Here is a 60,948-nt window from a genome sequence, read left to right as displayed (position 1 = left end):
TCATGCATTTTTGGATTTATGGAGTCAATGTAAGGAACAGTCTTCTGATTACGTAGTATCACAGGTACATGCTCATTAAACCGACACCAGCATTCCAGCACCAAACGTAATTCACTGGCCTTTATACAAAGTAGATAATATGGTAAGGTCAAGTGTGGTCAAATCGTTGTATTATAAGGATATAAGTGTAAGGTTGAGGGTGACAGTCTCAAATCAGGCGAAAAGGATACCAACCAAGAATTGCATAATATTTCGACTTCAGTTTAAAGTACAATTAACTTCCTACCAAGCTTACATGCTCGCCAATCCACAAAATTATGCAAAGCTTGCATGCTCACTGATCCATGATGAACCCGAATTAAACAGTTTTCTACCAAGCTTATTTCTAATCCTTTCTACGCCTTAATATTGTTGTGGCAGCCTTTGGAGCGTCCACCAGTACCATCCATCACTCAGCCACCCTGACGGTTTATTTCTTATAAATAGCAAAAAAAAAAAAAAAAAAAAAAAAAGAACAAACACCCTCTATGTGCAAGTTGCTATAATGAAATTGTTACACTAAGAAGACCCGAGAAGCTTCAATACAGAATCACGATCAGGCATGCTTGGAATTGCTCCTTTGACTTGAACACAAAGAGATGCGGCCGCAGCTAAACAAAGAAGGTGTTCAAGAATATTTGTTCATATTTCTTCAAATAGCATGAATAATAATGACAAGATAAAGGGCTGTGACCATGTGAGGCAAGTGTCTTACCAGCAAATCTCAAACATTCTTGCTTTGATTGACCCTCAACGAGGGCTACAGCAAAAGCGGCTGTGAAAGTATCGCCAGCTCCAGTTGTATCAAGGACCTTTGGAGCCGATATGATGGGCTGCTTGACCGGTTCTTCACCTTCTACAAATAAGGCAGAACCTTTATCCCCAAGTTTGACCAATACCTTCTTTACTCCCTGCAAACAATGGCAGTCAATAAAAGTATAAAACAACTCAAATAACTCTGCATTTTGTTAATGACTCGTAGTTATACATTAATGGTTGTGGTACAACTGGAAATGAAATGAGTAGCTGGTCTGCAGCTTAAATGAATATGGAAAAACGGACATCAAGCATCAGAACTAAAAATGGCAAGATAGTAAAAAAAATATTGAGCTCACCATTCCATAACACTTTGTCACAGCTTGACTAACTTGCTCGAAACTTTCAGTCGGCATCCCTGTCAAACGAGAAAGTTCACTTTCATTGGGACTAAGAATATCAACAAAATTTAGCAGCTCTGGTGGAAAAGGAGAATCCATTCCCCCAGCATCCAAAATAACGGGAACCCCTGCATTTCTTGCAGCCTGGAAAAATTCAGCCAGCAAGAATATTTACAGGTGTGAGTAGCAAAATTTTAAAGGTAAAATAGGGTTTATATTAAAGGGCGAGCCAGCTGAGCAGGAAAAACCCAAACACACAATTAGTCAATGAAACTAGGTTGAATCTTGCGGGTTGATTACATTTCTTGTACATTATTTTAAAGGTAGATAGGACATTAAAGGAAGAGCCAGCTGAACAGGAAAAGATCCAAACACAATAATTCAATGAAGCTAATTTGAATCTAGCGGGTCAATTGGAATGATCAATACATCTCTTGTACATTTATGTAAGCATTATACAAAGTCAGTGTCCTGTCCATAATTAAAATGGTCATTGTTCGGTCATGTTGGAGCAGAAAGGATAGGCTAAAATAAGGTTTCTCTTGAGCAGTTAAATTGACATTGTACATGCACAAAGTGACTTGCTTGCTTTTACCAGCATCAACAATGTATAATGCACAACATCAGGTCAAAAGAAAATAAGTTCAGGATATTTCTTAAATGGTAATTTCAGATCTCTTTCAAATCTCTATTTTGCTCACTACGCTTGAAAACACACAAACCATTAAAAAAAAACACCAGAAGCAATAATTACTGAACAAATAGGAAGACTAGAATACAAAAAACAAACATTTAATACGATAACAGAATTTGAAACATTTCTAGATAAAATATTACACCATCTGACCATTGAACTTTTAGAATTTGAAACTCAGAATTACTTGCATTGCCACATAAATCATCTTCCAAACCATATTCTGCACTTTATACCAGCACTTAACAAACTACATTTCAAAACAAAACCCACACTTTGCCAATATGGTATAAAAAATGAAGTGACCCAAATTATCTTATTTTTATCGACACCGTTCCATTCTGATCTTTGCTTTCACCTCACCCACACTTATAAGCACACTTTGAATGCATTAATCACAGCAAAAGAACTAGGTAAATTCCAGATGCCCCACTTTGCTAACGCCTTCCAAATCCTAATGACCTCCTGACTCTTGAGATTTTCTTATTCATTGGTACTCGTACATTCTATTAAAAAGACAACTTCAATTGCACCATCTAGACGGTCTCAAGTGTCAAACAGCCACATCATAGCCTGATCAAGCCTTCCATAATTTGATGCCTAGATATAGAATACCTCTTCATTCCTTGAGGTTCTTTATCGTACAATGAAAGGGAATGGATGGAAAAACTGCCTCCCACTTGTATAAAATTGCCAAGTCGAACCATCACATTACGATCTTTAAGCCAGTTCTTAGACAAAATTGTATACAAAACTATTCTAGAACAAGTGATGGAAAAGACTAAAGCGTGCTCCTTATTACATATGTTGATACATTGAAAACACTTGAGAAAAGTAATGTACTCTGTAATAAGAAAAGGGGTACAGCATAATCAGTGTATTAACCTAGTGTCCTTCATGATTTTCCTCTAAAGTAGGGTATACCGATATAGCAGAAATTTCTATCTTGGCTAGCTTTTCATGTTTGGATGAGCAGGAGTTGGAGAAAACTATGATGCGACTGTTCAGGCTACATTGCTCAAAATGGCACCATTGCTTCACTGTTTCACATGTTATATGTGCGAAACTATGAAAGTTATGAAAAGCTATGCATCATCAAATCATTTTGGTTAAAGACAGACCAGTTTTGAATTCTAGGATGAATAGCAGAAGCTAAACTTCTGCCACTAGCAGTCTTGGGTTCATCTCCTTTCTTCGTGACTTTTGCAGATATAACTAATAGAATGGGCAATCCAGATATAGTATGTAAGCTGTATTTTTTGGTACACTGAATTGTTCCTTTTAGGATAGGTGGAAGGGGCACTTCGAGGAATTTTTTAATGGAAGTAATGGGGTTGTGACGGAAGATAACTCCATGAGTGATGAAGAAATCAACATGGAATATGTGCGCAAGATTAGAAGAGTAGAGGTGGAGATTGCACTGAAGAAGATGAAGCTTATGAAGGCGGTTGGCCCTGATGGTATACCGATAGAGGTGTGGAGGTGTTTGGGTAAGATTGGTATTGATTGGTTAATAGACTTCGTCAACAAGATATGGAGGGCTACGAGGATACCGTAAGATTGGAGGAAGAGCACCTTGGTCCCGGTTTATAAAAACAAGGGAGACACTGTGTGTTCAAACTATCGAGGGATCAAGCTCTTATGAGCCACACTATGAAGTTGTGGGAAAGAGCGATTGAACATAGGTTGATGGCATGTACAAGCATTTCGGATAATCAATTTGGTTTTATGTTTGGGAGATCTACTATGGAAGAAGCAATCCATTTAATAAGAATGATGGAGTTTTATCGGGTAAAGAAGAAGGATCTTCATATGGTCTTTATTGATTTAGAGAAGGCATATGACAAGTTCCAAGAGAGGTACTTTGGTGAACAATGTTGAAGAAAGGTATCCCACAAAGGTACGTGGATTTGATTAAGGATATGTATTGGGATGTGTCAACAAATGTGAGGACTTGTGTAGGGTTGTCAAAACATTTCCCTATTACAATTGGATGGCATCAAGGGTTTGCATTAAGCCCATTTCTTTTTGCAGCGGTTCTGGATGAAGTAAGTAGACCAATTCAAGATGAGGTTCTATGGTGCATGTTGTTTGCGGATGATATCGCTTTGGTGGATGAAACTAAAGATGTGGTTAACGCCAAGTTGAAGCAATAGAGGCAAAGGTTGGAATCTAGAGGGTTTAAGTTAAGTCGGAGTAAGACGAAATATTTGGTATGTCGTTTTGGTAGTCCAAAGGGGATAAACGATGAAGTGGTAGGTTTGGATGGAAATGAATTGACCATGAGTGGATGTTTTAAGTACCTTGGATCGATCATCCACAAAAATGGTGTCATTGATCAAGCCATGGCCCATAGGATTAAGTCAAGGTGGCTTAAATGGAGAACGGCCACATGAGTATTATGTGACCGAAGCATTCCCTAATAGTTAAAGGCAAAATTCTACGGGACTGTCAAAAGATCAGTGTTGCTCTATGGTATACACAATGTTGGGCTTCTAAGAAGGAGCGCATTAAGAAGATGAAGGTTACGAAAATGCACGTGTTAAGGTGGATGTGCGGGAACACTATAAGAGATAGAATCAGAAATGAGGTTATTTGCAAGAAAGTAGGGGTGACAGGTAATGTAGACAAAATAAGGGAAAATCACTTGCGTTGGTTTGGGCATGTAAGACGAAGACTTGAGGGTGCACCGGTTCGAAGAGCGGAAGAGTGGGACCATGGAGGGGTTAAACGAGAGAGAGGGAGACTGAAAATGACTTGGTTGGAAGGGGTTAGGAAGGATATGAAGTGTATGGATTTGCATGAGAATGAAGCATTGGATCATAAGGGATGGAGGAGGAAGATTTTAGTGGATGACCACATGGAATTATCAAATTTAGTTCATGTAGCCGACCCCACTTATGGGATTAAGGCTTTGATGGATTGATTGAATGAATTGTTCCTTCTCAACCTAAAGCACATGTGGCTGTGAGTGGCTAGTCAGGGAAATCACATTGGTACATGTTTAGCAAAGTCTTCTTCCCTTTCCAACTGTCAAGCTTCCAACTAAGACGTTCTCACTGCTCCCTTCAGGTTTCAATTTCTTTACACCTAAGTAGGCTTTCTACTAAATATGATAGCTTACCTATCAAGCGAATAGGGTCATGTAACACACAGAATAGAGCAATTCAGCATAAAATAGAACTCCTAAGGAGATCAATCAATCAAAGCCTTAATCCCATAAGTAGGGTCGGCTACATGAACCAAAAGTGATTGTTCCTTATAGTCATCCACAAAAATCTTCCTCCTCCATCCCTTACAATCAAATATCTCATTCTCATGCAAAACCATTTGCAAAACTCTTAAAAGGAGATAGTGTACTAATTTAAGCAATGGAAAGAATTCACCTTCACCAACCATAGTTTGATCACTTTAACGACACGTGTAGGAGACTGTTCAGCAAAACCAAAGCATATTGAATATTTATCACTCTAATACCAATAGTGATTGATAGCATTGGGATGCCTTGAACCTGGGGTTCGCCTACTTTACTGTCTATGTTAGGCTTACAATAAACTTGTAATTGTTCTGGAGGGAAACACCTAGTTATTCTATATAAAACTTTCAACTACTCAAAGTCCTAACAGATCGTAGTATCGTATGCCCCTCTACCAAAGGACCGGCATTGCTAAAGAATCGTTAGTGAATCACGTGAAATCTGTGTCATTCTTCGATTGTTAGTTCATTATGTTTCTAGCACCCATAATAACATCACACATATCCATATCATCAAATCAAATCAGTTTTACACACACAAAATCCACAACTTCAATATTAAAACCCTTAAAAACACAACTTTAAAATTATAATACCAAATAACAAATAAAAACAGACCTTAGCAACTTGAATATTGACAGAATCAGGAATTTCCCTCTGAAGAAGAACAATCCCAGCATTCCTAACAATCTCCAAATCAGCATCATCAATCTCTTCCGGCCAACAACTCATATTAGCACCACCAACAATGATGATCGAGTTTTCGCCATTCGATTGAAGCATAACAACAGCATGACCAGTAGGAGCACCATTAACATTCCTAAGATGATCAAGAGAAACCCCACCATTTTTCAATTCCTCAGAAATCAATCTACCATTAGCATCTTCACCAATTTGCCCAAAAAAGTAAGTTGGGTATAAAAGTTTACCCCCACAAACTGCTTGATTGGCTCCTTTTCCACCTGCTAAAGTTTGGCCTGATTTTGCTGAGATTGTTTCTCCTTCTTTTGGGAGTCTGTCGATTTCGACGTATATGTCTGCATTTGCTGATCCTACTACTACTAATGGTGGGAGATTTTCTGGGGTTAGATTTTGAGATGAATTTAGGGATAATGAGGGGAAATTAGGGGTTTTTGGGGGGAATTTCGGGGTGAATTGAACTGGGTTTTGATTGAATTTGAAGATGGATTCATATTTATAAGGAATTGGGATGATTTGAGAGGAGGAAAAAAGGGAGTGTTTTGAGTGTGAGAAGCATGAAAAGGCCTTCATCTTTGTGTTTCTTGCTTTTGATCTAGAAGAAGACTTGTGCTAAATTAATTGACCAAATTTGAAGTGCGTGTTTCTTTCCATGGTCGTTTTATATCATGATAAAGACTAATCTAATCTATTTAATCTAAAGCTAATATAATTATATAATCTATTTAATCTAATATTGACTTTTTTTTCTTTTTTTTTTTGGTGTTTAGAGAGCCACAAGGGTGGGGGTGAGAATCGATTCCAGGATCTCCTGGATCCGGGAGGGAGCTCTAGCCACTTGAGCTATCTCTCACTCTCAATATTGAGTATTATTACATATATTTAATCTGATTTGGTTTGATCCGCTAAGGTTTTGTGTCCGCTGAAGTAAGAAAGCAATTATACGAGCACACATATGGTGTCTAATAAGCAAAATTTATACTTTCATTCCAGAGTAACTAACACAGTCAAGTTGATATACAAGCCAATTTAATAGTTTGATTTAGATTTATAGAATTAAATATTAACAAAAATATAAAAAATTATATTATAAAACTTTATAATAAATATTAATATTTATTTTATAATTAAATTATATTTTATGATTAAATTTGTTTTTTTATATGTTAAAAAAAATGATGGCCAAAGTTAATATATTAATAGTGAAAAAAAAAAATTCAAACATTATTTAGGACTCTAATGATTATAATTTCTTAATGGTAAAGTTGTAATTTTAAAGCACTTTAGGTATATATTAATTGTAACTTTAATAAATGTGTTGGGAGTGAGAGATTTACAGTTTCCTCCAATTCCAAACTCGCTTGTCCACTTACTACCACGAATAATGGTAATCATAAAAATCATAATAGTAAAATTATTAAACATTAAGAGGTTTTTCACTTATTTTCTTTAGTTAATGTGTGTTATGTGTAACCTTGTCTCACAAAAATAAAAAGATATAGAACAACTTGAAGATATTGGATTATTGAAATACTTCGATAATGAAGACTTAACAATGTTATTAGTACACAATCATCATTTGTCAATGATATACTTTTCATTAATACTTTTTAGGGTTACATAATACATTTTTAATTCCCATTTTTTAAAATAAACGCATATGACATTTAATTTTATTTATTACAAGTAATAGAAAAACAAATATTTGATTTCATTTTTGATCTTGTTATAAGGATAATTGAGTACTTTTTTTTTTTGAAACAGGATAATTGAGTACTTAACATTAAATACCAACGGTAAATCAATTTTTTTATGTATATATATATTTTTGGTTGCATCAGCTCCCTCGTGTTATACTAGTAGATTTTTGCCACCATATATAGCAATTGAAAAGTGAAAAGTTTGGGCTCTAAGTTGTCACTTGTCATCATTGTCATATTCCTTTAGCATGGGTCAACACATGCTAGACGTCTATTAGTCAAGGGTCCCAATTAATACGATCGAGTAAGAAGGCAAGTATGCAAATAAGGCTTAAAAAATGCTTAGACTGCTTTGAAAGGGTATACAAAGTGTTTGGTTGTATTGTGTTGAGTTGATTGTATAAGTAAACCTTGGTGCCTATTTATAGGAATTCATCCTAGCTAGCCCTTAAATATAGAACCTTCCCATCCTCCTCAAATAGAGGATTCTAAACGCTAACCTCCTTGAACATTCTACCAACTATGTACAGAAGTTTCTAAATACATTCCTCTATGTACAAGAAGACCCTTAAGCAGTCTAGAATCATCCTTGTTGAAATATTTCACCCAAGGTGCCTTCGGAGCACTTAAAATTTTTTCGGAGAGTACCGAACCACTTAATATACCAACTTGTATATATTTTGCGACCTCATCTCGTGAAACCGACCACAAATTTTTGCTTACACCCAAGACTATCCACCTCTCCCTACACTCGCCCTTGCACGACGTCGTAACACTATACCCAAGTCCTGAAGTCCACACAGCTCTCCCTAAACCCCCTTATATTAGTGCCCGAAGTAGTTGTCATTTAATAATTTTTTTCTTTTTTTTTAAGCTATGTATATATACATTAATTTTTACCAAAATTTTCTTTAATAAATTTTGATTTTTAACACCAAAAAAAAAAAGCACGAATTTGAATTTTAACACTAAATGATCCAAGGATCAAATCCGTTAGTGGGGCCCATAATGCTTACGTGTCAACATATATTCTTGGATTAAAGTAATAAAAAAAAGTTTTAAAAAGCAAAAACCCTAAATTAACCCATGCCACCCCATCGGCTACGCGACACCGCCCACTGCTCCACCCAAACACCCCTATTCCTAGACCTAGCCACCGCATATTCTGCCCCTCCTTTTCCTCCTCCCAAAATCGACATCCTTTCCCCAACGTCCGCTTAATAAAGGCGGCCATTTTTTAAACCACCCAAAACCGACCACCAATAACAACCGCTAAGGATCGAAAACGACCGGTTTTGGGCCTAAGTGGTCGATTGCGACCATAAATCAATTCTCATTTTAACCTAAGGTTCTCACCTGATCAAGTAAAGTGCGTTAGAAACTTAGCCTCAAAGAGTCAAAGGAAGCTGCTATTTGGCCATTTTATGTCATTTACTTATGACCTTTGTGCCGATCGACCAACCTCACCCATGGCCAATTTTATGGACGCCCTAGGTGTACGATCGAGATGCATTGTTGGTCATTCGTATGTACAAGTAGAGGTGTCAAAACTAGCTAGGGATGGCAATGGGTCTAATGTTTGATCCATATTTAGGACTAGGGATGTCGACACTAAATGGATATCTGCTAACTTGATCTACCCGCTTTAATTAAATGGACGAAAACCCAAATTAAATGATAAGAAGCGATGATGTATGAAGTGGGTGATGAATCGGATTAGGTGTGGATTATACCCTACTTCATCTGCTAACCATCACCCACCCATTTAATAAATATTAAATTTTTTATCTAAGAATTTTAATTAAAAAAATATATACATGAAATATGCATTATTTGTTGCAAATTAATTTTTTCAAACAATAATGTGTTATTGTATCCTTTTTGCAGTAAATTATATAAATAACCAGAAATTAGTGCTTATGTGAATTTTTTTCACTTTGAATATTCATCCATTAGTCACCCGATCCACCAATTTCATCCTCGGATGATGGACGGACGAGTATGCTTGACGGGTGAAGTGGGTCACAGACAATGAGTGTGGATGGAGTGTTTGGAATAATGAAAGGATTGGGCAAGCTCCACCCGATCCGAATCCGATCCATTGGCATCTCTATCTAGGACCCAAAACCAATTTGTGAGGATCTGGATCTAAAATTTCAGACCCAATAGATATGGGTCGGAAATGGGTCTGTATGCAATGAGTCGGATTTGAACCTAGTCTATAAATTATAGACCCAGATCTGACTAATTGACCGAACATACATATTTTTTATATAAAAGAAAATTGTTTAATACCCTAAATCTCTAATCCAATCTGATAAAAAAAACCTAAATAGTAAATAAACATTTAATTTAAAGTTGTATAATATTCTTCTAATATATTTGTTTAATAAATTATTTTTAGTTTTGTTTGATGTTATATTGTAAGTTATACGTAAAAAAAAGTACTCCTCTCTCTTTTCAAAAACCCTAAAACTTTCTCTATTCTCTCTCTTCAAACCTAGCCACCATATTAAAACTTAGGGCTGCCATCGATTTTTATCGATGGTAAGCCCCAAATTCTTCTTTAATTTAATGATTTTTGCTAATAAAGATCACCATCAGTATGGTGATTATAATCAGTCCATCCATGTAGGGTTTTGTCAGTCCCTCCATGTAGGGTTTTGTCAGTCCCTCCATGTAGGGTTTAGTATTATTTGTTTGTTTGGTTTTAGTGTGTGCAGGGATACAAATTTAGAAGATCTGTCTTGTAAATTTGTGGAATTGCGCGTCTGTTGGTATAGGGGTGCAAATTTAGAAGATTCGTCTGGCAAATTTGCATATCTTGATGATCAATCAAGTTATATCTCTTTTGCGACTATACATCAATGGAGCTCTATCAAGAAAGATGCAAAGACATCTAAAATTATCCAGGAGCAGTTCAGAAGCGATGCCATTAGTTTAGGGGTATTTAACTCTTGTATTGAGAATTTAGATCTCTTAAGGGATGATTGTAAGTGCCGAACGGCTATTATTATTTAATGAAATCACCCCTCCCTATTCCATTAAAAAAAAAAATATTGTAAGTTATAACACTTGCAACTTTAATTCTTATTGCTATATGAACTAGTATGTTTTTAAAGACAATTTTCAATGAATTTTCTATAGTGCGTGTTTCTATAGCTCCGTTAGTTATTATTTGCAACATATACTTAAAAAAGGATGCTAAGCATTATGTGCAACAATTTTTTGTTTTTTCACTACTAGAAAACAGGTTAATTGCGACGGAAATTTTTTGTCGGAAACACCTTGTTTTCTGTCGGAAAACCCATTTCCGACGGAATTCCGTCGTAACCGGTTGTCGGAAAAGTTGTTATCGGAAAAACACCCTTTTCCGACGGAATTTCCGTCGGAAATGGGTTTTCCGACGGATTTCAGTCCGCCGAGAGTATTTTCATGCCCGGCAAAGTCCCTCGGAAAATTCCGACAGAATTGAATTCCGTCGTGAATTCTCGACGGAATTGAATCCCGTCGTAAATTCTCGACGGAATTTCCGTCAGAAAATGCTTTAAAAAAAACAAAAAAAAAAAAAGCCACCGCCACGCTGTACCACCGCAAGCCGTCACCCTACACCACCTACCCCCACCTCACACAACCAGCCAACCACTCACCAAGTCACCTAACCCACACCCAACCCCACCAACTGTATCACCATCACACTAGCCCGTTGCACCACCCACACCAGAACCCTACCCACCAGCCACCTACACCAAATCCACCACCCCACTACCCACCTACAACCACCACCGCCACAGCCACCTAACCATATTTACCACTCCACCACCCACCTAAAATCACCACCGCCACCACCAAAAATCATCACTAACCAAAACCCCACCAAACCCATACCCAGATCCAAGCACTTAAAAACACCCAAACCCTAACCCAAACCCTGACCTAGATCTACACCACCGCCACCGATAAGTCCACCACAACCACAGCAATTCAACCACAATTCACTACAAAATTAAAAAAAAATCTCAAAAAACAAAAATAAGTAAGAAAAAAGGTACATACCTTGAATTTCACCCAAAAAACCCCAAAATTGGCTCGAATTTGGGTTTTAAAGGTCAAATTCGAACCTGAAAACTCTAGATCTAAAGTTTTCAGGGTCGAATTTGACATGAAAAACCATTTATTTCTAAAAAATGGCGAGAAATCGACTTGAACACCACCAACCAAACTCACCGGCGTCTTGAACACCACCAAACCAAACTCGTCGGCATCATGAACACCACCTACTAAGAACAAAAGAAAGTAAGAGAAGAGGAGAGGCCGACAATGGAGAAAAAGAGAACAGAAAGGAGAGAGAAGAAGAGGAGAAAGGAAAATGAGAAGGAGAGGAAGCAGAGAGAGAATAAGAGGAGATAGGAAGCAGAGAAGAGGAAGGAGAGAGAAGAAGAGGAGAGCGACGCATCAGGGAGAAGGAGGAAGGAGGGAGAAGGAGGAGAAAAGGATAGGAGGAAAGAGATTGAACCGTCTTATTTTAGGTTTAGGGGTTTTTTAAGGGTTTTTTTTTTAAAAATTAATTTCCGACGGAATTTCCTTCGAAAATTTCCGACGGAATTAAAATCCGTCGGAAATAGTACTTTACGACGGAAAATTCCGTCGCAAAAGTCGAAATTTACGATGGATTTTAATTCCTTCGGAAATTTCCGACGAACTTTTAGAATTCGTCGGAATAAAAATCCGTCGTAAATTTCGACTTTTGCGACGGAATTTTATGTCCGTTGGAACGATTCCGTCGCTATTTGTCTATTTTCTTGTAGTGTTTAATCTTTAAAAAATTATGTGCAAATTGATTAAAATACCAAAACTAAAATCTTTATAACCTCAATTACATACATAAACATAATTAATTAAAATCTAATCTTTAAAAAATCATCAAATTTCTCCACATTCATCTTCTTCATCTTTCAAGAGTATTTTCTAATTCGCCTCCTTTCTCTCTTCTCTCTCCTCCCTCATCACTCCTCTAGGTTTTAGTTTCCTTGGCCGTTTAGGCCGGAAATGTTCGGAATTAGACTATATCCGACCTTTTTTTTTTAATTTAATTAAGTTTTTTTTACTTGATTTGCTCTTTGTTTTGTTTTGCTCTACTTTGTTATTTCCATTTGTGAGAGTTTGTCCCAATTGTTTTTTGGGTTTTTCCCAATATTCTGGGATTTTGATTCTCATCTATGGATGAATGTAGACACCAAAAAATGTCTCCCCAAAACCAAACCCGATGATGAATAACCTTTCACCGCCATTTTTGGTCGGGTTGAGTATTTAATATTTGGAGTGCTTAAATCCATGTTCAATCCAATACATACACTTCATAAACCAACCTAATTCTTAGCCCATTTGCCCAAACCATAACTTACTTTCCACTTTTCGTGTCCACATCACAAAATCGAGCTAAACTGATTTTGTGGCCCTATAATTTTGATCCAAATATTATTTGGTTGGATAGGCCTTGAAATAAGCTTTCCAACGGCATATCATAAGACCGAGTCCAATTTAAAACGAAGAAGATATGCGCAAAACACTAAACTCGGCCCAAAATCAACACCCTTTCACTAACAACGACACCCTTTCACTAAAACTCGGCCCGGTTGAAAAGTAGACTTGATAAGCTTTTCAACGATATATTATCTGCCTTATTCCGAGTTACGGATCAAAAGTTATCATAGTTTTAAAAACGCGTGGAAACAGGAAAATACCGCACCACAATATTTAGCACCGTGTCACGACACACAAGCCACCCGTGACGCGGCATTTAATTAGGGTTTTTTTGCGGCTCCTTTTCACTTCTAGGGTTCCGTGCTTCACCCTACTCTTTTTTCTCTATAAATACGAACTTGATTTTCTCAGTTTCGGGGCACCAAATATCATTCTCTTTCTCCTTGTACCAAAAATCATTCTATTTCTCCTTATACCAAAAATCATTCTCTCTTCCTCTCTCATGCACCAAATCATTCTCTATTCTCTCTCTCATATTCTAAGTCTTAAACCTATTATCACAACTACACTATTCCATCCCTAAGCACTCCAAGGAGTCCATATAACACCCAAAGTTTTATACTTAAATCAAGGCATAAAAGGTTTGGACCAAATCTACTCTACTTTTATTTAATTTAATTTCAATTTGATTTATATTTTTTATTGAAGTTACTAACAATTTATTCATGATGTAGCAATTTAAAGAAGCGCGGAACGTGAGTAATTAATCCACTTAATTACTGTTATTATTATTAGGGCTTATATCATGATTAGGGCTATTATTATGATTTGATTAGACTAACGATATATGGTTAAATTGCTTCCAATATTGATGTTTATTCTATTATTATTTATGATCACCATATTGCATGTTTAAAGGGAATATGTAATTGAAAATCACGACTAATAAGATAATTTGGACGTCCGATTTACTGATTTAGGTTCCTTTTTAATCTTGTTGTTTAATCAAGTGATCACAATATTTTAGAATTATATGTTGCGTTAATATTCAATAAATTTAGCCTAATGTTAGTTTGGAGAAAATTAAATCTTTGTTTCATGCCTTTGATATCGCAGGAAATACTTTTCATAATAAGAATCGAGTAGAGGCCAATAAATACGGGCGAATGTGACTCCATGACTCACTTCGTACCATCATCCCCGATCCTCCTTTCATGGTTCCGAAACATATGGAGTTAGTAATCTCATGGATTATGAATGGGGTGTAATCTTCACGGGTCAATCGTTGTTGCCTTTTGTTGTCCCTTAATCGTGGTCGCCTTAAATGATCTGTGAACGGTTTACATGTTCCTTAAAAACTTGTTGGCCTAGCGGCTCCCTACTTTCCTTGTCCCTAATCGTTGTCACTGATCGTATATGTCAAATCTCGCTTCCTATGAGTGCCAAACATATTCATAACATGCTTAACGTGCGCGCTTCAAAAGACGCTTTCAATGAGAATTTTATATTTAGGGTTTTGGTAATAATTGGGAAAGTGATTTAGATTAATAAGGATTTAGGGTTTGTCATCAACTCTATGATCGAAACATCAGCGTGGAATGCGAAGGTCTCTACTTGGAAAGATGCAAAGACATCGAAAATCACTACTCATGTTAAGCTTGAAGCGGTGGGGTGTGAGCTATGCTAAATATGCAAATTAGTTATGATTTTGATTATAAAAATTATGTTAATTTCTCTAAATTTGTGGTTTACAAGTCTATTATTAATATTTCAAATGCTGTATGGCTATTCATTGATGAAATTATTTCTTTTCGTCAAAAAAAAAAAAAAAAATCTTCATATTTTGCATTATCATTAATTCTCTCTTCTCCTTCATCATCAAATTTCTTCAATTTCTTCATCTTCTCTTTTCCCATTATCTTTCTCTCTCTCCCTCCAACCCCATTCTCATGAATCAAAGAAGAAGGCCTCCCTTTTATTGTTTCGATCCCATATATGGAGATAAGCACTTGTGGGTTTTCGTTGGGGTTGGTTTCGTGGGTGGTTTGTGTGGGTTTTTCATTGGGGTGGGAATCCAAGGGTTTCGTGGGTTCGTTGGGTGGGTTTCATGGGTCATTCGTGGGTTTTCGTTGGGATGGGTTTCGTGGGTGGTTTGTGGGTTTTTGTTGGTTTGGGTTTCATGGGTTTTTGTTGTGATGGGTTCATGGGTGCTTAGTTTGTTTTCGTTAGGATGGTTTCGTGGGGGTAGGGTGGGTTTGTTGGTAGTTTCTTGTGTGGTTTTTGGGCTGGGTTAGTGGGTGATGGTGAAGGTGGTGCGGATGGTTTGGTGGGTCCTTGAGGTGACGGTGCCTTAGATTGGTTTGTTTAATTATCCAATTACTATCCTCTAACTAATTAATCACCCTTTAGAAATTTTGCTTTGGGATCTGTGCTCACTCCTTTGTTGCAAATAATAGTTAACGGAGGAAATATATAAATAAGTCACTAAAAAATTAAGAAAAAAAACATGATAAGATCCATTTAGAATCCATTTTAGACCCTAGACCCGCTAAACTTCGAGTCTAAATAGTTTACACTCATTAGATTTGGATCCACTCCAAAAAATTTGGGTTTGAGCCCGAATCTTCTCGGACTCAATCTAGATCCAACACATTTCCATCCCTAGTCAAATTTGACCCGAATAAAACCCGATTTAAATTTTAACTTTGTATCAACAATAATTTTACATGATTTAAATTTGAAATAGACCCAACTTTCTCAACGGCTCAACCCGACCTCATCTAACGCTATCCAAATAACCGAATTTTCACATCTATATACAAGAAATCACATAAATAATGAGCAACTTAGAGAGACGTGGCAATGTTATAACCAGTATTAAATCAATTCCATTCGTATATTTCACCCTTACATTTTCCTTTTCTTTAAAAAAAACAAGAAAATTAAATTTATTAATTGACTAGTTTGTTCTTAAGAGGGTGGCAAACTAGCAATGGCTTCTCATAGTTTAAGTAGTTTAAGCTTGAATACGCTAGTATCTTCGAAACCCCAATTAAGACTTCTTCCAAAATCAACCATTTTATTAACTTCCAATTTAATAAACAAATTTTCTGGAAAAACATTAGCAATTCGTGCAATGGGTTCTTCTGCTTCTTCTCCAAAACCAGACAGTTTTCAAGGTTTGATTCTTTCCACATTTATTTTGTCCTGTAATTTTTAACATAATATTCTTTTGTGTTATTGTATTTGTTTGAGAAGATTATAAGTTAGAAAGACACTACTGAAAATTTTGAATTAGGATTAGCATAGTTATTGATATATATTGAGTTGAAGATTTGATTTTTGTTATTTTTTGATGTATATATATTTTAGTTAGGATTTTCCCTATTTTATTGTATTGTTATATTCTCGAGATTGCTGTAAAATAATTTGGGAATGATTGATTTTGTGATCATGATATATTGCTGTGTTATTAACTTATTAAGATTGCTGTACAATCCGTTAATCAGTTGGTAATTTTGTAACACTACAGTGAAGATACAGAACACATGACCTCTATGAGAGTTACATGCTATATACTCTTTTTGTTGCGCTTTTAGATATAAAGTACTTCTTCTATTGTTTCTGTATTTTTGGAACATAAAAATAGGTAGCTATAGTACAAAGCTAAACTAGTGAATACTTTGAAATATAGACAATGACGAATGATGCTTTTAAGCTCGAAAAAGATGCTTCATACGAGTACAAGTAAATGTTTTTGAAGGGACTTTTATATAGAAATGGTTTTAGACTGCCATCAAAGTGCATAAACCATTATTTCCAATAATCTAGATAGTTTTAACCATCATGGTTATTACTAGGTGTTGAGACTGAAAGGAACTTGGAGCAGCTATATATAGCGGCAATAGCGCCATTTACTTTAATAAGAATCTTATATAATTATCTAAATTAGGAGTAATTTTGGAGTTTTCTCAAAATGTTGCTTGGCAGCATGATTTCAAGAGATATCAATAAGAACCTGAACTTGGTTATTCAAAATTCATTAAACTATTTCTGCCGATTACAGTCATACTGCTTTTATAGCTACCATGGTATGGTGGCATATGGAATATGCAGTTACTTTTATGCTTAACATGCCTTTCTATTCTCTACTGCTGCCTTTGATGTATTAGTCGTGTATCATGTTTTTTGTTAGCATTTACATAGTAAAGGGATGGGAGTGAGAGAGGGAAGTCGAAAAGGCAAAGGGGAGGGAGGGGAGGAGTGGCCTGACCTTTCCTTCCAAATTTTTTTAACATTTGAAGGATTTTGGTTTATTAGAATGCCAAAGTATATGGATTTTGCCATTTTCCTTGCTTTCCTGATCCCATTTAATATACAAATCACGGAAGATGGATCCCTTAGCCTCCCTCCCCAGCCCTCCACTTTCAATTTTCTCGTCTAAACACAGCTTAAATATTACATCATGGGTTTCTGATAAGTAATTGCATTTGTTGGGTTTCTTTTCCAGAGACAGGCCAAAAAGACTATTCTTCTTTAACTGAAGAAGACTGGAAAAAGCGCCTAACCCCAGAGCAGTTCTATATATGTCGTCAAAAGGGCACTGAACGCGCTTTTTCAGGGTAAGGTTCATTTGAAGATAAGACTACTGTTTTCAGCTGACACTTAAAATTACCAAATTTAACTTTCTCATTTAAATCAGGGAATACTGGCGCACAAAAACACCTGGAACTTATCATTGTGTGTGCTGTGACACCCCTTTGTTCGAGTAAGTGCTTGCTGTCTAATTCTCTATGAGGTTTCTGTAGATATAATTGGCTGCTGATTGATCATATCACTCATTAATTTATAATGTATAATTGTTGTGTGTAGATCATCTACCAAATTTGACAGCGGGACTGGTTGGCCATCCTATTACGCACCTGTAGGAAACAATGTTAAGAAAAAGATGGATTTGTCAATCATCTTCATGCCCCGAGAGGAAGTACTATGTGCAGCTTGTGATGCTCACCTTGGACATGTGTTTGATGATGGTCCCCCTCCAACAGGAAAACGTTATTGCATCAACAGGTATGGTTTATCTATGTTTAAGCCTGTTTCTTTCTGGCTGAGCCTGGCTAACAAGATGGTCAGGTTGCTCAATTCATTATGAGTTTCAGGTCATGGAATCTTTTAATAAACCAATTATTTTCCGGCATTGTGTTAAATTTTGGGTTAGGTTTATTTTATTTAGGATAGGTGAAGTTATCTTTGATTTCTGACTGTAAAGCTTTATTAGATGCCTAGTTTTGCTTGGTCTTTCAGTGACATCAGTCCGTTTGGATGAGTTTTAATTAATTCTGTGCTCAATGTTTTCATCATGCAGTGCTGCACTGAAGCTTAAACCGAAGAACACCTCCGAATGAGGCATTGAGCTGATTCAGAACTGAGAAAGTGGCTTGTACACTTGAGCTTGTTTAAGTCTAATTTGTATATCCTCGGGTTGTTGGATTCATATCGAGTACATCTTTGTAGATATAAGACTATTGAGAAGCATGTTTTATAGAAAAACAATGATTTTTTTCTTTTTGGAAGGCATAGAAAAATAATGTTTATTTACCCATAAATTTGTGAAATTGCTGTAAAGCTCTGAATTAGAGTGTGTTGGCTGATTGTGAAAATATGGAACATAGGATTTTTTGTTGAATTTAGGTTGAATCAAATCGTACTGAAAAAAAAAAATGCTAAAAGATGTTATGCTCCTTTAGTTTTAATACAACATTCTGAATGCCGGATAATTTCTGAAAAATATTCTACTAACATATTCACCAAGGCAAAACTAGATTACTTTGAGCTGAAAAAAAAACACTATGTACTGAAATCACAGGTTCGTCTGGAGCTCTAGCTTCGCAGATGTGCATTTCTTTTATCATCTGCCCTTTGCTTTGTACCAATGTCAAGAAACTGCAATTAAATTTAACCTAGAAACAAAGAAATTGGAGAAACCCTCTTGAAAGAAGTGCACTGTAACATCTGCTCGTATTGCTTTAATAGTTAAGGACAATAAATCTGGATGGGTAATGGAATTCGTCCTATATTCCTGTACTAAGAACTCATATCTGCGACATAATTAACTGATGTTAGAAAACTAAAGTAATGAACTTGGACAGATTCAAAACAAACTAATTAGAAAACTGAAGCGCATCACAGTATATCAAAACCCTCTAATCCGCCCAAGAAAACAAGAACTACTCGTGACCATGTAGAAGGGGAAAAACAACAAATAAAATGAAATCCCTATCGAAGGCCTTAGTGCAAAGAATACACATAAAAAGGAATAATTTCCCAGAGAAAGGCAGGTTGTTATGTGTGCAACAACGCATGTACTTAATATATTTGACATTTTAGAAACTAAGAAAGTTCGAAGATTTCACATAATGGATAAAAATGAATAATGGCAGATGTGAGATAAATGAGCATAGTCAACATACAAAGCAAGGTGATGGGAAAAGTAGAGGATTTTGCTCCTAATTCTGTCTATTCTCATGTTCCAATTAAAAAGAGCCAAGTCCATCTATCATCACCACGGTTTCTTTCTTAAGCGTGTAAAACCCGGCTTTAGGGAACCTCACACAGTTGTCATTGCTGCAAGCACTAACTACAGAGGTTGAGCTGTGGCGAATGGCAGCAAGCCAAAACCCACCAAAGAAGAGAGGGTGTCCATCAAATATTTACGAAACAATTCTTTAGACAAAAATATTCAAACAACAGGGTCTATTGACTAAGATCCAACTTATTTACAGGCCCCCAACTGCCAGACCACAATTCTATAACAAAATTGTGACCACTTCCATCCTGACACAAGCTTTAGGCCAATAGTGTCATTGCTGATTTATGGTTTCCTTTTTGTGTTTTTTACTTTAGAATACTGTGTTTTGCTTGTGAAGGGAGGGGAGAAGAGAAGAATCTCTCAAATTACATTGCAATGTGCTCCATTGAAACTAATTGACCTGAAAAGACAGAAGAAAGTTGAGACACTACAGACACTATATCATGATATGATCATTTTAAGGACAATAGATTTAGAATAATTACACCTGAGGTGGGACATTCGAAAGAACATCAAGTAATGTGGTCTAATCATTCTAATGTACAGAAGTCCCCATTATTTTATGTAGTTCTCTACAGCTGATGCTTAACTCAAAAAACCCTTCATCCCATTTATATAGTTGTTACATAAGAAACAATACATTGTTAGTGGATAGAAAGGGAATAGAGAGTATAAGGTATTGTTGGGATGCAGAGAGAACAAGATACGACGGACAAGGGAGAGAAAAGGGAAAATTAGTATTCAAATCATCGACTTATATTTTAAAAGTTAGTGTGAAGTTTATTATGGGATGGATTGATGGAGGAGTGCCACGCAAATAAAACCTCAAATTTTATATTGCTGAATCACAATCAGCATAAAGCCAAAAGGGGTGTATGTTAGTTTTTTCTACTAGAAATAATCAATAATAACACTTAAGAAACAATACTTCATTACAAAAACTCATAAGTGCACATAAGAAGTTTAATGCAGAAACTAAAAGTAGGAACAAGAGGCTTACTCCAAATGAAATGTGTCTGTAAAGCTGGGAAATATTTACACAAGTATAGTGACAATTTAAACGCTCAAATCACTCCTCGTTATCCTGGATCACACATGCCCATACAGGTCATCATCATAATAAATAAAATCTAGCCTCAGAGAATATGAATATACATAAATGTCAGGGGAAAGATCATATACCTTCCTACTCGAGATAGCTCCGGTTCAGACAAAAGCAACTCCTGAAGTGGCTTTTGATTTGTGTCAAAAATATCAGAACTGTTGCAAAATAAAATAAAATAAAAAACTATAAAAATTGGAAGTCCAGGTCATCTTCAAATATATTAAAGTAAAAAAAAAAGAGAGAAAGAAAGAAGATGATATCAATCCAAGAAGTCTTATAATTAGCAATATCCCAGACAGTTTTAGGAGAAAGGCCATCTTCATATATATTACTCTTGACAATTATTTGTAGACTAGTGGAATATAGCATACTAATCGAAATGGACTGATTCAAAATGGCCATCTGTTCAACAAGTGGAGATAGTCATGATTTTCCATTTTTAAAAAAAAAGGAATTATCTCATGGTGAAAATAATAGGAGAGTCATCGTCTTGCTAGTCGCACACACAAGCATATGACATTTAACTTCTTGATTGATGCACAGGACAGTTTATTTATTTTAATTTTTAGTTTTGATTTTAATTATGTTTTTGTTTTTTGTTAATTTTATTGAATAAAGGAGTATGTAAGCAAACAGCATTGTTCAGATATAGAGAAAAGAGGATGACGAAGGTAGATGATAGTAAATTACCAGAAATACCTGTAGTCCAAAGATAGCTGCCTATGGTGCAAAGAGAAATCTCTGCCAACATAGGATGCAACTAAACTACCTGCATCTGGATGAGGCCAACTTCTGGTTGTTGGAAATCTCAAGATGAATGTTCCAGGCTCTTGAAGTCCCTGCGGACTCTGAAGGGCATACTCCACTTCTTCCTTTGTAACAAATCCTTCAATCCACTTTGGTGAGATAGAAGCCCACAGTGCATTGATCCCATGTCTTGATATTGTAAATGCCACTGGATACAACCAACGCCACAATTTATCAAAGTCATCTTTGGTGAGATACTCACTGCCTCCCGAAATTCTCCTCAGAAAATTCAAGTCCTGCCGTGCCAATTTATGCTAATAAGTGATCTACTGTTATATGAACCAATTGTTGCTTATGGCTAGAAGCCAAAAAATATGGTAAAAAAAAAAAATCATAAAACATACAACAAAACACTCAAAACAAACTATAACTTATCTTTACAAGCATAAAAATGTTTTCGTAGAGACGGTCATTCTGCTTTCATTTAGGAAGGAGCAGACAGTTAGCAACGAATAGTTTTTGTAACTTACACATTGTACATAATCTGGAGCAGCATTCTGGGGACTAATGGCTTCAGTTTGATAAGTTTGTGAGTAGCTATATAAGTGTATCTAGTTGGAGCAAGAAAGTTTAAGGAACATACTATAGAAAATTTCTGCTTAAAATCTATATGTCTCCTCAGCAAGAAACGAAGTTCATGTTAGCACACAACAGTTAAAAAAAAAAAGTTCATGCCAAAGAAGACATCATCCACAGGGTGTTCAGAATCTTCAGATATCTTTTTGATAATATTAAGGGGTCGTTTGGTTCATTAGGGAAGTGTAAATTCCCATGAAATTTCAATTTGTGGGAAATAAATTCTATCATCAAAATCATGGGAATTCAACAAATTTGTTTGGTTAAGAATGGAGGAAGTAAATTCCCATGGGAATTTCAACTTACCAGGGGGGGGTAAGTGAATTCCCATGTTTTGTGGGAAGTCAAAATTCACATGAATTTTCATTGCCCCCATTTTCACTTTTTTGTGTCAACCAAACAAGAGGGTGAAAATGAAATTCATGGGGATTTTGACTTCCCACAAAATATTTAGCCAACTAAACAAGGCCTAAGATGCATGAGCAGATTTTCTCTTGGTAACATAACAAATGCAAAATTTTTGTATATTTATAGTTTATCATATGTCCTTGTACATATTTGGAGGCTATAGCTAGGTGACAAAACTTAGTGTAGCAAAGAACTCAAACATGTCAAAAATAGGAATTACCTGTTGAGTGAGAGATCTTGTGCTGCAGCTAGAAATCCTCATGAACTGTTCTTCTATCTCAAAAACAACATTGTCCCATTGAACTCGATGACTATTTTGTGAAATCAAATTCCAAGCTCTTTCTCCTTCCTCCAGCAGTTTTTTGGCAATCATAATTTGGTGCCTAAGGGGAAATGGAAACAACTTTAAGTACCAATGGCTGATTACAAAGATAGCTTTTTCATCCATCAAACAACTAATCTAATTATTACCTATGGTGATCACATCCAGAAAAGAATGAGACCTTTTCAGCCATTTCTACTATTTCTTGCTCAGAAGCATATAACGAGGACTCCTTAAGCATGATTGACCTTTCAGATAATCCTCCAAGGCAATATCTGAAAATTGTCAAATCTGAAGTGAGGTCTATGTTGCAAGTAAAGCTCTTTGATTCTGTATTTCCTGCGCCAGCGCTATCTGAATCTGATGCAGAGCTATCTATTTCTCCATAGTTTTCTTGGATACTCTCCAAACTGGTCCCTACTACATTCTGCACATTGTATTGGAAAATAAAGAAGAAGTTAGTGGATGGAAGACCCCACCCATATGAGAAATAGGGCTTTTGATAAGGAATTACTTTTCATTAAGAATTACTTTTGATTTATTAAGAATTAATTTTTGTGAGAATAGACCCTTCTTCCCTATGAAAATTTATTAAGAAGGGTCTTATTAAGGGTCTATGATTTATAAAGGAAGTAATTTAGGAATTACTTAGAAGAAGGGTTTTTCATTAAGAATTAATTTTTGTGAGAATCAGGGTTTTTATTAAGGGTGAAAGGAGTCACCGTTAGTAGTATAAAGAACTCTAGCTTTGTGGATACGTGTTGGTAACAAACACCAGTATGAATAACACATAATGGACCTTAATATGAGGCATTATAAATGAGATTATAGATACCATGAATAAGCATATCGAGAGGAATTGTATGATTTGTATCTCATAAATTCAACAGTATTGATAATGAAAGGGATGATCAAGCTATCATGATTGTCCAGGAGACATATTACGTTATGCTGATAAATATGCTTTAAGATTGTCTGAACTCAGAAAAATAATAAATATTGCAAGGAAAATCCAAGGACCTTAGTTGCAGACACGTTGAATGAGTTGCCTTCTTCATCAAATCTTTGCACCGTAGACTCAGCCTTAGTGTGTGGTAATGGAGTATCTTGTCCTGATTTCTTTCTCTTTAATGGAGGATTGGGTATTGCTTCACATACAGGCTTCTGATGTAGCTCTGAATGCCCAATACCATTTTGAGGTAAGCTGGATCTATTAAATAGATGAAAGCCTGATGATAACTTTTTCCATGTGATAGTAGATACCTTGGTGTCGCACGACTTTAGGATGCTGCGAATAGGTGGAGTAAATGCCTCGAAAAAAGGAAATTTTCCCAATTTCAGGAGATGAAACTTAACACAGAACAGTTTATTATCACATTCGGATGACAGCTGCAGAGAAGATAAGGACAGTCAAATGAATCAATTGAACTTCAGAAAAATCAAGATCGGATTCAGTCCTAGAAATGATTATAAAAAATATAAAAAATTAAGAATACTCAACATAAAACCGACAAAAGATGTTCATTGTGGAATGTATAGATTAAACAAAATAATAATAATAATAGATGTCTACACATTGTGCAATTACCACTGGATACATTCAAGGGAAATTATCACTGATACACCCCATGTTTGGGCTTTTATCAATGATACACCTTTTAAAGTTTTAATTATCAACGGTACACCTGTACTTTCATCTAATTAACTTATGTAAGCAATTTGTTAATTAAACGTTAGTAATAGGTTAATGACTTGCAATCTTGACCAATTTCAACTCCCTCCATTTTTTCCCCTCCTTAGTTTTCCTCCTATAGTTAAAGTAACTCACCCACCTTTGTCATTATAAACGAAGCCCCCTCATTTGCTCTGATTTATGAAGCTTCTTCTTCATTTGGCAAATTTAAGTACCAAATAAAGAAGGAGCTGCATAAATAAGAGCAAATGAGGGGGCTTCATGTATATAATGACAAAGGTGGGTGGGTTACTTTAAATATAGGAGGAATATTAAAAAGGGAGTTAAAATTGGTTAAAATTGCAAGTCATTAACCTATTACTAACGTTCAATTAACCGAATGCTTAATTGCTTATTGTAGTTAATTAGTTGAAAGTATAGGTGTACCACTAATAATTATAACTTAAGGAGGTATATCATTGATAAAAGCCCAAACTTGGGGTGTACCAATGATAATTTCCCTTGTTTAATATCTTGCTCATATGGAGCATTAATTTACTGAGGAATGGCTTTGGCAGAAGTGTGTAGCAAGTCTATTCCAAGGAAAATGATAACCTCAACTATCAAAACTTCATTGTCTAATCTTTCTCAGATTTTTAGAAAAACATAAAATCAGTGCAACAGTCTGAAAGATTATGCACAAAACTCAATTTTGTGTGATACTACCTTCTAAAGCACTTATTAGAACCTAACAAGGATATAGACATAAGCCTAAATAAAAAGCAACTCCCCTGTTATAAATCTAAAAAAATAACTTTGGTAACCTCAAAAGTTCACTCTTAAATGCACAACATATTCAAATGGCAAGATAGTATATTTCAGAATATCATACTCGAGTTAGGTTCAGTTGAAAAGATGCACGTCCCCGCAATAGTTTGCTGGGTTTATCATCAGATGGAAATTCAAGTCCATTGCAAGTTGTCAAAAGGGGAGCTTCACCATCTTTTGATTTCTCAATAGGGGCCCGATTATCAGCATAGATAAGCGATGCAACAACCTGAAAAGATTATAATATGTAAATGCCAAGTCACAATATGCAAAATGGAGCTTTTCTAATTGTACATTGAAAAGGGGCTAATATAACATAGAAGAAAGAAAATATCGGAGTCATATATTATGTGGGCCTCTTATTTGCATATACACATTGATGTAAATAGACTAGCAAAGATTTTCTTTTGTTTCTATGTAAGTTGTTAACTAAATACATTATATAAAAAATGCAGAGAACCACGCACAAAGATTTTTTCTATTCCTATGTAAGGTGTTAAACTGTTAACTAAATACATTATATCAAAAACGCAGAGAGCCACGCACCTCCAAATCCTTGTCCACAAGCTCACCAAAGGCATCTAATAGTACGACATTTGATGAAAACATTTTGCGACAAGAACCCTGTCATAACACATGATAGATATTAAAAGTTGGATAAAATTTTGGAAACAAAATAAAAAGCGATGTGATCACTAAATCATTCAATTTAAGAGTCATCTCGTTTCCACTCTCTTTCTCCTTGTCCCTGTCCTCATACCACACTCTCTCTGACATAGGAACCTTAAATCAATGCCACCATGGTACACGATTTGACATATGATAAGGTAAGGGAGCACAGAGCCACAGAATGCTACCTCAGACCAATTAGGAGGCTGGGTCCTACACAGACAAATAATCATGTACATGTACATGTATGAGATAGTATAGACATACATGCATATAAACAAACATGCTGGGATCAAAAAGCGTCGCTTTTGGTGCTTGGTGCTTTGAAAAAATGCGCAGCAAAAGCACTGAATTTCATGCTTCTTGGACCCCCCGGCACGTTTTGCTGGCGCTTCGCTTCGCGTAGCACTTCAAGCGCGCCTAGGCACGCTTTGTAAAACTAAGCAAACATGTGTGCATACATATGTATATTTACATACAAGTATAAGTACAACATGCATGAATGCGTGTGTGCTTGCTGATAAATGATTAAATGAATGTCTATTATTTCTAGTCATCTTAAAATAGACTACAAAACACTAATCCTTTGTATAAATTATAACGCGTGTCCGTCCTCCCCACCCCCCCCCCCCCCAAAAAAAAAAATGTCATTTAAAATTGTAAAACCTGCTGCTAGATTCGGTTATATGCTTATATTTAATATACGAAATCTGAGTACTATACTTCAATTAATGCATTAGTATGTAGACATAGCATTTCCCAACTGATCGTTCCTACTATCCATATATTTTGGTGTTTCTAATACAAAGATTTATCAAGGTAGTATAGACAAAGGACGGAAGGACATGAGCAATATGGTGCTGGGTTTCCCTGACAAAATTGTGCCCCCAACATAACCCAGGTCAAGAAAAAACTGTGACTTGGAACATGTAAACTAGTTGATAATACAAGAAGCCAAGCCACAAGCAAGGTAACATTGTGTTACACTCTATAGGACTTTACGATGGTGAAATCTAGAAGATCCAGAACAACAGACAGACAGTTTCATCGATTAAGGACAGGATGACAAAGTACTGCATGCAAATAATCTCATCATGTCAAGCCTCTTTTTAGTTATTAGTTATTGCTAACTGCCAAGATGTCAAGTGATGAAGCTATCCTGCACAAAAATAAGAAACAAGCTTGCTTCTTTGGATCAAAAATATGGCTTATATAGAAGATATTATCAATGAAAATTACTCCATGTAAGAGGAGAGGGAAAAAAAGACCTTTCTTGGTTTACTGGAGCTATATACTCTTTTACTTATTTGTCTACTTTACACACACTAATATAGCAACATGATTTTCTTTTTTTTTTGTCCCCGTAAATGATTCTATTTATTATAAGCGTCCTCAATTTCATTTTACATTTTACTATTTGAATTTGCAATTGCAAGTCCAAGCGTGTGCACTCTACACTTGCATACATTAGAATGATCACGTTCTATTAAAAACAAACTCTTTTCATTACATAAGTAATTTAGTGCACACAAACATCACCACTTACAACCTTATGTAGGTTTTACAACATTGCAAAGAACATTATCTTTGTTTTCATGTGCAAGGAATAGGGGACTAACAAGTAACGAAAGAACCCCATCTTACCACAACTTCCCAATCCCCGTCAAAAGCAAAAATAAAAAATAACGCAGAGTCATAGAGAATAAACTCAAATGAGTACAATAACCAAAAGAGGAAATCGAGAAGGATGTTAAATAACCTTGCCGCCAAATATTTTCCATATGCCGTCACCTTCCAATTCGACATCAGAAACAGATGAACTATCAATACATAGACACAAAGGAGGATCCTGCAGCATGTAAACTTGATAAATAAGTTTTACATAGGTCTTGGACCCATAATAAATGCAAAATTAAAGATACAAACCTTAGCATGATGGTCCTCAATAGAATTTGTAGAAGGCAAAACAACTGCATTGTATACATAGCCATCAAGATCCTTAAATCCTTTGCGCACACCAGATAGAGTCACCTTCTTGAAACTCTGAAGATCAGCCTGCCTGGCCATTAATGAATCTAAAGGCCTTTCACCCACTACCTTTCCTTGAAGATAAATGCGTATAATGCTGCTATACACCTAAGATTGGAGACAAAGAAGACAAGAATATTAGCTGGAACACATATCATATTAAGTGGACAAACACAAAGAAGACATAAAACAAATCAAAATCAATGTGACTATTGGATACGAATGAGTAATAAAAGGAAACCCGATCTATTAACCAAACTATCAAACTATGTACATAAACCAAACGGCCAAACAAACTGCCAAATCACCAGAATATAGGCAAGGAATATTAAATTGTCTCAAGAATTTAGATCTTCTAAAAGCTAGACATCATATGTATAAATCTCAACCAGAGAGAAATCTGCATCAAACAAAAAGTCGAAGCTAAATTTAAGTAACTTCTCCCCTTACCTGCAGCAATTGCCTGACATTATCAAAACATTTTACACAGGAGAGCTCAAGCAGCTCTTTATAGTCTAACAACAAGATCAGGAGATATGAAGAAATAGTATAGGCAACAGCATTAAACTGAAAAAAAAAAACTTGGTTTACACATTAGCAGTTTACTAGTAGGTAATTTATGATTTGTCACATACCTGGCATCCAATATGTACCCATTGTCCTAGAGGAAGCTCCACGTTAGAAATAGCAACTTCAGTGGATGATGCAGTTTCCCCTGACTCGGAATATTCTTTTCGCAACAAAAGTGAAGGCGAGAGTATTAACCTTTTGTCTTCACTCAAAGAAAGAAAAGGAATTTCAGAGTGCGACTGCACATAAAAAGCAAATTGCTTCAGTCAGTGTTATCGTCTACTGCAACTCCATTGAAGACAAGACATGAACAGAAGCACCGTGAAATCTTTAACATTGGAATAACCAGCACTTTAAAGTTCTAACCTAGTTGTGGAGAAACCTTTTGTACTTAGAGAATGATATCCTTCTTTCTCAGGAAGCATGAACTCATAAAACTAACTCTTGTTCTACTCAGTTTAATACTTGATTTACTCGATAAGAATCAGTTTTTACAGCCCAAATTAGTTTTGATAAGTTAAAATAAGTAATTGCATAGAGAAAAAACACAGATAAATCAGCTGTATTAATTATAAATCAGTTTCAACTAGTAAGAATGAGCAGGTTCATACAACAAAAGCACTAAAAAATAACTCAAAATAGATTACTGAGTAGTTCATTAAAAAAAAGTGAATATAACAGTACGTAAAAACTTATGAACGACTTAATGAACTATCTCAACCGTCAAATTTTCAGTTTCAAACTATCCTCATTAGGGTCGTACAATATAGAACCTCTTCTTATTGGTGTAGAAAATATTACAAAATATTAGTAATTGAACTCTCAAAACTATGTCGCATTTATAAATCCAAATTCAATTTAATATTTTCACATTATCTATCACAGTTCAACACATTATCGCTTGTCATTTTAAACTACCTATGCAACTATTATGTGTGCATTACTGTAATAAAAACACGTTAAAGAATAAACGAATAATTTTTTTTTCCAAAGGGAAGAGCTCTGCAAAGAAGGCAAAAAAAGAAAAAGAAAAGAAAAAAATTGACACAGAGGACCAGCAATTTTGATAGTGCAAAATGACATCAAGGATAATAGAAAGTAAAAATAAGGCATGCTCATGAACAAATGCAAAGCGATCAAAATAAGTACAGATTCGAATGTACACATGCATGTATCACCAAAAAGTTTCACCGCCTCCATGGCATATCTCAGCCAAGGTGTCAACCTTTCATCCCGATGTTTGCATGCATAAGCATAACCCTCCCTAATGTAGAATGGAAATTGTACTATGTATAAACTAAGCCTATGCAAACATAATGATTTTCTCAATAAAGCAAGCAGCAAATAAATAAAGCTCTCAAGTAGTCAAGAACTCAAGATAACTAATAAAGACAAGACACGGTCAAAATAATTATATTGGACAACACATAACAGAAATCAACAAGCCAAAAATCACAATCAAGGCATCACAAAGTTGTCTTTAAAATTCCTCTAGTGATTATAATCAACAATGTGGAGTTGTGTCCATCAAACTATTCATCATTATTATAATCCAAAACACAAACAACTACTTTGATGACATTAAGTTGTGAAGAGAGCCCAAAAATGCACTAATGTAGCCGAGATCAGCCCCGGGTCTTGGATACCACCTCGACTTTAACCAACTAAACTGATTCGCATTCATTTATTTAATCACAACAATAAAGTTAGAAATACCCACAAAATTAAACTATTAAAGAGTAAACTAAATTGTCCAATAACACCTAAAATGAGGATTATGCATATACATATAAAGGTTAATCATAAATATCGTACACTATCATTTCAATCAAGAGCAAAATATAAACCAAAATGCCCCAAAAATAACAAGAATAGGCTACAAAAGTTACAGAATTTCACCTGGTAAAGAATTGTGGAAGGAAAAGGAGTAGAACTGTGAAGAAAAACCCAGAAACAGAGATTAAAACAAGTCTCATTTTCACCAATTTCAAAGCTTAGATCTTTCAACAACGAGTAACCCAGATTATCAACTGTTTCTATAGAACCCATCGGTTAATTTTGATTTTATTTTTTCCCTCTTTGTTTTCAGTCGATCAGAATTCAAAACCCCAAAAAACTTAAATTTTTGAGGGTTTTACAAATTTGAAAAAGATACCCACAAAAATTGAAACCCCAAAGTTTAGAACTTTGGCAATTGACCGGTGAAAGAAGGGAGCAAAAGTGTTGGTTTCTCTCTCTTTGGGAGGCAGCTTCATTCAGGGCTGTTAAAAACGGTTGTTGGGTCCTTGTTTTTGTTTTTTTTTTTTTTTTTTTTTTTTTTTTTTGTTGTTGTTGGAAACTTGGCTTGGACTTGGAGCCCCCACTCCCCAGCTAACAAACTTTCAGTCTGTTTAGAGTGTTGTTATAAAAAAAAATATATATACTGAGCGGAGTACTACCACTCCCTTTATTTTTAAATACATGCTCCACTTTTAATTTCAGTCGTTTTTAAATCTTTCTTTCCTTATTTGGAAAACTTTAACAATATTAAATGCATTATCCTAATTAGTCGACCCAACATAAATCATATTTTATTAATTTCACATTCTCTCTCCTCCAATTCTCTTATTGTTTTTTACAATTTTTTATTTTTCCACTTACCCAACTACCTTCATATTCCCTCCGTCCCATAATACTTGGGATGTTAGGTTGTGTAGTGTAAGAAAACCACATATGGGTCTATTTAAAATATTTGTTTATTGTATAAAAGATACTCTTTTGTATTTTTATATTATAAGAAAACAACAAGTAGGATGGGAGTGGGGTAGGTGAGGATTAGTAAACTCATTCCATAATTAGTAACGTGTCAAGTATTGTGGGACGGACGAAAATGAGAACTGTGTCAAGTATTATGGGACGTAGGAAGTATTTTATTATTTTCTTCAATTTCTCCTAAAACTCCGCGTATGGAAAAATGAAGCAGGTATTTAAAAACAGAGGGAGTACATTCCGCAAACAATGTGAAACAGCGAAAGTAAATATTTTTTAAGGTAAGATGAAAGACCCTATAGAATTGGCCTAATTTATGGTCGACATTTGAGAGTAGAGGAGCAAGGATCGAAAGGTGTAAATCCTCTATTCGGTTTCAGTGGCGGATCCAGGATTTCCGAGGTGATGAGTCACCAACAATTATTGATCACTTGTGAAAAGTACAAATTCTTTTTCCAGATCTTGTTCATAATAAATTTCAATTCAAAATTTATACTATGTATAAATAAAATATATTTCGCCAAATTGATTTCAATCCAAAAATAGGACACAAAAATCTATATTACAACCAAATAGTACTTAAAAGTTCAATCTTACAAGTCGTATTACAAATAACATGTTACAAACAAATAGTAATATAAAATTATTACATTAACTTTATGATTTTTTTCCTTATTGATAAGTTTTGGGGGAAAATATTAAAATTAGTTGCACACATATAGGATATAAATATAAGCAAAATTATTAATTAAAAAATTAAGATAAATTAAGAGACTGGTAATTAAATATAACCGCTCTCTAAAATTATAAAATATCTTTGTAAGAAAAAAAAAACTTATTAAATATCATGAAAATGCAAAGGTATTTTTTTTTTAAAAAAACAATAATATTGACATCATTAAAGGTCTTGATAGCATCAAAGAGACATGTTATTTTAATAACCGGTCTCTTTATTTAGTTAAAAAAAATGAATATCAATTTTATTTATTTATTTTTTTACTGGTGAGTCACGTGCACCACTGTGCACATGAATAAGTCCTCCCGTGCTCGGCTACTCCTAAGCAAATGTAGTTGGTGGGGCTCGAACTTGTGACCTCAAAGTCACAAAATGGTTTCCCCACCAACTCCGCCAAGCTTGCTTGGTACGTACTCAAATACTAACTTTGACCAATACTTTTTAAAAATGTATAAAAACAAATTTTATAATGAACTATTTTGTTAAATATTTTCTCCGTTCCAGATTAGATTTTAATACGATTCAAAAACTCTACTTTGACTAACTTTTGGGATTTATAAATAAGAAGAAAAAAAAACATAATTATATGAAATTTTGTTGGAATCCTCTTTATATGTATTTTCAAAATATCAATTTTTTTTCATTTTAATTGATTTATACGGTTGAATTCATGCATTGACAAATGTGATTAAAGAAACGAGCCATCTAAATTAGAAGTAGGTATTAATATAAAATTTTATAATATCAATTGGAGTAAGTATGTATTAATATAAAATTTCATAATATCAATTTTCATAACTTTTTTACGAATATTTAATCATATATATCTAAGGTCAAACTAGTGTATTGACATGTGTGTCAAGTTTGACTGTGTCAATTATTCAGGAACGGATGGAGTGCATGTATCTTTTGTTTTTTGTATTTTCTTACAAAAAAATTGGTTGATTTCCTTTCAATAATCCCAACTTTGGATTATTATATTTATTACGGAACAAATGCGCCATGTTTGATTGTGTCAATTATCTAGGAACGAAGGGAGTGCATCCTTTGTTTCTTTATTTTCTTAGTAAAGAGATTGGTTGATTTTCTTTTTATAAACCTAACTTTAGATTAAAATAATCCCAACTTTAGGGGTTCTTATATTTATTATTAAAACCTCAATTTTGACTTTGTTTGAATAAGTGCTCATGTGGTTTTTATAACTTTTTAGATTCATGTTTAGAACGGGGCAGACTTATGTTGGCCAAGTTTAGTGTTTCATTACAAAATATAAATTTGAAAAATCAAACCCATTTGATTGAGCATACTTTATTGATGAGTTGGTTTGTTTTAACAATTTTAGAGAACAGGGTTTTAAAGTGGGCACTTCAGATTTAATCCAATATAGATGCAATGGTCAAGACTTGCAAGTAGAGACTAGAGAAAGAGAGATACGTGAAAGGATTATTTAACATGAATAATCCAACCTTTCATTCATTCTCCCAAAATAATCCAACCTTTTGATTAACCCTGAATAATCTCACCTTTGCATATTATTCTCCCATACCGAACCTATTTGACGAGCAACTTATTCAATCGGTAATTTTTCTTTTTTTAATAATTACATATATATTAAATTAACATAAAAAAAATAATAAATAAAAAAACCTCAAATCTTCTTCCCCTTCCTGCTTCTTTCTTCCCTTTCCTACCTCCTTCCTTCTTCCCCTTCCTTCTTCATTCTCCATCTCTCTTATTGTTTTTATGGTTAAATTTGATAAAAAATTTCATAATTGAAGATTTAATTTGCGGGTCATGGTTCAAATTTTTCGTGGTGGTGGCGGGAGAGTGGCTGATTGTGTGGTGGGTGAAAGTGGTATGGGTGGGGGGTTTTAGTGATGGTGGTGGTGATTCGTGATGGGTTAGGGTGGTGTGGGTACGTGGTGGGTGAGGGTGGTATGGGTGGGGTATTAGTTATGGTGGTGGTGATTTGTGGTGTGTTTGGGGTTTCGAAGAGGAGGCAAGGGTGGTGATTTTGGGGTGGTGGTAGTACGGTGGCTAAGCAGGGGAAAGAGAAAGAAATACGGGAAGGAGGAAGAGGAGAAACAAAGCAGGGTATGTAGTGGGTTGACTGGGTGGTCGTGGAGTCGGCGGCTGGGTAGACAGTGGTTATGGCGGCGGAGTCGCGGTGGTTGTTGTGTCTAGGCGAAGAAGGAAAGGAAAATAAAATGGGTGTGGGTATGTGGTGGGTGTGGGTGGTAGTGCTACGTGGTGGCTGAAGGTTTGTGCTGGTGGCTGGAGGTTTGTGATTGGTGGATGATGGTGATAATGGAGGAAGTCAAGGTAGGGGAGGTGGCTGTCATAAATTGAAGGATTTTTTTAAAATATATTTTTTATGAAGTTTTTTTTTTTTTTGAAAAAAAAAAAACCAATAAAAAAGTGTCACGTGGCATGGAAACCGGTTGTAGGGGGTTGGTGACTTGCTAGGGGCAGTGTGGGAGAATAATATGCAAAGTTGGGATTATTCAGGGTTAATCAAAAGGTTGGATTATTTTGGGAGAATGGGTAAAAGGTTGGATTATTCCTGTTAAATTTTTCTACGTGAAATGCTTAATTACTAGGAAATTTTGCCAAGAATAACACCACCTTTCAGCCATCTTCCAAAATAGAACCACCTTTAGGACATCTCAAAATAACATAACCTTTGACATAAATCTTCTTTAAATGGAACAAAAAAATTGGTAACCTATTTTATAGGTTACATTGGCCAAGTGTCACATAGTGGTTGATTAATAATTTTTCTTTCAATTTTAGCATTTTAATTTCTTAAATAATAATGATTTTATTTTTTTTAGAATAAACTTAATTTTTTTTATTAAAATCCCCTGCTCCCTTGTTGCTGTTTCAAACTAGCCACCAACTCTAACCATCAACCGCTTAGCCTGCTGTCACTACCGTCATTATCTCCTCTAACAGTGGCGCCGGACCACCGCAGCACTCGCAAGCAGCTGCCACAACAGTCTTGCTCGTACCACGATCAATATCAGAACCGTATCAATCTCCCCCTCCTAAATCGCTGCCCTTCCACAAGACTACACCATCACCAAGGCTGTGAACTACCACAACCACCTCTCCACCAATTCTCATACCGACAACAACCACCAATTTGAGCGGTCACACACAACATTATCCACCAATTCATCCCCAAATTGAATACCAGGCGCTTAATATCTCGAACTAGTTGGGCTGCGCGAATCAAAAGTCTGAGCGCATTTTTTAAGGAATCGAGGGAGCAGATGAGATTAAATGCGAGTTTTTTTTATAGACAACGGAAGGGGGGTAAGAGATGATTTCTTTGACGGAGGTTTTCGCGAGCAAGATATCCATTGTTATTGATGATGGTATGACAATGAGTGAGGTAGTTATGGAAGAGTCATTGAAATTAATGTAGAAGCATTGCTAGGTGGGGACTAGGGAATGCTAAAATCTGGTATGGATAAAGGAGGGGTGGTTGAGATCGGGGAGGGGAGGTGGGGCCAAAATTGGGGGCAGGGAAGGGATGGGTGTCGGAAACAGGGACGGTGGTCGGACGTTGGTGGTTTCTGGTGGGGGAGGGTGGTCTGGGTATAGGCATTATTTAAGGTTTTTTTTATTATTAATTAAGTTTTTTAAAGGATTTTTTTTAGTTTTTTTTTTAAAAAAAAAATTGTAAAAAAAGTTGACCTATTATATTGTGATGCGTGTCATAGGTAACCTATTAAACAGGTTGCCAACAAGCCGTCACGTTCCATTTACAAATTATTAGTGTAAAAGGTTGTGCTATTTTTAGATAAATCAAAGGTGGTTCCATTATTAGAAGACAACGCAAAAGTGGTATTATTCTTGGCAAATTTTCTTAATTACTATTACATCATTTGCATAAATGCTCTTTGGCGACGACATCAATGGCAGATTGAAAAAACCCTAGCGGACTAAAAAGATCGAGAGTTGAAGATTAATAAGGTTTCAGACTCGATTCTTCTATGGTGGTTGTTGAGGTTAGAGCTCTTCATAATTGGAGAGAATTACCATTGTTCTAAGATTTTGAGGAGAGAGCGAGAGAGAGCAATTCTTGGTTTTTTATTTTTTGTGAAGAACATGAAAAGAAAAAAAGGAACAGTGATAAAAGGGGTACTAAGCCTATAAGGGCTTGATCGGAGTATAATAAGGCGTTCAAAATTTTGGGAAAAAAATTAGAGGGAAGCAGTGAATTTTCAACGTGTTATTATTTTTTTGTTGCGTCGTTGCATTAGCCAATTTACCCATGGCATTAGCTGATCTAATGTAACGGTTCTTAACAGACGATGTATTATTAGCTCTTCCCATTGAAGTTTAAAAGAAGGATCTATCACATTAGCCTAATCTATTGCGACGAAGATAAAAATGGTGTATGTTGCATTAGCCTGTCATTGACTATTACATTTGATAAAAAATGTAGAAGTGATGATGACAATTCTAGGCTTAAGAAAAAGACGAAGTCTAACACCCTAGAAATTTTCTCCTTTTGAAATACATGTTTTGCGCTTTTAACAATACGAATAGGAAAAAACTAAGACATTACTTTCACCGTAATAACGGCTAAGACATTTTATCAAAGACACACAACCGAAGACTTTTCAAAACCTTAGCTTTCAAACCAAGTCAAAGTCCATGTAAAATAAACACAAAGTCCAATTAAGTCAAACCAAGTAAAGTAAAGTCAAACCAAAAGTGAAACAAAGTCAAACCTACAACTTGAATCCATTGCAGACCCTTTTAAAACCAAACCAATTTTGAAACATCAATGTTAGGCCCAATAATAAGCAATACTTATTCAATAACTGAAGATAAATCACGTGTACAAGTAGACAAGATAAACATGATTCTCTCTTCGCTCAATCCCCAACATGAATATGATACATCTTCTCTTTAAATTGTCCCTACTACTCATTGTAGGGCCAAGATAAAGACAAGACCAAACACATACACATTACGAAATTAGCAAAGTTTAGTACATAAATGTAAAGGAAACACACTAGCATTAATACATCATATCATCATCAAAAATTACCTTTAGCCCTTGAGCTCAACACACATTCAATAGCCACAACGACATAACAATTTATTTATTTTGGTTATGCATCGAACAAGTTCCTTTGCTCAACTGCCCTATAAAAGGGTACTAGCAACTAGTGGCGGAGCCACGTCGGAACACGGGGGGATAGTTGTCCCCCTATTTTTTTTTTTAAAAAAAAATCGATTTACTCTAATTTAAACTGATGTGATGCAGTAAATAAGAAAAAAAAATAGTACATATACAACAGGTATCACAAAGGTAAAATATGGTCTAGTGGTTGGTGGGCCTTAAATTTAGGTTTGCTTCCATATTAGCTCCCAGGTTTGATTCTTTACCCATACAAACTCTTTTTTTTTTTTATTTTTTTTTTTTCTTTTTTGGACATTACTTTTATTTCATTTTATAGTTCATATACAAAGTGCTCCCATTTAACTTTTTTTTTTTTAATTTTTTAATTATTTTGTCTTATTTTTTTTTTAATTTTTAATTTTTAATTTTTTATTATTTTGTCTTTTTGTCTTTTTTTTTTTTTTTAAACCTGTTTTGGATTTCATTTTATAGTATATAATTTATATATACAAAGTATTATAAGCTTCAAACTTCTAACTACTCTCATTTAACTATTTAATCAAGTACCTCCTTGTTGATAGTGATTACTAATGTGTTATTCAACTATTTTAATTAATACACATCCCCGTATTTTTTTAATCTCTTTAACGATGTGTGCCTACATTCTATATTTTTTTAATTGTTTGGAACTAAGTTTCAAATATTATTTTTACTAAATACATTGTAATAATTTCATTAGTCAAAGAAAGTTGTGTTTATTTTTTTTTTCAAATGTAACCCAAATCCCTTTGCATTTATAATCAATTTGTTTAAATTCTTAGTATTTGGTGAATCCTAGTTTTTGATTATTGGGGATTACATAACTTAAAATTGGGGTTTTTGGACAACAATTTCTTTTTTCAGTTGATAATTTTTTTGTAAGTCAAGATTGGCGTCAAAACTCTAAACTATGGCTTGGGTGCACCGAGCATCCTGTGCTTTATTTAGTAGTCAAAACACCACAAACTAATGACTTGGATGCAAAGCGCACCTTTAGCATAGTGAGTTTTTTTGGCTACCATTCTTGCCAGAGCCGGTGAATTTTTTCAATTTGCGTGCCGAAAAATATCCTGTAAAGGTTTCGGGGGTCAATTGACTCTTAAGAGTCCAAATTGAGCTCGAAACAAGCAAAAAAATTGCATAAATGTCTCAATTTGGTTTAAAAAACAATGACACGCTAATCGAGATATTTATAACACGCTAAACAAATCATGTATGCTATTTTTTTTGCTTGTTTTGAGCTCAATTTAGGTCCCTTGAATTTTTTTACTTGTTTCGAGCTCAATTTGGTTTATAAAACAATTATAATTTGGTTTAAAAAAACAATGACCCCCAAAACCTTTACAGGACATTTTTCGGTATGCAAATAAAAAAAACTCACCGGCTCAAGCATAAAAGGTGGCCGGAAAACTCACTAAAGGTGCACTTTGCACCCAAGTTATTGGTTCGTGGTGTTTTGGCCACTAAGTAAAGTACAGGGTGGTGGGTTGACAGGGTAAAGTCGTATCCCCTAATAAAAAATAATTACCTAAATCACTAACTAAGGTAGATAGGGAAGTAGGGTCGAACTCCACAGGGAAACAAGTCTTTTTAGTTCTAATTAATTATTATATTCTAAATTATCCAAGTAACCAATGTTTTTAGTGTGAATTCTATACTACGAAGAATGAGTTTAAGGAGAAAAGAAACAATAATAAGAAGGCCTAGGGTCACAGGTTCACCAATAATTAATATTCCGGGATAGAAAGAAGTAATTAATAATTAACAATGCATAGATAACATGATTAACAGGCTCTCGCAATTTATTAACCAACATAGATCTAACAGGCTCTCGCAATTTATTAGACCTAAGTTCCTATTAAAAATAACCTTTAATTTTAAATCAACATCTGCTCGATTCATCAATTCAATATTGCTAACATTCACAATCAAATTACATCTGCTCGATTCATAATCTAATTGCAAAGAATTAAAACAAATCAATAGGAAATTATCATGCAATATCAACAATCAATAATAACAAACTATCCCTTCATATTAATTATGGATCCCCATAAACCCTAGAATTAAACTACTCACTAATCATCATAACTAAACCAATCAAATAAATAAATAAGAACATAATCAAGAAAACAATTAAAATAGCTGAAATTAAAAAGGGAAGAAATTGTACCAAACTAAATCTGGAATTAATGAAGGAATTAAGAACAAGAGTTAGAGAGAATTTAAGAGAGAGAAAAATACTAAGTAGAGAGAGAAAGTCTAAGAGAAAGAAGGTAAGTAAATAATCCGTACAAAACGTATATATACTTCTCCTAAAACAAGAATTAACTAAACTTAATCAGACACTAGGAAAAACACGCGCCCGATCGGGCGAAGGGCCGCCCGATCGGGCCCGCCTTTTTTACTATGCTCAGTCTTATGTGCCGAGCCCGATCGAGCCTACGATCACCCGATCGGGCGCGCCTTTCCTTGATAGCAGTCATGCGCGCATCCGCCTGATCGGGCGTATGCTTGCCCGATCGGGCCCGACCTTCATCTTCAAGGCTTGGACTTCGATTTGGGCTAGATTTCTCGGCCCAATCCATATTTCCTCTCGGGTCTCGAATGCATGGTCCAATTGCCTCTTGATCCAAATAACCGAGCCCTTAGTCACCGGCTCTCACCGATCCTGGGCTCCAAAAGTGGTCGCGTCCTTCTAGCTTCTGTAGTCGATCCAATAAGGCCCGGGAAAATGCTCCAAGAGTGCAATTTCCTGTAAAATACAACTAAAACTACGAAAACACTAGAACACACAAATTAGTAATAAAAGTGGCCCGAAAGAGCCAAAAACACTACTAATAATGACCACGGGACGGGGATAAAACACTATATAAACTAGACATATCAAACTCCCCCAAGCCAAACCTTTGCTTGTCCCTAAGCAAAGAGCTCATCAATGAACATATAAAACATACTTCACCCCAATAAACAAATCAAAAGCCAACGATTCAAGGTAAAATTAAATGAACATGCTTCAACATCAATCAATCTTATTCATCTAATCACCCTTCCTCCCCAACAATTGTCAAGTAGAGCAAACCACAAGAGCATATAGAATTCAAGACTAGTGCTGACAAACTCGACTCTCATTTATGTGGCGAGTAAAGAATGTACTCGATCGCTCTCCACCCAACCCCTTTAATGTGAACAATGCCCCCCCAACTCACACTCTCGTGTGTATAAAAACACTAAACGCTCATCCTACTAGTCACTCGAAATATGCCAAGTCATAACTTGCATTGAAAAACAACACTTTCACATTTACATAACTTCTATGCACAAGGTCGGAAGGTCTTTTAAGCTTGTAATGTAAGGCTAGGGTAAAGGTAGGATAAATTTGGGAATAAGTGAGAGAAAAGCATGCTTTAAGGGAGCCAAATCCTAATAAACCCATGATCAAAAATAATGATCATACACATCTCCAACATAACCAACTCCAACAACAATCCACCAAATATACTCCAAACAATATAAACAATCCCAACACTCACAATTTCACTCATAAAAATATGATAATGTAGAACTTGAGTGAAAAACAAACCCTTGAACTCATAACTTGAAATATTTACTTTGAAACTCAACTTTTTTTTTTCTTTTCTTTTGATTAACCTTCACTTAGAACATTTGAACATCAAACATTTTTTCTTTTTTTTTTCTCTTAGAAGTTCACTTTTTTTTTTCAAATTTCTCACTTTTTTTTCTTTGAACTTCTTTTTTTTCCATCACACTTTTATTTTTCTCAAATATATACAACTTTCAAACTCATAAAAACAAAAATATGATCAAGAACAAATTACTTCTCAAAACCCACCCAAATTGTGCAAATAAAGTGCACACTACAAACTCCCTCACCTCACTCACTAATAGCTCCCCCAAGCCAAGCTTGGGACTAGTAACCAATGGGGCAATTAAGGCTTGTAATGTGGCTATAAACAATAAAAGGGCACAAGCAACAACATGGGTGACAAGAAAGGAACAAATGTGTCTAAATACTCTGAAGGCTACCTAAAAGAACGAATGCCTTCGTCCTCCTCATGTGCATAATAAAAAGTCATGAAACACTACTCATAGTTTCAAATCAATACTCAAATTCATTGACATACCAGGAATTATAGAACTATCACACATTTCCTAACCAAATCAACTAGTCAAGCACTATATTCACAAGTAGTTGGACAAAATTGACGCATGTTTAGGAATCCAAACAATTAGACTTCAAATCATGACCAACAAATCCACAAAATTCATCATCAAATACCAAGAATCAAAACAAATTTTCTCAAGTATGGGGCACATGGAAGTATGATTTACAATTCATTGGAACGTATTTTTGAATTTTTTATTTTTTCAATTTTTTTTTGTATTTTTCAAATATAAGAAAGCAATAAAAAACTACACTAGGAAAGCAAATAAAAACTATACTAGAAATCAAATAAAGAGAGAAAAGGAAGAGAATTTCCAAGGTGAAAGAACACCCCCCCGAGCCAAATCAAGCAATGCCCTCATTGACTTGGGAGTGTAGCCTACTCCTCATCCTCATCCATCCTAGAATAACCCCCGCCGTGGCTAGAACCGGCACCTCCATGGCTAGAGCCACCACCACCATATCCCGAACCACCGGCATAGTAGTTAGGGTCTACATTCCCACCCATACCCCCATATCCGTGGACTGAAGAGTAGTCCACATAAGTACCATAAGCACCGGGGTGAGAATACCCTCCTTGGGGGTATTGGAACCAATCGGGAGTAAGGGAATCGGGAGGAATAGCCCCCCGATGGGCATAATCATCATACATAGGGTAAAGGCCCCTCCCTAGATTCCTCTCTATAATACCAACCCGCCCATCTAGGGTGCTTAACCTAGAGTCTAGGTTTTGCATCATGCCCTCAACCCTCCCTTGCCCCGTCTCAATGCGGTCTAGTTGGCTCCTAAAAGCCGAAAAGTCATATGGGGCATTGGGGTCGACATTGTAATCGACCGAGGAAGTGGGCATGCCGTAGGTGAAAGGTAGGGGTGGTTGGTAGTGGGGTGAGTGGTGAATGGGGGATTGGTGAATGGGGGATTGGTGAGGTTGTGGTGAGGGGTGAGGTGGTTGAACCTCACCTTGACCATCTAACTCGAAAGTATAAGAGGGCTTCCCCCTCTCAAATTTGGTCAAGGCACGGGATGTTGAATCCACGTCCCTTTGGCATGTTGGAGGTTCACTAAATCCTCCCCGGTTAACCTCTTATAGACCACAGCGGTGTGGTCTTGAGAGGGTTCAATAGGCTTGTCCGATTTTAAGTCAAACAACTTACCAAATTCTTTTAAAGTTAATCTCACATCGTTGTTCAACAATCGAAATTGTACATGAGTGATAAGTGCATTCATTTTAATAACATTAAAACTTGAGATAAATTCCAATGTTAAATAATCATAAGTATCATGGCACATTTGAAAAAAAACCACTCATGCCTATGCCCTTAAACAATTTTTCTACGTATTTATCAAGACCTAGCCTAGCTAATGTAGGATGATGAATGAAACGGGTAGAAATTACCTGACGATCGATGAGGTTGATCATCCGAACCCGTTGCTCCTCCGAGGTGATTACAACCTCCTCCCATCCCGAAATTTGAAGGTCCGGGTTGATTGTTGGTTGTGGTGCACTTGAGCTCTCACCCCTTTGATTCCTTGAACGCTTGGAGGCCATTGTCTTTGAAAATAGTGGAAAAATTGAGGATTCTCTCTCTTAGGGTTTGAGAAAAGTTGAGAGAAAATTGGGGAAAATTAGTATAGATTGTAGAGGAAGATGAGGGGAGATGGAATATGTAAGAATTTTTTTATTTTGGATGGAAGAATTAGGGAAGATCTTGGATTAAAGTGTAAGTTTAAGGTTTGAAAATGGAGGTTTTAGAGAGAGAAAGTGAATGAAGAAGATGAAATAGGGAGAAAATGAGGAAAGAAAGAAGAGAAAAGAAAATAAAGGGGGGTCGGCCTGAAGGCGCGCCCGATCGGGCGAGCCTCGCCCGATCGGGCGAAAGTGCGGAATTCCAATTCTCAAGTTGCGCGCCCGATCGGGCGCGAACGCGAACGAAATTTTCGCCCTTTTCTCGCCCGATCGGGCGAGCTTCCCCCGACATATCTTTTTCTTTTACTCGATTTTCCAAAAAAATTTCCCGATCGGGCTGTTTCGCCCGATCGGGCGCATTTAGTTCCGATTTTTAGCTCGCTTTCGCGCCCGATCGGGCAACGTCGCCCGATCGGGCGAAATTGCTACTGAATTCTGGGTAGCTTGCGCGCCCGATCGGGCGAGCCTCGCCCGATCGGGCCCGAGAGAGCCTTATTCCCCGATTTCGTTTCTTCATAAAAAATTTTCTAAGTCTTTATACCTGTCAAATTCATACCTGTACAACAACACTTACAATTGGTGAAATATCACTCTCCTCGCCTCTCTAAAAAAAATAATATAAAAATAAAATAATAAAAATTAAGGAAAAGGAAAACTAGCCTAGAAAGCATGAAATACGGGTTGCCTCCCGCAAAGCGCTGGTTTATCTAGGTCCTGCACGACCTTCTCACCACCTTGAAGCTCATGTTGGAAGTGGAGTTAGGAGAGTCTCCTCCACATCTTTAATGGTAGCACCTTCATGATACAATTTCAACCTTTGGCCATTCACCTTGAATTCTTCACCTTTGTCATTCACCAACTCTACCGAACCAAATTTGTTCACCTTTGTGACAGTGAAGGGATCAGACCATCTAGACTTCAACTTTCCTGGGAAAATCTTCAATCTAGAATTAAAGAGAAGAACCTTAACGCCCGGTGCAAACTCTCTTGGTAAGATCCTCTTGTCATGCCACTTCTTGGTCTTCTCCTTGTAGATCCGCGCACTATCATATGCCGACAATCTAAACACATCCAACTCATTGAGTTGGAGGAGTCTCTTCTTACCCGCGGCCTTAGAATCCATATTAAGCTCTTTGATCGCCCAAAAAGATTTGTACTCCAATTCTACGGGAAGATGACATGCCTTACCATAGACCAATATATAAGGTGAAGTACTGATCGGTGTCTTAAATGCTGTTTGGTATGCCCAAAGTGTGTCATCAAGCTTCATGCTCCAATCTTTCCTTGACTTGGCTACTACCTTTTCTAGGATCGCCTTGATTTCCCTATTAGAGACCTCAACTTGACCACTAGTTTGAGGGTGGTAACTAAGCCCTGTTCTGTGATATACGCCATACTTCTTGAGGAGGTTATCCAATTGTCTTTCATGGAAGTGGGTACCCCCTTCACTAATAATAGCTCGTGGAACACCAAACCTGGGAAATATGATCTTCTTGAAGAGCTTAATGACTACCTTGGAATCATTTGTTGGTGAAGCTATGGCTTCTACCCACTTGGACACATAATCCACGGCTACAAGTATGTAACAATTCCCATTGGAAGATGGGAACGGTCCCATATAATTGATACCCCAAACATCAAATATTTCGACTTCGAGAATCCCAGTTTGGGGCATCTCATGCCTCCGCGAAATGTTGCCAGTCCTCTGGCAAGAGTCACAAGCCTGCACAAAAGTGTTAGCATCTTTAAACATAGTAGGCCAAAAGAAGCCTGACTCATTAATCTTAGCCACCGTTTTAGTGGGGCCATGATGTCCACCATAAGGTGAAGTATGACAACTGGTAAGGACGCCGTGAACCTCCCATTCGGGAACACACCTACGAAATAATCCATCTGCACACTCACGAAACAAAAAAGGGTCATCCCAAAAATAATGTTTAACATGATAAAGGAATTTCTTTTTCTGTTGGTAGGACAAGTCAGGAGGTAGAGTACCACCCACTATATAATTAGCAAAATCGGCGTACCAAGGGTGATGCTCTACAACTGCATACAGGTTGTCATCAGGGAAAGAATCATCTATAGGTAAAGAATCCTTACCCTCATCATACCTGATACGTGACAAGTGGTCTGCCACTACGTTCTCTGCTCCCTTTTTATCTTTTATTTCAATGTTGAAATCTTGGAGCAAGAGAACCCAACGGAGTAGCCTTGGCTTTGATTCCGCCTTGGCTATCAAGTATTTCAATGCTGCATGATCAGTAAAAACAATAACTTTAGAACCAACTAGATATGATCTAAATTTTTCTAAAGCATAAATAACAGCAAGGAACTCCTTTTCTGTGGTGGCATAGTTGACTTGGGCTTCATCTAAGGTTCTGCTAGCATAATAAATAGCATGCAAAACCTTATCCTTCCTCTGTCCGAGCACGGCTCCTAGTGCAAAGTCACTTGCATCACACATGATCTCGAAAGGGAGGTTCCAATCGGGAGCACATATGATGGGTGCTGATATCAAAGCCTGCTTAATCCTGTTAAAAGCCTCAAGACACTCGTCAGTAAAAATAAATGGGGCATCCTTGAGAAAAATCTTTGTCAGTGGTTTAGCAATTTTAGAAAAATCTTTGATAAAACGGCGATAGAACCCCGCATGACCCAAGAAGCTTCTAACTCCCTTAACATTGACTGGGGGAGGTAATTGCTCAATCACTGGTATTTTAGCTTTGTCTACTTGTATGCCCTTATCAGATATAATATGACCAAGGACTACTCCCTCTGTCACCATAAAGTGACATTTCTCCCAATTAAGTACTAAGTTGCACTCTTCACATCTTTTCAAAATTTTAGCGAGATTAATTAAGCATGAATCAAATGAAGAACCATATACGCTAAAATCATCCATAAAGACCTCCATAATAGACTCTATGAAATCAGAAAAAAATGCTCATCATGCAACGTTGAAAGGTAGCAGGTGCATTACATAAACCAAAGGGCATTCTACGATATGCAAAAGTGCCATAAGGGCATGTAAAGGTAGTCTTTTCCTGATCTTCAGGGTGAATTGGAATTTGGAAAAATCCTGAATACTCGTCCAAATAGCAAAAGAATTTGTGATTAGCTAACCTCTCAAGCATCTGATCAATAAAGGGGAGGGGGAAGTGATCCTTTTTTGTGGCGATATTTAATCGACGATAATCTATGCACATACGCCACCCTGTTACAGTTCTAGTGGGAATTAATTCATTTTTATCATTGGTTATCACAGTCATCCCACCCTTCTTCGGTACTACTTGCACAGGACTTACCCACTTGGAGTCAGAAATAGGATAGATGATACCTGCATCAAGTAATTTTATCACCTCTTTCTTGACTACTTCCTGCATGTTGGGATTTAATCTTCGTTGGGGTTGAATTCAGGGCTTGTAATTGTCCTCTAGATGAATCCTGTGTATGCAAAAATCAGGGCTTATACCCTTGAGATCATCAATATTGTACCCTATAGCCTTATTATGGGTTTTGAGGACCCCTAGAAGTTGGGAAGATTGTAGGTCAGTGAGTGCAGTACTGATGATCACGGGGTGTAGTTCCTGCTCATCTAGAAAAACATATTTCAAATGAGAAGGGAAATGTTTTAGCTCAGGTTTCTTGACCTCTGCAGGTTTTGATTCCTGAACTAAATTTACTACCTTCATTGTCTCCTTGGGGCTTAACTCTTCAAAGGAAAGAGCCTTTTCAATATCCTGTATCTCATTACCCCAAATGCTTGCATTGTCGCTAGATAAATTCCCGCAGAGAACTTCCTCCAAGGGATCCTTCGCAAGAACCTGTGGCAAGCTATCAACACAAATATCGTCCATTATATCAATTGTATCAATATAACAACAATTTTCCTCTAACATAGGCCCTTTCAAAACCTTCCCTAAATTAAAGGTAACATTATCGTCACCTACAGAAAGGGTTAGTTTACCATTTTTCACATCAATAATAGCTCCTGCAGTGTGGAGGAAAGGCCTACCTAATATAATGGGTATTTGTGTGTCCTCTGCCATATCTAAAACAACAAAATCTACCGGAATAAAAAGTTTACCAACTCTGACAGGTACGTCCTCTAAAATACCTAAGGGATATTTTACCGAACGATCTGCCATTTGCAAAGTTATATTAGTAATTTTTAATTCCCCCATATTTAATTTAGAACATATAGATGATGGCATGACACTGACACTAGCACCCAAATCACATAAAGCTTTGTCAATAAAAACATTCCCAATGTGACAAGGGATAGAAAAACTACCAGGATCCTTTAATTTAGGAGGGGATTTATTTTGCAAATAAGCGCTACACTCCTTTGTGAAAGCTACAGTTTCTACTTCATTAAAGGCCCTTTTCCTAGTCAGAATGTCTTTCATGAATTTAGCATAAGCAGGTACTTGAATGATTAAATCAGTGAAAGGAACTGTTACCTGCAGGTTTTTCACAACATCTAAAAACTTACCGAATTGTTTATCAAGCTTACTCTTCAGCTGTCTATTAGGGAATGGAAGCTTGATAACTGGGCTCTGCACATCTCCTCCCTTATCCTGCAATTTACCCTGCACAGAAACATTAGTAGGGTTAGTATCTTTTTGTAGCCCTGCAGGGCTAGCAAGATTACCGTTTGGTATAGAGGAATCTAGATCAGGAACTGGTCTATCTTCCTTTGGCATAGGAGGTCCATCATAATGTGAACCACTCCTTAGAGTGATTACATTAGCATGATCTGTAGGATGGATAGGTTGTGATGGTAGAGCTCCCTGCTGACGGGATTGTAGGGTAGATGAAAGTTGTGCAATTTGATTGTCCATGATTTTATTATGGGCTATAATAGAATCAATTTGCGCATCCCTACTCTCCATAGCTTTTGCATATTAGCTAGCATCGCTCTAATTTCTGTCATGGCAGGGTCGGAAGATGATGAGGGTGATGCTTGGCTTTTCTGGTTGGCATTAGGATGGTAATATTTTTGCTGTGGTGGGGGTTTCTGTTGTGGTTGTTGTGGAGGTGGAGGGTTTTGTACATTGGTACTCCGGTATGAAAGATAAGGATGGTTTTTATAACTGGCATTGTAGGAATTGGAATAGGGGTTATTTTGCCTATAGGTTTGGAAGGCATTAACTTGTTCCATAGAGCTCCTACAATCTTGCTCCCAATGACCTACAATTCCACAATTTTCACAAAAAGCTTCATGGTTAGCAACAGCAGAAACATTAGCTACAGAGTTAGGAGCAGCAGTTAGATTATCTAATTTTTGGCAAATAGATGTTAATTGAGCTTGCAAAAAGGATACGGAATCGACATTATGTTTTCCCTTATTTGCAAACCCCCTCGTATTCCCATATTGGGAATTGTGTATTTCCATGTCTTCGATAACCTGTCCTGCATCATCCACATTTAAATTCATAAACCTCCCACTAGCTGCCGAATCTAGTACTGATCTAGAAGAATTTCCAAGTCCATTATAAAATGTTTGGATCAATTGCCATTATGCTAGATTGTGGTGGGGACACTCTCTCTGTAGATCCTTGAACCTCACCCAAGCCTCATATAATGTTTCGTCGGCCTCTTGATCGAAGTTCTGAATAGCACTTCTTAGTACCGCTGTTCTCTCTGCAGGATAATATTTATTATAGAAATTCAAAGCAAGAGTTTCCCTGTCAGTAATACCAAGTGCAATTCTATTCAAACCATTAAACCATAGTTTTGCTTTGCCACATAATGAAAAGGGAAAGAGAATCTCCCTGATTTGGTCCTACGTAACCCCGGCTTGTCTAATGGTGTTACAATATTGGCAGAAATCTGCGATGTGAAGATTAGGATCTTCACCCTTAGCTCCTCTGAACTGCTTCCTCTCTATCATAGTGATAAATTGGGGCTTGATCTCAAATTGAACTCCATCTAGAGCCGGAGTAGGAGTAAGGTGCGGGAAGTCTGTGAGCTTCGGTTGCGAATAATCACTGAGTTTCTTCTGGGCCGTCATCTCTGATTCTGAATCTGAAGGAATATCTGTATCACTAGAATCAAGGGGAGGATCTCTTCGATCGTTGTCCTCCTCAGAACCCGCCAGAATTTGTTTATAGAGTCTCTTTTGCCTATGAAAAGAACGCTCAATCTCAGGATCAAAAGGGATGTCACCTGATCTAGAACACCTGAGCATAAAAAAAGAACTAAAGACAAATATGAGATTTGCCTCATAGAACTAATTTTCTCTGAGGCAAAAAGGGGGATAATCTAAACTACAAAAATATAATCAGAAAATAAAAATAAAACCATTTCCCCGGCAACGACGCCAAATTTTGACAGGGTAAAGTCGTATCCCCTAATAAAAAATAATTACCTAAATCACTAACTAAGGTAGATAGGGAAGTAGGGTCGAACTCCATAGGGAAACAAGTCTTTTAGTTCTAATTAATTATTATATTCTAAATTATCCAAGTAACCAATGTTTTTAGTGTGAATTCTATACTACGAAGAATGAGTTTAAGGAGAAAAGAAACAATAATAAGAAGGCCTAGGGTCACAGGTTCACCAATAATTAATATTCCGGGATAGAAAGAAGTAATTAATAATTAACAATGCATAGATAACATGATTAACAGGCTCTCGCAATTTTGTTTACCAACATAGATCTAACAGGTTCTCGCAATTTATTAGACCTAAGTTCCTATTAAAAATAGCCTTTAATATTAAATCAACATCTGCTCGATTCATCAATTCAATATTGCTAACATTCACAATCAAATTACATCTGCTCGATTCATAATCTAATTGCAAAGAATTAAAACAAATCAATAGGAAATTATCATGCAATATCAACAATCAATAATAACAAACTATCCCTTCATATTAATTATGGATCCCCATAAACCCTAGAATTAAACTACTCACTAATCATCATAACTAAACCAATCAAATAAATAAATAAGAACATAATCAAGAAAACAATTAAAATAGCTGAAATTAAAAAGGGAAGAAATTGTACCAAACTAAATCTAGAATTAATGAAGGAATTAAGAACAAGAGTTAGAGAGAATTTAAGAGAGAGAAAACTACTAAGTAGAGAGAGAAAGTCTAAGAGAAAGAAGGTAAGTAAATAATCCGTACAAAACGTATATATACTTCTCCTAAAACAAGAATTAACTAAACTTAATCAGACACTAGGAAAAACACGCGCCCGATCGGGCCCGCCTTTTTTACTATGCTCAGTCTAATGTGCCGCGCCCGATCGAGCCTACGCTCACCCGATCGGGCGCGCCTTTCCTTGATAGCAGTCATGCGCGCATCCGCCCGATCGGGCATATGCTTTCCCGATCGGGCCCGGCTTTCATCTTCCAGGCTTGGACTTCGATTTGGGCTAGATTTCTCGGCCCAATCCATATTTCCTCTCGGGTCTCGAATGCATGGTCCAATTGCCTCTTGATCCAAATAACCAAGCCCTTAGTCATCGGCTCTCACCGATCCTGGGCTCCAAAAGTGGTCGCGTCCTTCTAGCTTCTGTAGTCGATCCAATAAGGCCCGGGAAAATGCTCCAAGAGTGCAATTTCCTGTAAAATACAACTAAAACTACGAAAACACTAGAACACACAAATTAGTAATAAAAGTGGCCCGAAAGAGCCAAAAACACTACTAATAATGACCACGGGACGGGGATAAAACACTATATAAACTAGACATATCATGGGTGCACCCAAGCCATATTTCAGAGTGTTGATGCCAATTTAGCCTTTTTTTAATATGCAATGAAAGTTATAAGAACTCCTCTTTTACCATATTAGAATAATTATCATATCTCATATGCGATTTCAAATATATAAATTAAACAATTTATTTTTCTTAAAATTTTTGTCGATTTACTAAAGATCTGAAATTTGTCCCCCCGACTTACATATCCTGGCTTCGCACTGCTAGCAACGGGAGCTAGTCGTGCTAGTATCAAGCTAACCAATTATAATTAAAGTCACGGATTTCCCTACCCGTAATAAAAAGGAAAGTACAGTGTTTTGTACCCCTAGTAGAAGACATTGTCAAATATAAAACCCTATAACTCTTCCCATATGTTCATACTCCTATCTCGATCTCCTGGTGTATACTTACAGTCCAAGATTTTTGGTGTGTAACCTCTTACACTTTACGTGATTTACATTTTAGACTTGGTAATGACTCTCATACAACAAAATAACCAATCAATACAATAAATGTCCAATTCAAGCATTCAACAATTTTGAGTTAATTCTTGAATTATTAGTGATTAGGCCTGTACACAGTTTGGTTCGGACCGTAACCAAACCGTATTTTATCAGTTTGGTTTGGTTTACGGTTTATAAAATTATGGTTTGGTTACGATTTTTTTTGTAAATATGGTTTATGGTTTGGTTTTGCAAAAATTATTAACCAAACCAAACCAAACCGTAAACCAATAAACCGTATTTTAATATTTATATAATTTTTAAATTAAAAAAAATTTAATTAATATATATTAAAAAAATAAAATAAATAAATAAAAAAACATGAAAAATAGATAAAAACTATACGGTGAATACTACTCCATTATTAATGATTATAATGTAGTACTCCATATGAATATTTTTTTACAAATGTATTATGAATTCATGATTGTTTTGTACAGGTATTATTTTTTATTATTTGTTAGCACTTGATTAGTTTATTGTTATTTTTATTGTAACTTTGTAGTACAATTTAATTGGTTTGGGCTAATTATTTAAACTTTATTATAAATAATGAAGTATTTGACATTTTTTAGAACAAAAAATGTAATCTTATCATAAACCGCAAACCAAACCGTATTATTACGGTTTGGTTTGGTTTCAATACTAATATGGTTTGGTTTGGTTTGGTTTGAAAAATTGACCAAACCGTATTTTACGGTTTGGTTTGAACTCCAACCGCACCAAACCAAACCATGTTCACCCTTATTAGTGATCATCAATATTTAATGTTGAACCCATTTAAAGGTACCTCGGTGTATAAACACCTTGTGTTTATAAAACACTCAATATCCTAACATCGTGTCGGAGGTACTTAAATAAAATAGCGCAATAATTGTGCATAAGCACTCTCTTTAATTTAGCTCAATCCCTCATGCATAGATGCACTAATAAATATCATATGAACCATGCTAAAATTCTTTTTCTACAAACCCAATTAAACAATTAGTTTTATTAAACATGCTCATAATCATGCTAATAATAATTTCATGTTTCAATAAATTAATCGTTAAGTACCAAATGTAATAAGAAGATATATCCAACAAATCATGCTTGAAACAACATTCACAACTACACCAAAATTTACAGTAAAATCTCCTATCACAATCCATTCCTAGCTTGATACTTAACTTGATATCTAGGGATGGCAATCTAAACCGGATTCGATTCAAGTCCGAAGGAAAAAAGTTCGATTCAAATCCTAAATAGAAAAAATTCGAGTTTGTAGGGAATATTTCAAGCATTATGATCCCAAACTTGAACCCCACTGTGATCATACACTAAAGCATGGTGGCGTTCCAAAGGGAAGAAAGCTAGAGAAAAAGAGTCGCCAACAAGTTTTAGGAACTTGTAAACCCAAAAACGATCCAAGGGACCGTCAACTCCATAAGGTATTGAACCAAATAGGGTTCGGGGATGAGGGTACGAATCCAATCTACAAAAGAAAGGACCCGCCCTATAAAATAGGCCTCTACTTTGTTCTGCTCGTATTCATGTGCGCTTTCTGACTAACATGCAAACATTAGATTAACCCTAAACATGTTTATTCTATGTTGGTTGAATATTAATGCACAAATAGATCTATTATTGGCGATCACTTGAATTAAAATCATATTAGCCTAAACCAAATTATTAGTTATCTTATTAAGCGTGATTTCAAGTACAAATTCCCTTTAACAAGCATAAAAGATGTGATCAAGCAATAACAATAAAATAAATATCAAGCAACATAATAATAAACAATAATCATAATCATGATAATAATAAAGCTTAAATATAATAGCAAGATCCTAGGCATGATACTAACAAGATTAATAACAAACCCTAGCATGTCACTAAGCAATAAAGATCAAAGCTTTAAACCTAACATGATAATATGATATTAGAAAGAATAAGAGGCATCCCTAAACATGATACTAGAAAGCATTAAATAACATCCTAACATGATACTAGGAAGCATTAAAACAATAATAAACATGCTTTCTACATTGTGAAAATAATAGGGAGTAAGCTAATCTACTTACTTTGAAGCCTCATACCTCTTTCTAATAACAAAATACACGAGTTAGTAAACTTCAATGAAAATAATAAAGAATAATTAAAGAATTAAATTGAAATCAAATTAAATAAAGTTTTGACTAGATTTGGACCAAACCCTCAGGAAATATTAAACCTTTCACGTCTAGGGCGAAGGCAACTTCGAACTTGGCTAGATGATTCTAAGTCTTGTGAATGCGGAATTGTGTTTGATAAAAGGCTAGTTTAGAAAGAGAGAGAAAGAAAGCATATATTGCTCAAGAGAGAATAGAGAGAATTGGGTGATTCTGAATGAATAAAAACGGAGTTTTGGGACCCTATTTATAAGGAAAATAATCCGGAAAAATATAGAATTTGATTAGGAATAATACTACACGCTGTCGCGAGGCGACAAGGTCTGTCGCCACGCGACAAACTTGTCGTTTGGCGACAGTCTGACTTGGACGCGTTTTTCCACGCGGAATCCGATCTTTAATCAACTTGATCTACGGAATCCGTACAGAAGATAAAAACGTATTTTCAAATATAATAATAATAATAATAATAATAATAATAATAAAAATAACAATATTTTATTCCAAATAAAAATCCATCTTAAAATAATTATTAAATCTAATAATATTTGAATTAAAAGGAACCTGCTAGAAACTTCAAGAAAGTTATAATTAATCCTAATAATTTTAGGAATAATAATTAATATTGGGCCCTCCTCTAGATCATTGGGCCGTATATAAATAATTAACCGGCCCAGTTTAGTATTTTGGCCATAACTTCCTCAATATTCATCGGAATTGGGCTTATAATATATCGTTGGAAAGGTCTCTTCGAGCCCCATCCAACTACACTATTATTGAACCTTAATTATGGACCAAACTAAACTGGTTTGGCTATTTTTAATAAATAGAGTTATTTTCAAAAACAGAGAGAAGAGAATTTTAAATAAAACTAAACCGCAACACTTGAATTTTCCACACTTTCACCTCATTCAATTATGGTTCGACGTGAAAGGCATTCATCACTGGGTTTGGTTTTGGGGAGACACAAATGGGTGTCTACAGAAGCCCCCACTTTGACTGAGTTTGGAGAAACAAAGGTTTCGAAAACAAAAGTCAAAGTAGCAATAGGGACGGAGAATGATTCAAAACGTTCTGCGATCCTAAATCATTCTTATAACGCCGATACCTGCAAACTAGCGTTAGTTAAAACAGATAAAAGATTTAAGAAACGCGTATCTTGCACCGTCGAGCACACGTCACTTTACGTAACTGTAGGCGTCGCTCGAAGTGCGCCTACGTTAAAAGCATGTGGTGAATATGCTTGGCACTCATAGGAAGTAGGAATTGACATAATACGATTAGGGACAAGGAAAGTAGGGAGCCGCCAACAAGTTTTTAAGGAACTTGTAAACCGTTCACGGATTATAAAAGGCAACCACGAATAAGGGGACAACGAAGGCAACAACGATTGACCCATGAAGGTTACACCCCATTCATAATCCATGAGATTACTAACTCCATATGGTTCGGAACCACGAAAGGAGGATCGGGGATGATGGTACGAAGTGAGTCATGGAGTCACATTCGCCCGTATTGGCCTCTACTCGATTCTTATATTGAAAAGCATTCCTGTGATCTCAAAGGCATACAAACAATAATTCAATTCGCTCCAAACTATTATTTAACTAAATTGGTGGAACATTAATGCACACATAATTCTAAAATATTTGTGATCACTTCAATTAATAATAAGATTAAAAGGATCCTAAACCGATTGTCCAAATTATCTTATTAGGCGTGATTTTCAATTACATATTCCCTTTAAACATGCAATACGGTGATCAATAATAGAATAACATTAATATTAAAACCAATTTAATCACAATTCCAACAACATAAAATCGTTAGAAAAATAATAAAAATAAAAGGAGCATGACTCTTACTTTGATTCTGTTTGTTTGCAACTACAAAATAATAAACGAGTTAGTAACTTCAAGAAAATAATAAAGCAATAATTAAATTAAATTAAATAAAGTAAGGTAGATTTGGGGCCAAACCCTCAAACAGTTCTACCTTTCACGCCTTGGCTTAAGGATAGAACCACGAGTAAAAGATGGACTCCTTTGAGTGCTTGAAGAAGGAATTTTGAAGTAGAAAAAGGGTAGGCTAGTGTTTAGGCTAAAGCATAGAAGAGAGAAAATTAAATTAGAGAATTACTCGGTCCCGTTCATTAGAATTGAGGGAGTATTTATAGGGAAAATGTGCTGAGGGAGCACACGGAACCCTAAAATGATAAAAACCCTAAAAAAGTATCCCGTGACACGGTCAAACTGTACCGTGACACGGGAAGCTCCACCGTCAGACAGTACACTTTCCCGTGACACGGTACATTTTTGGTGTAACGCGGCAAATTTTCAGAAAACGGGATAAAAAACGCGTTAAGGGTTGAAAAGACACGGAATGTCCCGTGTCACGGCAAAACTCCCGTGACACGGGAAATCCCACCGTCAGACGAGAAGGATTCCTGTTACACGGTAGGTATCTACCGTGGCGCGGGAAATTTCAGCCTGTTTTTCCGTCTAAATACATTTTTAACCCTAATTTCCTTCGGCATTTTAAGTTCCGATTGATAATTTCGGGCCTTTTCTGACTTTTTATTATTCGGGCTAAAATAAGAAAATAATTAAATAAAAATAAATAAAGGGTTTGGGCTAAAAATTAATAATAAAACAATAAAATAAAAAGGCTTGGGCTAAAAATTAATTAATAAGTTTGGGCTGAAATTAAAACTATGCTTTTACCAAACATCAAGACTAATCCATGGACTTTTCAAAAATATAAATTTAATAAAATACGATTTTTTAAGCACTCTCGGGATTAAATACTAAACCCGACCAATAGTGGCGGTGAAAGGTTGTTCATCATCGGGTTTGGTTTTGGGGAGACATTTTTAGATGTCTACAGAAGCCCCCACTTTGACTGAGTTTGTAGAAACGTCAGTTTCAAAAACGATAGTCAAAGTAGCCGATAGGGACGGAGAATGATTAAAGACGTTCTGCGATCCTAAATCATTCTGTATACGCCGATACCTGCAGAAAAATGTTAGTTCTACAGATAAAAGAGTAAAGGGATATAATGCTTATCTAACACCAGTGTATTGGTGGCAAATGAGCTTGGTAGCTTCCTATGCTTGAAGGAATCCACCGGATGACGTCTGTTGAAACGCTTTCCATGCCTGAGGAAAGCCGACTGAGGAATTTGGTAGTGTTCTAAGCCTGAAGAAACCTACCGGATAATACTTTCTATGCTTGAGGAAAGTCGACGTATGAATTTGGTGTCATTATATGCTTGAAGAAATCCACCGATGATGCTTTACATGCTTGAGGAAAGCCGACTTGGCGGTTTTCTATACTTGAAGAAAAATCCACCGATAACGCTTTCCAAGCTTGAGGAAAGCCGACTTGGCGGTTTTCTATACTTGAAGAAGAATCCACCGATAACGCTTTCCAAGCCCGAGGAAAGCTGACTGATGAATATGGTGCCATTCTATGCTTGAAGAATTCCACCGATAATGCCTTCCATGCTTGAGGAAAGCCGATTTGGCGGTTTTCTATACTTGAAGAAAAATCCACCAGATAATACTTTCCATGCTTGAGGAAAGTCAAAAGATGATGAGATTGCAAGTCTCTGTGTATCGAGAACCTTGCGTCATGAAATGATGGTGGTTCGATTGTCCCCGAACGTGGGCTGTAGATGGTCCGCTTGTCCTCGGACGTGGGCTGTAGATATGACCTGCAAAAATAAATTTGCCAATGGACTCGTATATACTGTTATTGACTTGACCACTAACTTGACCAAGTTTGACTTGATGTGACATGACATGTGTATGACTAGTGAGTGTGTGTGTGTGTATATGTGTGTGTTCAGACACAAGCAAACGAAGATGCAAAAGCAAAAATTTTCCGTCAATTTTTGTCATGAGTGGAGGGTACCGACTTTCTCCCAAAAAAGAAAGATGTGAAAACTGAACTTTTATTTTCGAACTTCCTTCGATGAAAACTTGGAAAAAGTTTTTTGAACTTCCCCAAAATAAAATAATGAAAAAGGAGAGAAGTTTTGAACTTCCTCCTTGAGCAAGACGAAATGAATCGTATGGATTGAATTGTTTGTCCTGAAAATAATGTATGCATGATGCATGTTCTTAGGCCAGGAGGCTAAGGACAATTACATCATGTGACACGATAGATGAATGAACTTAAGTCATGGAGCTAAGCATCATATATGGTGTAAAGAAGCGATTTTGAACGTCACTTAGGTCTGGAAGCTAAGCACGTATAGTGATTATTGTATAATGAACGTTGCTTAGGTCAAGGAGCTAAGCACGATATGCTTTGTATGATTAAAAATCATTGATATATAAATGTTTCTTAGTACATTATGCGAAACAATGAACATTGCTCAGGTCAGGAAGCTAAGCAAGTATACAATGTTTCTTCTACTGAATGTTGTCTTTAAATATGATGAAACATGCACAGTGTTGAAACAAGATTTCATGATAAAGGGCTCTTAAAGGGAAGGATGATTGATATGGATATGGATGTGTGAGTGAAGTGTGTGAATGTGATACTAAGGCTGGCTGCAAGGGTTATAGCGATGGAAAGAGATGTGAGAAGAGTTAAAGATGATGACTCTTCAGGCTGGGTAAGCTAATGTGATTTGGGTTCAAGCCCCCAAGTCTAGCTCTAAATGGGTAGGGATAAACATTGGATATTCTTTGACTCGATCATGCGTGGATATAAATATGAATGTGGTCGCACCTCGATGTGAGGTTGCCTACGTATCCGTTAGGAATAAGGCCGAACGTAGCTCTAACCGAACTTTGCACAAGTGTATGTACACCTCAAAGAGGTCTTTCAAGGGTTGTAATGTGGTTAAGTTGATGGTTTAAGGAAGAAAGGGGTAAAAGGCTCAAGACCCGAGAGAATCCCCAAGATATGCAATTGTGTATTTGAAAATTTTGAATTTTGCAAGTTTATTTTCAACATATTTTTTTTGCTTTGAACTTTTTTTTTTCATTCTTTTGAATCAATGTAGGCAATCTCAGATCATGCGGTCCATCACTCACTTAGCATTCATGTTTCTCAGGCACGGTACCGAGCACTCATTGAGAGACGCAATTTGAGACGTGTTCATATCAAAGACATTGGAACACTTGCCTTTAGACATTGTTTTATTGTTGCTTTGCTGCTTTTTTTTTTTTTTTTTACTTGCTTTTTGAATGTTATACAATTACACATCTTCCAACCCCAGGGTTAAGTGAATGTGGGTTGAAGAAATGAAGGCCAAACGTTAGACGAGGCTCAAAATGGTTGATGAAGAAATGGAATGTGATTGAACGGTTAACAGGGAATGACATGGTTGCAAAGGTGCCTCAAGTCATTGGTGTACCTTGGGTTTAGTTCGGTAATTGATTTTTTTTTTTATTTTTTTATTTTTTTTATTTTTATTTTGCAAATGAATTCAATGATCGATTGCAAAGGAAAGGAATGCTCATTGATGGAAAAGGTAAGAAATATGACACATAGACAGTACACATGGATAACGGGAACCTATGCTAGACTTATTGGGGGAGAGGGTTGAAACAAAAGAATAAAAAAAAAGCATGAAATCTTGCACGAAGGATCTGTGTGCCTTGTATTCATTACTTCTTGCCGCCTGGAGGGACAGGAAGTTTATTTGCATCCAACAAGTCTTGAATGACGTCCTTCAAATTCCAACATTGCTCCGTAGTGTGGCCCCTTCCTTGATGGTACTTGCAATGGGCATTGGGATTGCATTTGGCGCTCCTTTCTTCAGGTTTTGGCTCTGGGAATGGCTCAATAGGTGTGATCAAGCCTTAACTGTAAAGGCGATCAAAGGCCGCATCATAAGTCATTCCTAAAGGAGTGTAAGTTCTTTTCTTCTTGGGCAATGGAGTATTAAGAGCTAACACTTCATTGAGATCAACTTGGCTTATATTGTTGGTAGTATTTTCGTGCTTAGAAGACGAAGAAGAAGGATGGTCGTTCTTCTTGTTTTTCCAAGTGTTATTATTGTTACTACCAGCAGTCTTTATTAGCTCATCCTCGATATTGATGCCGATGTTGTATACAGCTTCGAAAGTGTTCAGTGGAAGAAATTTGAGATTTTCCCTATATTTATGAGTCAGATTTTGAATAAAGAGGCGAACCATCTCTCTTTCTTTGGGGGGATCTACCAAGAGTGAAGTTGTTTCCCTCCACCTGTTCAGGTAAGCGGTGAAGCCTTCCTTCTCTTTCTGTTTGAGAATGGAGAGTTCACGTTCAGAAGTTTTAGTTTGAATGTTACACTTGTAACGATTCATGAAACTTTCGGTGACATCTTGCCAAGTCGCAGTATGCTTGGCATCTAAGGAATAAAAACATTGTTGGCAAGCATGTTCTAAGGAGAGAGGGAACACCGTAGGGAAGAGTGTTACGTCCAATCCCTTAAGAGCCATGGTTGCAGAGAACGCCTTCAAATGGAATATTGGATTGTCAGTAGGCTTGAACTTTGGAATATCAGCAGTGGAGAACTTTTCAGAAGTCTATCCTTCACATCCAAAGGAGTGGGAGGCCGTTCCACATAAGTGAAATCCTCAGAGATCTTACTCATTTGTTCCTTCAGTTTGTCAAGGGTGGAAACAATGACCTTGTTTTGTTCCATGGTAGTGACCCTAGTGGTAAGGGTTTGCATCATGGAAGACAGTGCCTCAATGGATTTGTTGATGTTCTCAATGTCTTATTTAGTGGCCATTGAAAGGTGATGAGTAACGGAGATGACAAAGTTCTCTTTGAACGCCTATTAGATCTGAGAGATTGTTGCGGTAATGGCTCGAACCGTATTGATCTATCCCTGTTCCTTGACCAAGTATTGTGAAATAAAATAATTCACTTAATTGTTTGACTCATTGCTCAAGATAGGAAAGGAAGGAAAAAATACACATTTGAAAACAGGTGAGAAAACTCCACTCATTTTTAATTATGACGAAAAAAGGGTGCATGAACCTAATATACGATCATAAACGACCTGGTGCACGACTCGAGTCGGAACATAAAGAAAGTGTATGGACTATACTTGACTCGTGAGTGACTAAGTGATGTTATAAGACTCGTGGTATGATCGTATGGCTAGACTGTGAACAATAACCAAAATGACTGACGCGAGGACCAAATTAACGCGGAAGACTTGACTGACGCTTTCCTTTTTTTTTTTGGAAATTCCACCGTGTCACAGTGGAAATTTGCCGTGACACGGTAGAGTTTCCCGTGGCGTGGCAGTCCCTTTTTTTTTCTTTTGCAAGTCCACCGCGCCACGGTGGACCGTGCCGTGACACGGTGGACAGTCCCGTGTAGCGGCAACCATTCCCGTGCCACGGTGGAGCTGACGTGGCACGGGAATTTTTTTTTTTTTTTTTTGCAGGTCCACCGTGCCACGGTGGACTGTGCCGTGACAC

General features: G+C 36.3%; 4 protein-coding genes across 5 annotated transcripts; 1 reads left to right on the top strand and 3 right to left on the bottom strand.

The window, feature by feature from the left end:
- Window positions 1–213: 213 nt before the first annotated feature.
- On the bottom strand, window positions 214–6,514 carry LOC110694072 (ribokinase-like). Its single transcript, XM_021871226.1, has 4 exons — window positions 5,764–6,514; window positions 1,155–1,340; window positions 755–950; window positions 214–650 (listed from the first exon to the last, which is right to left on the bottom strand). Exons 1-4 carry the CDS (start codon window positions 6,415–6,417, stop codon window positions 559–561), a joined length of 1,128 nt encoding a protein of 375 aa, XP_021726918.1. The 5' UTR covers window positions 6,418–6,514; the 3' UTR covers window positions 214–558.
- Window positions 6,515–15,942: 9,428 nt separating this feature from the next.
- On the top strand, window positions 15,943–18,714 carry LOC110694071 (peptide methionine sulfoxide reductase B1, chloroplastic-like). The gene is made up of 5 exons (XM_021871225.1): window positions 15,943–16,207; window positions 17,539–17,650; window positions 17,731–17,796; window positions 17,901–18,098; window positions 18,394–18,714. Exons 1-5 carry the CDS (start codon window positions 16,021–16,023, stop codon window positions 18,431–18,433), a joined length of 603 nt encoding a protein of 200 aa, XP_021726917.1. The 5' UTR covers window positions 15,943–16,020; the 3' UTR covers window positions 18,434–18,714.
- A 61-nt stretch (window positions 18,715–18,775) lies between these two features.
- LOC110694069 lies at window positions 18,776–31,190 on the bottom strand. 2 transcript variants are annotated; one of them, XM_021871224.1, is made up of 13 exons: window positions 30,502–31,190; window positions 28,668–28,841; window positions 27,931–28,140; window positions 27,764–27,853; window positions 25,882–25,959; window positions 25,400–25,564; window positions 23,856–24,224; window positions 22,985–23,262; window positions 22,734–22,896; window positions 21,422–21,765; window positions 20,800–20,877; window positions 20,618–20,701; window positions 18,776–19,126 (listed from the first exon to the last, which is right to left on the bottom strand). In XM_021871224.1, the coding sequence occupies exons 1-12, from the start codon at window positions 30,649–30,651 to the stop codon at window positions 20,674–20,676; spliced, it is 2,127 nt and encodes a 708-aa protein (XP_021726916.1). In that variant the 5' UTR covers window positions 30,652–31,190; the 3' UTR covers window positions 18,776–19,126; window positions 20,618–20,673. The 2 variants fall into 2 exon arrangements, with proteins under 2 accessions (XP_021726916.1, XP_021726915.1); XM_021871223.1 differs by having other exon boundaries at window positions 21,413–21,765; window positions 30,502–31,189.
- A 12,693-nt stretch (window positions 31,191–43,883) lies between these two features.
- Window positions 43,884–44,816, bottom strand: LOC110694555. The gene is made up of 2 exons (XM_021871732.1): window positions 44,442–44,816; window positions 43,884–44,324 (listed from the first exon to the last, which is right to left on the bottom strand). Exons 1-2 carry the CDS (start codon window positions 44,814–44,816, stop codon window positions 43,884–43,886), a joined length of 816 nt encoding a protein of 271 aa, XP_021727424.1.
- Between the last annotated feature and the right edge of the window lie 16,132 nt (window positions 44,817–60,948).

The sequence above is a fragment of the Chenopodium quinoa genome, unplaced genomic scaffold, assembly GCF_001683475.1.
Source record: "Chenopodium quinoa cultivar QQ74 unplaced genomic scaffold, ASM168347v1, whole genome shotgun sequence".
Taxonomy (NCBI): Eukaryota; Viridiplantae; Streptophyta; class Magnoliopsida; order Caryophyllales; family Amaranthaceae; genus Chenopodium; species Chenopodium quinoa.
This window is presented reverse-complemented; position numbering and strand designations above follow the sequence as displayed.

What these genes read in the sequence shown, in the direction of transcription:
- LOC110694069 (XM_021871223.1), bottom strand. Translation starts at nt 30,651, where the DNA reads ATGGGTTCTATAGAAACAGTTGATAATCTGGGTTACTCGTTGTTGAAA. An exon ending in TTGAGGACCATCATGCTAAG is followed by an intron (nt 27,854 to 27,930) that starts GTTTGTATCTTT and finishes TACATGCTGCAG; the next exon opens with GATCCTCCTTTGTGTCTATG. An exon ending in TTCAACTGAACCTAACTCGA is followed by an intron (nt 24,225 to 25,399) that starts GTATGATATTCT and finishes TCTTCTCTGCAG; the next exon opens with CTGTCATCCGAATGTGATAA.
- LOC110694071 (XM_021871225.1), top strand. Translation starts at nt 16,021, where the DNA reads ATGGCTTCTCATAGTTTAAGTAGTTTAAGCTTGAATACGCTAGTATCT. An exon ending in AAAACCAGACAGTTTTCAAG is followed by an intron (nt 16,208 to 17,538) that starts GTTTGATTCTTT and finishes TTTCTTTTCCAG; the next exon opens with AGACAGGCCAAAAAGACTAT. An exon ending in TGTGACACCCCTTTGTTCGA is followed by an intron (nt 17,797 to 17,900) that starts GTAAGTGCTTGC and finishes TGTTGTGTGTAG; the next exon opens with ATCATCTACCAAATTTGACA.
- LOC110694555 (XM_021871732.1), bottom strand. Translation starts at nt 44,816, where the DNA reads ATGCCCCAAACTGGGATTCTCGAAGTCGAAATATTTGATGTTTGGGGT. An exon ending in TCAAGGCGATCCTAGAAAAG is followed by an intron (nt 44,325 to 44,441) that starts GTAGTAGCCAAG and finishes GTCTATGGTAAG; the next exon opens with GCATGTCATCTTCCCGTAGA.
- LOC110694072 (XM_021871226.1), bottom strand. Translation starts at nt 6,417, where the DNA reads ATGAAGGCCTTTTCATGCTTCTCACACTCAAAACACTCCCTTTTTTCC. An exon ending in TGACAAAGTGTTATGGAATG is followed by an intron (nt 951 to 1,154) that starts GTGAGCTCAATA and finishes CATTGTTTGCAG; the next exon opens with GGAGTAAAGAAGGTATTGGT. An exon ending in AGAATGTTTGAGATTTGCTG is followed by an intron (nt 651 to 754) that starts GTAAGACACTTG and finishes TTCTTTGTTTAG; the next exon opens with CTGCGGCCGCATCTCTTTGT.